The following is a 70,889-nucleotide window of genomic DNA, read 5'->3' as shown; positions in this document are numbered from 1 at the left end:
TCAAAGATCAAATTTAAGTTTAATTACATATGGCTTTTTCTAAAGAAGTTAAATCACTTGTTTTAAAATCAAATACTACATTCCCCCACATGATTAAAAATTCAAAAAATAAAAATAAAAACTGAAATTCAAAAATAACTCAAAAGGATGCTGGATCTCTGTATACCACGTATTCGCAGAAGTACTTGCGGGTTGAACCGGTCACTTAGCTGTTTGTCTATGTACATCCGAGACACAAATGGATGGACTTCGCTTGAACAAGGCCGTGTGATCGGATTTCCACAAACCGCAACAACATCGTACAGCTATTTAGTTCTAAGCGACGTGAGCGTATTACGGCCATGCCGCTGAGTATCTTTCATGTGATGTTTAGGAATCGCCCTCTTCCCATAGTTGCGCCGCACAAACTTCCACACACATAGTAGCCATCCTCAGGAAGGGTGTCTGTAAGGTCACACCCTGCCTATGGCTCTCGGAACATTCAGGGCTTAAAGCCTTCCTATCCACTTACAGAAAATGAGCACTGTCGCCATAGGGATGAGATCCAAAAACAGTGCTCCTCACAGCTACCTGCTTCGACTTTTTTCTACCCATGAACCTGCCAACAGGTTGGGTTGCCTCGCCGGGTAATTTCATTGTGCGCTAAGCCCCATCCCCCGACGATTTCTAGGACTCACAGTCCTAGACAACCCTTGGTGAGTGATCAGCCAATTCGTTTGAGATTCTCAAATTCAAGCACATACATTCTCCTCAGGATTGCTGAACTCGAGATAATTTATGTCTCACTTTCATAAATCTATTCATCTTGCGTCTCCACATTCTCTTGGGCCACATCTTATCGAATTGCAGATCTACAATCACAATGAATACACACTGGTGCTAAAGTCGCCTCCACTCAGTAGCAAATCATAAAAAAGAAATTCTCTTATCACTTAGCCTCTTTTACAGTGGTATTCTAATGCTTATAAGTTCAGATGTCCATAGTACGTCTAAGCCCAATCAAAGATTGATATTGGTTGACATTTCCAAGAAACAGCTGCCTCCTCCTAGTAGAAAAACAAATCCAGTAGTAGATTTACAATCAAGCTGTATCACTAATCAATTTGTCACTTATATCCTTCTAGTACTTGCGAGGAAAGCCACTTGTAATGTAATCCAAAGAATAGTTCCCTTTAGATATCCTCAAAACTCTTTCTAAAGCATCCATATGATCCTACGGATATTGGGTATATCTCTCAATCTGTTTTAAGCCATAAGCCCCAACATCAGGTCTAGTAAGTTATAATATCCCAAATGATCCTATAATCTGTGATATCTATTTCTGACCAATGGATCACCTCTATTCTCTTAGATGTTACACTAGAATTATAAGGTGGTCACTACAGGTTCTAACATCAAAATATCCAAACTTTTTCAATAAACTGTTCACTAATAGGTTGATTGGCCTCAGAACAATTTCTTTTGATTCTCTAATGATCTTCAATATTTGGAGAAATTTACATCTGTGGCCCCAAGATCTTCATATCAAAAAAAAATTTTTCTCATTCAGGAATTTCTTCACATCATGTATTACATTTAATTGGTACCAAAAATTAAAATCTCATCAACATATAAAACACAGATCACAATCTGTCCATTCTATTATTCCTTTGAATATACACATTCATCAGACATGTTTACATGAAATCCATTTGATACAACTAAAGAATCAAATTCCAAGTGCACCTGCTTTAGAGCTTGTTTAAGTCCCAATAATTTTAAAAAAAAGACTTTTTTCTCCGTCAATATTGCACACTTTATTTTCATTTGTTCCAGAAAACTACAATCCTTCAGGTTGACTTCATATAATCCCTCATTCTAAATCACATTCAAAGAAAAGCTGTCTTAACACCCTCCATCTGATGCACAATCAAAACTCGTGACAGAAGCTAAGGCCAACAATATCCTAAATGGAGTAATTCTAGCAACAAGTGTGCATACACATCAAAATAATCTACACCTGGCTTCTCGTGCAAAAACCTTGAGCCACTAGTCTAGTCCTGTATACTTTTCTACAGGAACATCAAGGTCTTCAACTTCTTCTTAAAGAGTCCATCTTACGCCTACAGGCTTACATCTATAGGCTAAATCTGTTAATTTCCCAAGTATATTCGTAGAATAATTGCATCCAGATTAATAGCCTCTTTCAAAAAGATTGCATCTACAGAATCATAGCTTGGTCAAAAGATAGAAGGAAGTATCTTATCAACGATAGGACACAAAAATCAATCTCCAACAAGTTTTCTCTACTCTTACGACGTTACTTCTCCTAGTTCAACCTCTACTGCTAGGCTCACTAACTCTAGGACACTAGAGCGACCTACATGCTCAACTGGCATAGGTTCTATCTACTCTAGTCCTAAAGGAAAGAATCTCAAAATACACTGCTCTCTGGCTTCAATCACTGTATTATTTAGAATCTCACTAATCTCAGAATTCACACTAGAATCTGTGTGTTTACTATCTAAAGATTAGCTATAAAAATTTATCTATCAGTCTAGGACCAATCTTCCTTTTCTTTTTTCAGGTAATCTTAACTTTAGCTAGGCAACCCCCACAACTTTAACAATAATTCATTAGGCTTCCTACCTTCCAAAGCTCATATAGGAGAAATATTAGAATTCTTTGGGGACGAGTTCTAATTTAAAATCACACTATGCAGAATCAAGCTGTCCCCCACAAGTTTCGCGGGTGCCACCTGAACTAGATATATCATCAGAGATATTCCATATCCATCAAGTTCGTAATTTTTTGCAAGCAACTCCATTAGATTGAAGGATGTATAAGGTGCATCACTGTTGATGTACAATTCCAAATTCCTTGACATGAAATACGTCATCTCATTTGAAGTAATAATTCACCTCCTCGATCAGATCTCAAATTTGATGATTTTTTATCCCTATATTGATTTTAACCTCAGCTTTATAAATTTTAAGATCTGCTCAAAAACCTAGTCTTGTCTTGATGCCAAATAAACATAACAATACTATCGAATAATTCTATCTATAAAGTCTACAAACTATTTATTTCCACCTCTAGTTAGGTCTAGTTCCATCACATAAACATCACTATTGCACAAAGTGTCTAACATATTCACAATCTCTACTACTGATTTAAAAGGTGTTTCTAGGCCTCCTTAGCCTGCCACACAATATTCACATTTACCATTTAGACAAATCAGATTTAGCGAATCAAAATCTAGATGCATTAATCTCTTAACATGATTTATCACATGTCCCAAGTCTTGCCATGACCAAAATCTCAGTTGAAACGACATTCAAAAACAAAGTGCTCACTTTCATTTAATAGGGGAGGAGATACAGATAACTTAAAACAAACCATCACTCAATCCTTTCCTACAAGAATCCACACCCTTAGTAATACTACCCTATATACATCAAAAACTAACAAAAACCCTGCTGAACTGAAAAGAGAACCACTAATCAAATTCTTCCTAATATCGGGAACATGGGGACTCCGTGCAAGGTTAGGGTCTTCCCAGAAGTCAAGTCTCAAATCCACTCGACCGTCCCAAGCACGCGGAGAAGAGCGGCATTCCCCATGTTCACCGATCCTCCACATGAGTCCTGAATAAGTGGCAAACCAGAGCGATCAGAACATGCATGAATATTTGCTCCGTATCTATCCAACCATCAGAAGAACTAAAGTAGGTTAACTTCAGCTAAACTAGATCCATAACCTGAAGTATGAGACAGAAGAGTCAGGTCCAGCAGCCAACATATTCATCTGGCGCCAGTGGACCGTTCTCTTTCTTCTTGGGTGCAGAAGGCCGAGTCTTGCGAAAATAGCAATCCTTCGCCAAAGTGGTTGGTCTTCCCGCCCCACACAAAGCAACCAGAGTTGCTCCCACTCCCATCAGGTTTAGGCTTCTTAAAAGTTTGGGTTGAACTTTCTTATGATGAAAGGCTTCTTCTTAAAGTTCCTATGAGGCTGAAAGTTCTACCTTATTTTTAGGATTCTCTACTAGTTGTTGGGTAGGGTTCAGTAGGTTTCTTATCCTTGGCTCGGTTCGACTCTTCTATCCTAATGGATCTAGGACATAATTCAGGGAAAGCTCTCTTTGCGTTATGGTTAAAATCATTTGCCATGGTTAGTACCGGAGGTGGCAACTTATCTATAAGAGTGGCTACTAAAAAAACTCTCATCAAGATTTATACCACTAGATCTAAGCTGCGCTCAACAATATACTCAAAATCATGGAGCTGGTCAGACATAGGTTTACTATCCACTAATTGAATTCAATCAGATCTGAAGCTTGGTATCTCTTCTGAGTAGGATCAACCTGACCAACTTTATTTTCTAAGGATGTCCAAATTCCTAGCTGATTGGGCACTACACGAATATGTCATACAGTTTTATCAGATAGGTACTAAGAATCCGGTTCAGGCAATGATAGTTTATCACGTTAGGATCTACAGGAGTACAGTTATAGGTGGATGTGCCAGTTACATTTTCAGATGGGGGGAGGAGCGATCCGGCTTGGGCTTGGCTCCTATAAACGGTCGGTTCCCGTAGCCTGGATTGCACCTGAAGGTGCATTGCTATTCTCGAAGGATCCGAGATAGCAGAACACAAGCAAGTGTGGTGAGCCAGAACCTCATTTGTTCTCGCCACCTCTTAAATTACGACCATCTGAAAGTGAACGCTTCGCCGAATACGAGTCCTCCATAATGACAAATCTGTTTTCAAGTAATCCTAAAATAATATCACAAGACTGTTCCAAGTTTTTACAGATATAACAGAAATTTTCTAAATATGTTGGTAACAGTATGATCATGCAGATAAATATATAATTATATTAGCAGTAATTACAATCTCTAACTATCAGCAGTATTTCAAGTAAACCTAAAAAACAGCATGCATATATTTTAGATTTATATAATACCGAATTATAGCAATATAGTTCATGCACATATATATTATCCTACAGCCAAATAGTATTACCAGTAAACTAAAAAGACAGAAAGAGAAAATAAAATCATTGCTTCTAGATTGTTGGAAAAAGTAGTTCTCTATTTCGAAACTTTTAGTCAAATATTTATATAATAATTTTGTTTGAAGACAACTTAGCCACTGTTTTGAAAACGTTGATTAAGACGAAATAAATAAAAACTATAGAGATAAAGGATTAGATGAGCCTGTGAGTCGAGGCGTGCGATTGCACTGTCCTAGAAGCAAGATGCCCCTCCACTACGAGCGCCGGCAATCACTCCTAGCGATACAACGACCTTCGTCCACCCGTCGCACGCTGTCAGGTGGTGCAAGAACGAACCGTCACAGCTTTCAGAGATCCAGCAAAACAGTGAAGAAGAAGGAGAAGAGAGAAAAGGGAGAGAGCTCGGTTAGGGTTCTGTATGTCACTACTAACCTAACCCAGCCACTCACCCTAGTAAATATGAGAGCAAAAGAAGAGTTCCAACGGGAAACCACCTTCCGAGTAGACCGTTGGGCTGTGAGTCCCGAGGTGCGACCCTGTCGACTGGACCAAATATGACCTAATCCAGGTAGGTCAAAAATAAAATAATAAAATGAAAAGTGTAACAAAAATAAAGTGAACCGCGGTTCACGCGCCGCCGCCGCCCGGCCCGCTCGTGCTCGTGCCGTGCGCGCGTGCGTGTATTTAGACGAGAGTCTCCACTCTCATCACTTCCCAAGTAATAACAATGAGAATAAAGAAGTATATTAAACCAAAGCAAGTGAGGGTCTCTTCTCAATGTGGGACTAAACACCACATGAAAAGAGACCAAAGCTTGGGCCTCCCAGGCAAGGCCCATTGACATGGGCTGCCCACAAAGTCCAAAGATCAAATTTAAGTCTTAATACATATGGCTTTTAAAGAAGTTTTAAATCACTTGTTTTAAAATCAAAATACTAACAATCTCAACCCTATATCTATCCATCCAAAGGCAAAATCTCAAAAACACCAACGCCATTGGTGCTTTTGAAAGTATTCTAGCTCTACCTATATATATATATATAATATATATATATATATATATATATATTATATATTAGAACTAGGCTGGAATATTATTAAGTAGCACCAAATGACTGGTGGCTTAAGTTTTTTGCCATTGATTAAAAGATGTGTGGTTAGGAATATGTGAGCCTCCTCTGATTGAATGAGTGGTTGTTGAATAGTATAATCTAACGTGTAAAATTAATCAAAGGTTAAATTTAATGGTGGTAAACTCGATAGCACAAAATGTTGTGCTATCGATAGTACCCAAGTCGGACTCTCTCTCTCTCTCTCATCCTCATCTCTCTCTCTCCTCGTCTCTCTCTTATATATATATATATATATAATATATATATATATTAGTTGGACTGGGCTACTATTTATAGCAAAATCATTGTGCTATCGTTTTTTAGCCTTTGGATCAACTCTTTCATATTTCTAACCATTAAAAAATACTATACCCAGTGGGGACCACTTAACCCTAGGGGGACCATTCAACTCTAACCGACTAATATCATTCTGACTCTTACAATTTTTCATCCAAAGGTTTAAAAACTTGATATAGCAAAAGAGCGTTTTACTATTATATAGTATTCAGCTAAATATATATAATATATATATATATATATATATATATATATAAATATATATTATATATATATATATATATATATATATATATGATTGACAATTAGAAATGAATTTTTATTTCTCAATTTTTTTAAAAAAATATAAGTTATTAGTATAGCATATGTTTTACTTTAAAAATAATTTATTTTATTTTAAAAATTAATTTGAAGTTCGAATACATTACTGATATTGAATATTTGGCAACACTTCTAATACACTAAATACTATATGTTTTATAACAAATTTTAAAATATATATATATATGGCTCTTCCCTTCAATTCAATTCTTTGGATTCCGAACCAACTGGGCGGTTGGAAGTCGTATCCATGTTTTTATTGCGAGTTTCTGAGTTTGGTGGTGACAATAAATTCCAGCATTGAAGCGAGTTGGTGCAGATATGAATTTTGCCAACGAGGATCCGATTCCCCCAGTTACCCAGTTAATTAAAGAAGATCATCGATGGTAAAAAATGAAAATAATAATAATAAAAATAATTAAAAAGGGGATATCAATAGTACTAAATATATAGGGTCCCACTCAAGAAAAAAGTTTAGAATATGACGATCACATTACTAACGTGGTATTTTCAGTCAATTAAAATGTATTCTTAAAATTTATCTATTCTATCATAATTTTAATTAAAAAAATATTTATATTAAATTTATATTTTTAAAAATAATAATAATTAACTGGTTATAAATAATATGGTATAACTGTAACACAGTATACTCCCTCTAGTGCAAGGGGCCCACCATTGTAGTGTTTTGTTGTCCTTTGCTATTTACTCCGTGGAATCTGATGTTGACTAGGAACTCCAAACTGTTTACGTCTTAATTAATAAATTATATTCTATTAAAATATATATATATATATATATATATTAAAATATTATAAATAAAAATTTGAATTTAAATTTAAAATTTGCATTTTCTATGACAATGCAAGCTTGCCAAGCGTCAGTATTGGACAACCGTGCCTCTTACTTGCAGTTGATCAGCAATACAAAATAAATTCTTCATTGCAATATTAACGACGGAATCACTTTGGGCACGTTTGTTTGGATGGAAGGGGGTGGAAGTGGAGAGGAGGAAGTTGTTTTCGTCCTAAACGATCATTTTTGTTGTTTGGTTCGCCGTAAAAAAATTATGGTTGAAACTTGAGTTAACCTCAAACGGCGTAATTGACTTTGCCCCATCGTGAGCCGAAGTCAATTACGGTAAAGAGGACTGAATAAAAATAATAAAATAATATAATAGATAAAGTTAGTTATATTTAAATATATTTAATTATGTTACTAATTATTTTTTTATTCAGTTAATATATCTAAAATATAATAAAAATTGATTAGTTAAGTTTTAATATTTTTTTTATTTAGTTTGTATATTTAAAATATAATAAAAATTGATTATAAGTATTAATATTTTTTTACTTTATAATTTTATTATTGTATTACTATAATTTATGTATAAAAAAATAATTTAGTTGTTTTAAATTAAATTTTAATTATATAAAAAATATAATTATATTATTTTTATTTATTAAAATATTTATTATTTATATATAAATTATAGTTTTATATTATACACTTCCTTCCAGACAAAAAGCAGAACTAATGGAACTTCACTTTCATAATTACGAAACAAATAACGGAAGAAGAAGTATTTTTCACGGAACTCCAGTTCAACCCAAAGTACACTTCCATTCAAAATTCAGTTTCGATGAAACAAACAAGCCCTTTGTGTATGAAATTTTTCTATGCACAATGGCACACTTAATATGCTCCTAAAAATACTCTACAAACATTATTGACAATAAAAATAACAATAAGATCAAACATGCCGAGACTTACACGGGAAGAGTTTTCTCGATGAACAAAAAAGGAGGGGAGAGACAAAATTGAGAGAAAAGATACTTAGTCGCCGTCTACGCTTTGCATGTCTTAGGGGCCGGGGGGAACAGAGTCTTAAAAACAGACACGGCCATGAGCTGTAGCAGGACACATCCGGACAGGAGCTGGACCATGCGGTTTCTAACTTTCTTACTGTCCATTATTGAAGTTGAGAGAGAAGCGCATCAAGAAATTTAGAGATTGGCTTCCTCTATCCAGTACAGGATTAAACTCGAGTCCTCTCTATGTAAAATTTCTCTTATTCTTTGGAAAATAAATAATTTTAAGAAAAAGCTTGCCTAACCCGAGTAAGTACTTGCTTGGTTGTAAAAAGAAAGAAGCGTGAATCATCATTTGTAGCTTCATTTTGTCCCTCTAGTTTTGGATTGATTCAAAGAACACAACCAGTGCTCGATCAAAACAGAGATTGAGCAGATCCATGTGGTTTAATAAGTACATGTAAAATATCAGCAATGTGGTGGTCGTGCACCAAACACGTGCTTCGACTAGTCGAGATTAAAGTTAAAGGCTCCACACATAGCATTAGCCCTTTCCAGTAAACAAAATCTCAACGGCTACATAAGTAATACTATTCAAATCACTCTACCCATCATCAATCGTTACTTTTGCTATTTTTTCCGTCTCTTGGAATTTATTCCAGTGCACAATTTAACTGTTACAAAATATTTAAAACCGACATACCTAGATTATATTTTTACTAATTAATTTTTTTAAAAAAATTATAATAGAATATAAAGTAAGGTATTACATTTATTAATTTTTAGATCAATAACGTCTGCATACTCTAAAAAAATATTTATATATAGTTTACGTCCCATCATTCCATAGCTATTATTACATTCTTTTGATTTTGCCAAAATTATTTTCTTATAATATTAAAACTCCAAAGAGTTGCTAAATTTTAGCACGGAGAATGGAGTCAAAAATGTATAATAATACTTTTTTAAATGTACAAATATCATTTGACTAAGCTTTTATAAATTTATTTATTAAAAATTTTTTTCTTTGCGCATCCTATTAGATTCGCAAAATATCTCGTTTATTAGATGCGCAAACTATCTCATGTATCCTCGCACCGCGCAGCAAAAATTAATTCGCTACATTCCACCGCGCATATACGAGCACACCCACCTCCTTTATTGCTCCATTCAATTATATGCTGCTACTTAAATCACGCTGAACGCATCTCCCACTCTCCACTGTCCACTCTCCACTCTCCACTCTCTCCAACTCCTCCCCGTCGCCATGGATAGAAGAAGCTCACGGAGGTGGAGATTTTTATCCCTCTTCCTCACCGCACTCCATCTGAATCCATCTCTATGCAGCGCCGCAGCCACAAAGGTTTCCCCCAGAACGTACATCATCCACATGGCCAAGTCGGAGATGCCCGGTTCCTTCTCGCACCACCGCGAGTGGTACGCTTCGACCGTGAGATCGATCACCGTCGCGTCCTCTTCTACCAAGCTCGAGGCAGAGGACCCGGCTCGGAGGATCCTCTACAGCTACGAAACCGCGTTCCACGGCTTCGCCGCGCGGCTCAGCGAAGCGGAAGCCGAGCAGCTGGAGAGCAGCGGCATCCCGGGCGTGGTGTCGGTGCTCCCGGAGACGGTGTACGAGCTACACACGACGAGGAGCCCGGAGTTCCTGGGCATAGGGCCGGACGTGAGCAGCAGCGTGTGGTCGTCGGTGCTCGCGGACCACGACGCGGTGGTGGGCGTGCTCGACACCGGGATCTGGCCCGAGAGCCCGAGCTTCAGCGACAAGGGCATGGGCCCCGTGCCCGCCCGGTGGAAGGGCGCGTGCGAGGTGGGGCGGGACTTCAAGCGCAGCTGCTGTAACAGGAAGATCGTGGGCGCCCGGATCTTCTACCGCGGCTACGAGGCCTCGGCCGGGTCGATCAACGGGACGAGCGAGTTCAAGTCGCCGCGGGACCAGGACGGGCACGGGACGCACACGGCCGCCACGGTGGCGGGCGCGGCCGTCCCGGGCGCCGACCTCTTCGGCTACGCGCGCGGCACGGCGCGCGGCATGGCGCCCCGTGCCCGCGTGGCGGCCTACAAGGTGTGCTGGACCGGCGGCTGCTTCAGCTCCGACATCCTCGCGGCGGTCGACCGCGCGGTGGCCGACGGCGTCGACGTGCTCTCCATCTCCCTCGGCGGCGGCGTCTCCTCGTACTACCGCGACAGCCTGTCCGTCGCCGCGTTCGGGGCGATGGAGATGGGCGTCTTCGTCGCCTGCTCGGCCGGGAACGGCGGGCCGGACCCCATCAGCCTCACCAACGTCTCCCCCTGGATAACCACCGTCGCCGCCAGCACCATGGATCGCGACTTCCCGGCCACCGTCGAGCTCGGCGGCGGGGCCAACTCCACCGGCGTCTCGCTCTACAGGGGCCGCCGCAACCTCTCCGCGCAGCGGCAGTACCCCGTGGTCTACATGGGCGGCAACTCCAGCGGCCCCGACCCGAGGTCGCTCTGCCTCGAAGGAACGCTGGATCCCCAGGCCGTCGCCGGCAAGATCGTCCTATGCGACCGCGGCATCAGCCCCCGCGTCCAGAAAGGCCAGGTCGTCAAGGACGCCGGCGGCGTCGGCATGATCTTGGCCAACACCGCGGCCAACGGCGAGGAGCTCGTCGCCGACAGCCACCTCTTGCCCGCTGTGGCCGTCGGCGAGGCCGCCGGGGAAGTGATCAAGCGCTACGCGAAGTCCGCTCCGCACCCGACCGCGACCCTGACGTTCCAAGGAACCAAGGTCGGCATCCGCCCGTCGCCGGTGGTCGCGGCCTTCTCCTCCAGAGGGCCCAACTTCCTCACCTTAGAAATCCTCAAACCGGACGTGGTGGCGCCGGGGGTGAACATCCTCGCCGCGTGGAGCGGCGCCGCCAGCCCCTCGAGCTTGGCCACGGACCGCCGCAGAGTCGGCTTCAACATCCTCTCCGGAACCTCCATGTCGTGCCCGCACGTCGGCGGAGTCGCCGCGCTCATCAAAGCCGCCCACCCGGAGTGGAGCCCCGCCGCCGTCAAGTCGGCATTGATGACCACCGCCTACGTCCACGACAACACGTTCCGCCCGCTCACCGATGCGGCGACCGGAGGCCCCTCCACGCCCTACGATCACGGCGCCGGCCACATCCGACCCTTGAAGGCCCTCGACCCCGGATTGGTCTACGACATAACTCCGGACGATTACTTTGAATTTCTCTGCACTCAGAAGCTCTCGCCGCTGCAGCTCAAGGTCTTCACCAAGTCCTCGAACAGAACATGCAGGCACACATTAGCTTCCGCAGGGGATCTGAATTACCCGGCGATTTCCGCCGTATTCACGGAGCAGCCGGCGTCAGCGCTGTCGCTCCATCGGACCGTAACCAACGTCGGCCCTCCGGCTTCGACGTACCGCGTGAAGGTCACGCCGTTCAAAGGTGCGGACGTAATAGTCGAGCCGAAGGCGCTTCATTTCACCAGCCAAAAGCAGAGGCTCACTTACAGGGTCTCCTTTCGAACAAAGTCGCCGCAGTCGGCGCCGGAGTTCGGAGCTTTGACGTGGACCGACGGAGTCCACTCGGTACGCAGCGCCGTCGTGCTAACTTGGCTGCCGCCTCTGTGAGCCGATTCGGTCGAATCCAGCGACACTAGTTTAGTGCAGCACAAACACCATGGTCGCCTCTTCCAAAGAGCCTGATACGATCAATCTTGTACTCGTAGGAAAGAGTTTAGTTTTTGTCGATGAAAAATAGCTTGTCGACTTTATGATGCTTCAATCAAGACAAGAGTATTATCTTATTGTGCTGAGATTTACTGAAGCCCTTAATCTAGTAGCTAGATTCCCATATTTTAAACCATCACAACTGCAAATCTTCTTTTGTAGTCGCCCCGAATTCTCTGCGCTTTGCTGCAATGTATGCGTCTGATTTGTCCAGAGTTTCATACGCCAAAATTCAGCATCCGATGCACCAGGTTGCTGTTGTCGAGATTATTTCCATATCATTTCCTATCGAATTGAACTGTCACCTAGCATGGTGTACGACGAGTAGAGTCAATTATAAACTCTTTTGGTTCCAATTCGTAAATAAGATTCTCATTTCTAGCATTTTATTACATATATTAATAATTATCATTCTGTTTTCTGTCTTGCTACTTCTTCGGTCAGCTCACGTTAGTTCTATTCGTATAGAAGTGTACCGTGGTGTGAATTATTCTCTCTCATCTCGTCTAATTAGGTAGCCCCTAATTGATTTTCGACGATCAGCAAGTTTTAAAAATTCGTTAGCTTAACACAACGAAATAAGTTAGATCTTAAGTCGTCCAATTGAGCATTATGTTGGGTCAGGTTTTGCACTTGCGTAAACCATGTTTATTCTGCTTGTACAACCTGATTCGTCTTACTTCATCTTCCTGTAAGATCGTTTGTTGATTTTTCTTAATGGTCTGTGTTTTCTGATCATTCTATTTTAAGGAAGGGTTTCAATCAAGAAATGATTAATTAAAGATTAGTGTGGAGTTTCGAGTTGATTAATATAAAGACCGAATTTGGCATCGTAAATAAAGGCGCATCTACTCTATCAACATTTAGATCGGCAACATGATTTGCATATTTATTTGTTTTCTTTCTTTTTATTTAGAAAATTTTCGTTCTTAGAAAGTTATTAATGCTTCCGTGCATCCTTCACTACTTGATCAATATTCAAAATTTATAAAATCAATAGCAAAAAAAAGAAAAAAAAAAACAATCTGTTGTTTGATCAGTATTCAAAATTGATCTGTACAGTGTTAGTACTGATGTGATCAATCCTATCCAACTATAAAGATTAGAAAGGAAGGGATCCAAATTAAACTATCAGAGGAGATTAAGGACCTCATTGCAACAATTAGAAAGTTAAAGATTAAATTGAAACTTGGCTATAAGAAAAAAAAATTATTATAATAATTAGCTGTAATTACTTAATTGGACGCTCAATAGAAACTTGAGTGAGAGGTTAGGGACCTCCTATATAAGTTACCCTTCCTAAATCAGTGGTTTGCAAGCATAAATATACCTTTCTATAGATTGTTCTCAATAAAAAAGGGATGAGAGTATAAAGGAAAACAAAATGCCATCCATACAATCTATAATAGGTTGTATATTTTAATTACTTCCTAAAAACTCAAAAATTTATAAGTTTTTTAGAAATTTTTATTAAAAAAATTGACAAAATAAGTGGACTGATCCAACTCACCCAAATTCTCGAATGCACATCTTACACCCGAGTCTAGAGTGCATGGGAAACATTACTTGGGCGGGTAATTTCCAATTACTAGTACATAAACTTCAACTCAAGTTTCAATTTACTCCTTGAATATTTAAATTTGATATTCAGGGTTAGTTCTAGTGTCGCTTTCTTTTAGTTTCTAAACTTTCAGTAATATTTTATTTTAATTATTATTTTAGAGTAAAAATTATTGCTTAAATCTAATTCATCTATAAGTACATCATGAATTTAAAAGGACAAGGTTTTTACTGCTTTAACTTCCATTTGACAACCTTAAGTTTGTCCTAATGTGTGAACTTAATTGCAATGCACTCACCCTTTTTCTGTGGTATGCAAATTAATGTACTCCTTCAATTTCATTTAGTCCTGAAGATATTCCAAATCCAAAAATGAATCCACTACAGTAATGTATATACCTTTTTTTTTTTTGACCAACTGTACTGTTAAAATCCTTCCCAAACTGTCGCCAAGTTTTATTTTAGTTACTACTTGCCAATAACTCTCGTATGCTCTTCCAATCCACACTGCCTATAAATCACTGCTCGTAGCGACGAACTTATTTTATCTCTTCCACCTTCTCCTCATTGCACCATGGAGAGCCACAGTGCAACATGTTTCTTCTTCTTTTTTGCGATCGTGCTCGCATTCTTTGCTATTAGAGGAGATGGTTTGCAACGTCGCACTTACATCGTTCGCGTTCGTGCACCCGAAAATACGTCCTTTGTACATTCCAAAGATCTGACGAACTGGTACAGATCATTCCTGCCGCCGATCCCTGCAAACGTAGCAGACTCGCGACTTATCTACACTTACAGCGCTGCGATCGTCGGGTTCACGGCGAACTTAACGGAGGACGAAGTCAGATACGTGGAGAAGAAGGAGGACACGTTGAAGGTCTATCCCGACCGCATTCTATCTCTCTTGACCACACATACACCGGCATTCTTGGGTCTACAAGCTCCTCATGGATTCTGGGACACCAACGGCATGGGCAAAGGGGTCATTATCGGAGTTCTCGATACGGGGATCAAACCCGGTCACCCTTCCTTTGATGGCACAGGAATGCCTTCTCCGCCTCCGAAGTGGAAGGGGGCTTGTAAATTCGAAAAACCTTACTGCAACAATAAGCTCATCGGGGCGAGAAAATTCACCCAAGGTCGCGGAGAAGATCCTACCGACTTCGTCGGGCACGGGACTCACACTGCAGGCACAGCTGCAGGGAATTTCGTGAAGAAAGCAAACGTACTCGGGAATGGCAACGGCACGGCCGTCGGCATGGCGCCGTACGCGCACATCGCCATGTATCAAGTTTGTCAGTCCATAGGCTGCTATGTATCCGACATCCTGGCTGGAATCAACGCCGCGATAAACGACGGGGTGGACGTGCTGTCTCTCTCCCTCGGGGGTGAATCGCAACCTTTCTCCGACGACATGATCGCCATCGGCGCCTTCAGCGCGATGGAGAAGGGGGTCTTCGTAAGCTGCGCTGCAGGCAATTCCGGCCCGACGCATACCACGCTCAGCAATGAGGCACCATGGATCCTGACGGTCGGGGCAAGCAGCATGGATCGAAAGATAAAGGCGACCGTGAAGCTCGGCAATGGGCAAGAGGTGGAAGGCGAATCAGCATTTCAACCCGCCGACTTTCCCTCCAAAATGATTCCCCTCGTGTACCCGATAGGTACTCAGCTCTCTAACTGCAATCGTGCCTCCCTGTTTAGTAGTAATGTCACGGGAAAGGTGGTCGTCTGCGATCGAGCTGGTGGCCCGAGGATCGAAATAGGCACCGCCGTCAAGGAGGCAGGCGGCGCTGCACTCGTTATCTTAAACAAAGAGACCGACGGATGCACGACGCTTGCGGAAGCTCACTATCTCCCGGCATCAGACGTGAGCTATATCAACGGATCGAAGATACTTTCGTACCTCAACTCGACGGATAAACCGCTGGCCACAATTTCTTTCCAAGGCACCAGTTTAGGAACTTCCCCGGCTCCCGTCGTTACTTTCTTCTCTTCTCGGGGGCCTAGCCTCCAGAGCCCTGGCATTCTGAAGCCTGACATCATTGGCCCCGGTCTGAACGTTGTCGCGGCATGGCCTTTCCAAATTGGGCCATCAGAAACAAATGTTACCTCCACGACTTTCAATATGATATCCGGGACTTCGATGTCCACCCCCCATCTGAGTGGCATTGCAGCGCTGATCAAAGGCGCGCATCCGGATTGGTCACCCGCGGCGATCAAGTCGGCTATCATGACGACATCGGATACGACCGATCGTGACGGCAAACCAATCAAGGACGAGACGTTGCAGCCCGCAAGCTTTTTTGCCATGGGCGCCGGCCACGTGAATCCGTCAAAAGCTGCTAACCCCGGTCTTGTTTACGACCTGCGTGCCGACGATTACATACCTTACCTTTGTGGACTGGGTTACACAGACCAGCAAGTTGAAGCAATCACTCATCGTAAGATCAATTGCGCGACGATAAAGAAGATCAGCGAGGCCGAGCTGAACTATCCATCTATAGCTGTTAGCCTAGAGCTAGGCCACCTAACCGTGAATCGGACGCTGACGAATGTGGAAGAAGAACGCTCGACGTACACCGTTGCGATCGATGTGCCGAAAGATATATCTGTGAGTGTGTCCCCAGAGACGTTGGAGTTTTCGAAGTTAAAGGAGACGAAGAGCTTTACAGTGAGCTTGAGTTGGAATCCTAAAACAACGACGCACACTGAGGGAGCCTTTAGGTGGGTGTCAACCAAGTATGTTGTAAGGAGTCCCATTGTCATTTTCTAGAATAACAAGTATTCGTAAGATGCAAAACTAGCATCTCATTTTCCCTAATAAATCAAACTTCGTGGTATCTTTTTCTCTTGTACAAGATATTGGTCACAAAATTTCCCTAAATAATGAGCCCTGTCGTCTCTCCTTTTCGTTTTTCTTTTTAAGAAAAATGCTTCAATACACCGACTTATTTAAATCTGACCGTTTATTTTTTGAAGATATGATTGACTTTTAATTATTAGTAACATACTTAACATGTTACCAATTAAAATCAATTGTATGGACAATGTTGGAAAATAAATGCTAATCAAATACCAAATTAATAGTTTCCAATACTTTGTCTCGTTATTTAATTTTGTTATTTACCAAATTAGATAGTAGCTAATTTTATAAGTAACTAACCCCGAAATTAAAATTTAACTTGAGTTTTTAATTTATATTTATTATAGTATAAATTAAAATTTAAACGAGTATCAAATTTTAAATTTAAATTGTTAATTCAATATTAAAGTAACATAAAAGTTCAAAAATATTAATCTATTTTAAATTCGAGTTTAAATTATACTGTACTTATAAACCCAACTTTTATTTTTTATTTAAATAAAAATTTTCTATTTTTGAAAATAAAATTCAAATTGTAAATTCAATATTGAAACAGCTTTAAAGTTCGAAAATATTAATCAAATTTAAATTTTAAATTTGGATCTAATTTGAATCTCGATGGCTCTATTAGCTCTATTAGTTTGATATTTTAGATTTGAATTATTCTTGTTATATTAGTTAAAATTTTATTAAATTTAATAACTCCATTGATTGTCAATTATTCTAATTCATTTTTCTTAAAATTATTAAATTTGATAAAAAAAATTATAAATTCAATAAAATCTCCTTTTTAACAAAACTATTTTGTTTTAAAAATTAAAAGTAAGGGCTCGTTCCAAAAGAATTTGAAAGTTGAGGGTGCTCTTTATAGTTGAAGGGGTCATTGGAAACTTTCATGTACGAAGCGACGAAGGGTAGCCAAATAGTAATGCTAGGCTCGATCTCATAAATGGCAAAAGTCCAAAATTACCCACACAAGTATAGCATGAAGTGAATTTTTTAATGACCAAAAGACCCCCAATAGAGGTACGGGTTAACCGGTACCGGAAAACAAATAGCATGTCACCAGCTTTGTCTTACTAAATCATAGCCGTTCACTGTAGTAAATTAATGGACAGGATTAAAGTGGTGTATAGTTGGTTGTGGTCGCTAATTTATCTATCTTTCTTTTTTAAGATCATGTTGAATTGTTGATTGATAATGTAGAGGAAAACTAGCCTTTCTGAATTCGGGTCTTATCAGAAGATGTGGAAACAATGAATAATTCTAGCTAGATCATATATAGTTTATGTATCAATTAATTGGACTGAAAAGAAGTTTTCGTACAAAGTACTAGAACATTATTTCCATGGGCATAGCACGAAATTAACAAGTTCCTGTCATTGCTGAAACATTGTGTTCCATCCCTTCCATCTAAAAGAACGATCAATTTCCACCACGGCGAAGATTCACTACGCAAAAATCTAAAGAATGAAGAAGAGACTCTTCATGCAGAGTTATCCTAACCTGTAAAATCTGAACTATTCATCAAGATCACACTTTTCCAAATTTTAAAAGTGAATCTTTCAGTTTTATAAGCGAATTGAGCCGTCAAATTTAAACCACTGGCTGAGAAGGAAGGCATAAAAAAAAAAATTTCCCTGCCGAATATTTTTTTTTTTTTTGAGAGATAGGTAGCATGCTACCCGATTCGTTTATTTCATTTAGAAATAAACTTAGCTGGAAAAGTGAATCAATTAGGATTCGAACTTGGGACCTCGAATACCAACCGCCAAACCTTTTACCACTTGCTCTAGGGACGGTCGGCCCCTGCCGAATATTTGATCAGCACCAACTCATATCAAACTTGCTACTTAAGTTAGGATATAATGGAAAACAGATACTATAAACAAAGTTGGCATCATAAGCCTCAACAGCGAAGATATAATGGGTGCTCATTTGTTGCTGAAGTTATTCTCCGTGGAAGTGAAAGAAGAAAAAGCTGATAATAATAGTTTCAGAAGTAACACCAACTCTGGTTATAGTACAACAAAGAAAACATTATACATCATAGGAATTACTCTGAGATCGCCCAACTTAATTGACGGAACAACTAAACAGAAAGTGTCAATTTCCAGCATTAAATCTTTTTTCGCCTTTCCATACTGTTACACTTAAGAAGCCAAAGGCTATTACCAGAGATGAACCACCATTTCATGTTTATTAATGAATAATACACTACTCCACAACAAATTGAAATAAAAATAACTAAAAGGAAGAGAGCGTCTCCGATAGTCGAAAGCTGCTAACCCCGGTCTTGTTTACGACCTGCGTGCCGACGATTACATACCTTACCTTTGTGGACTGGGTTACACAGACCAGCAAGTTGAAGCAATCACTCATCGTAAGATCAATTGCGCGACGATAAAGAAGATCAGCGAGGCCGAGCTGAACTATCCATCTATAGTTGTTAGCTTAGAGCTAGGCCACCTAACCGTGAATCGGACGCTGACGAATGTGGAAGAAGAAAGCTCGACGTACACCGTTGCGATCGATATGCCGAAAGATATATCTGTGAGTGTGTCACCAAAGACATTGGAGTTTTCGAAGTTGAAGGAGACGAAGAGCTTTACAATGAGCTTAAGTTGGAATCCTAAAACAACGACGCACACTGAAGGAGTCTTTAGGTGGGTGTCAACTAAGTATGTTGTAAGGAGTCCCATTGTCATTTTCTAGAATAACAAGTATTCGTAACAAGCAAAACTAGCATCTCATTTTCCCTAATAAATCAAATTTCGTGGTATCTTTTTCTCTTGTACAAGATATTGGTCACAAAATTTCCCATAATAATGAGCCATGTGGCCTCTTCTTTTCGTTTATCTTTCTTAATGCTGTGATTTTAAATGTTTTCAGTATAGTTGGTTGTGGTCGCTAATTTATCTTTCTTTCTATTTTAAGATCAAATTGAAATGTGGATTGATAATGTAGAGGAAAACTAGCCTTTCTGAATTCGGGTCTTATCAAAAGATGCGGAAACAATGAATAATTCTAGCTAGATCATATAAAATAAAACAATTATGTATCAATTAATTGGATTGAATAGAAGTTTTCGCACAAAGTAGTAAAACATTCTTTCCTTTGGGCATAGCACGAAATTAACAAGTTCCTGTCATTGCTGAAACATTGTGTTCCATCTCTTCCATCTAAAAGGATGATCAATTTCCACCGCTTGAAGGTTCACTACACAGAAATCTACAGAATGAATAAGAGACTCTTCATGCATGCCAAGTTATCCTAACCTGTAAAATCTGAACCATTCGTCAAGATACTCTTTTTCAGATTTTAAAAGTGAATCTTTCAGTTTTTTTCAGATTTTAAAAGTGAATCTTTCAGTTTTATAAGCGAATTGAACCGTAGAATTTAAACCACTGTGTCACGAACTTTTGGGCCAGGGACCGGGCTACATAGAAATTTTTCTAAGTCCCTAACACCTGGCTGAGAAGGAAGGCATCAAAAAAAAAATTTCCCTGCTGAATATTTGATCAGCATCAACTCATATCAAACTTGCTACTTCAGTTAGGATATAATGGAAAACAGACACCATAAACAAAGTTGGCATCAAAAGGCTCAACAGCAAAGATATAATGGGTGCTCATTTGTTGCTGAAGTTGTTTTCCGTGGAAGTGAAAGAAGTAAAAGCTGATAAAAATAGTTTCAGAAGTAACACCAACTCTAGTTATAGTACAACAAAGAAAACATTACACATCATCGGAATTACTCTGAGATCGCCCAACTTAATTGACAGAACAACTAAACAGAAAGTGTCAATTTCCAGCATTAAATCTTTTTTTGCCTTTCCATACTGTTACACGTAAGAAGTCAAAGGCTATTACCAGAGATGAACCACCATTTCATGTTTATTAATGAATAATACACTACTCCACAACAAATTGAAATAAAAATAACTAAAAGGAAGAGAGTGTCTCCAATAGTCCTCAAGCCTTGGATGTTTTCTGATTTGGCTTAAAGACGTATTTAACGAGCGACTCCTTAATCGGAAGGAGTTCCGGGAACTCTTCCTTCAATTTGGTGACATCAAGCTCATTGTTGCTCCTAGGAGCGACTATCACCTTTGCCTGCTCCTCTAAAGTGAAGTTCTTCCAGGTGAAGGTTGGGTCTATGTAGTCCCTGTACATCTCTAAGATCTCATTGTGGCTGACCACGCCGGGGTTAGTGAAGTTCCAGATCCCGGTGAGGTTTCGCTTCGCCATTTCGATCGAGATGGGGAGGAGTTCGTCTAAGATGGTCATGGAGTTTGGAATGTTGACGACCTTTTCATACCGGGTGATTTTGGTGATGAAATTGCGTGGGTTTGATAGATCGGATGAAATTGGCATCCGGACGCGAAGAGTACAGACATTCTCGTAGTTTTTGAGAAGCTCTTCGACCTGTCAATAATAAATGACGAAAAACCGCCGTTGAAGTGCAAAAGTTAGAGATAAACTTTCACCAATAGCAGTCCACAAGTAGCAATAGAAAGTGATTTGTTGAAGAATAGAAGACAGTCAATGACAAAGAATTTTTCTCTTTGCTAGTATGTAAACCATGGTAGAACGAAGAAATGATGAGGCATCTGGAAGTTCACAGAAGGCAGAATAACTCTTTGAATTCCATCTTCTTCACATACTAAGAATCACTTGAAGGATGCCACCTGGCTATTTGGTAGATTGTGCTAAATGGGCCGTAAGCAAAGAGGTCGTTCATGGACGAAAAGTCAAACAAGAGTGAAAAATCTTAAGCAAAATAGACTAGTCAGGTTACATAGAAGCAAAGAAATAATGAAGGATGGCAGTAAAAAGAGGAAATATCTTAAAGGAACAAACACATCATTTGGCAGGGTAAGGTGTCTTTGATTCCCTCCAAGAAAAGGACCTCCTTAAGACTAATCCACTTCTAAAACATTTTAGCATTCTTAAACTTTATACAAAAGGAAGCACGATAGTACTATCTACGGATATGTCCTCTAGTGGACAACCTCTCTTAGATATATTGGAGTTACGCTAAAAAGTGTCACAGATGCTTTCTGAAGTTTCTAACATCATTTTACATCCTAGATATCAAATTAGGAAAATGCAGACTTACAGTCGGCAAAGACAGTAATGATCTCAAAACATTGTGATAGCTTTTTGTTAGAGAGAAATTTATAATTTATCGTAAATATGCAATTAGAAGTCATTCTTAATATTTAACCAATGAAAACAGACACCGGGATTTTGTCTGCAGAAGAGCTTTTTCCAGATATCTTGGAAAAGCCTTAAAATTGGTAAGGCAAGTCAGAGGAAACTGACTAGCATGACAAAGGAGAAACTAACCCTGCGGTACAGGACAAAAGAACTACTAACAGAACAGGCAGATTCACAAATCTGGTTTTAAATTATCACCTAGAGCTATCTAGAATAGTGAAGGGTTATTGTTGTCCCCGATATACCAATCTCCTAATATCCTGGATCAGACCCACTCAACAACGCCATATTCATCACACAAGAGGTGTCATAGACATTGCAGTACTAGATATGACCTCAAAGGTAGTACAAATACTCTACATCGCTTACAATTATGATCAAAAGATTATGTTCTAACAAAAATGAAACTTATTTAATGAGTAGGGCTAAAGTTTAATAATTTATGATAAATTTAAGAAAAACAGTAGCAATATCGAAACCGTACAAGGACCACCAGGTCCACCAGTACATTTTATCCTTATTAATTGTGTCTGTACTTGTAGTGAAACCATATGCGACAGCACCAGCAATTAAATGTGTGAATTTATTACCAATTTTTTTGATAAAAAAAAGTACTTTAAGCAAGAAAAGAAATATGAGGGCACAAGATAGTGCTGTTTGTGGTGTGAAAAACAAAAGATTGTGTTTTACTGAAGTTGTAAGATTTGAATAAGAAGTGGCCTCTGTTTATGTCCATCTCTCACTATTAATTGCCAAATTATGTATTCATATGTATGTTCTTAGTAAATTCGAATGCTCCATACATGGTTGATAATTATACTCGGTTTTTATATACGTATCTTGAAAGAATCTTTACGACTGTATAAACGTTCTTCAAAAGTCGTTTTGTTGCATAAATGCCAGATAATAAAAGACTCATTCCGATGCAAAGCCAGGTGTAAATAAGACAACATCGATGCTTCTGTCAAAAAATTTGTAACTTCCACTAGCATATATGTAACTTTGAGTACATTCGAGGACACGGTAATGTAAATGAACAATTTTTTGCAGGAATCTATTTGCAGTGTTCTGAGATATATATATATATATATATATATATATATATATATGTAATTTTTACCAACCATATTGGTAATTGGCTACATAAGATACTTTGCAAGGTGTCAAATACTTTTTAGATGAGTTGGACTCGTAACACGCATTACATTTCATTACTATAGATAAGAATATATTGCATGTAGAAGACTCAATAAATTTATAAAAAGTCAACAAGAATGCAAACTATTAAGCCAAATAGATTAGTCAACTTACGTAAAAGCAAAAAAAAAAAAATAATGATGGACGGGTGTGAAAAGATGAAATATTTCAAGGGAGTAAAGACACCATTCAACAACGACCACTTAGAGAGCATGATAATGTCCCGCCAAGACATTTCTCAGCAGGGGAAGGTGTTTTTGATTCCCTTAAAGAAAAAAGGCCTCCTTGAGACTAATTCACTCTAAAAACGTTTTAACGCTCTTAAACTTCTATACAAAAGAGAGGAGACGATACTACTATTCCACATAACCTCTTCTTAGACGTATTGGATTTATGCTAAGAAAATGCAGATTTACAATTGGTTAGGACAGCTATGGATCGCCATTTTCGCCAGAATCTGATGTACATAGGAGATCATCAACTCTCAAAACATTGCCGCAAATACGGAATTAGGAGTCATTCCTAAGATCTAACCAACGCAAACAGACAACGGAATTTTGTCTGCAGAAGAGGAGATTTTTTTTTTCCACAGATCTTAGAAAAGCTTCAGAATTGGTTAGACGAGTCAGAGGAAAAAGGACGAAAGAACAAGTACGTACTAATAGAAAGGGGGCAGATTCGGAAATTTGTTCTCGAATTATCATTCAGAGCTAAGCTAAGCTAAGGTAAGCTATCTTGAGTGGCAGTGAATGGCTATTGCTGTGCCTGATATCTCCCGGATCAGATCTACTCAAAACATGCGCGCAACATACCATGGCTTTGGTCTTGGAGTAGAAGGAGCCGAGGAAGTTGGGGGCGTCGTCCTCCGTGAAGCCGAGGCCGGAGCCGAGGGGGTGGAGGTCGTCGTACTCGAAGATGCAGCCGGTGGCGAAGTTGACGAGGAGGAGGCGGCGGTCGCGGCAGACGTCGGCGAGGGTGAGGGTGCCGGCGACGTTGGCGCGGACGGTCTCGACGCGGTGGCGCTCGCACCAGTCGACGTTGGGCCGGCCGGTGACGCCGGCCGCGTTGAAGACGTGGGTGGGGCGGCAGGCGTCGAGGTCGGCCTCCAGCTGCGCGCGGCTCTCCAGCCGGCCGGCGCCGTACGCGAACGCGATGCCGCGCTCGCCGCACAGCCGCCCCAGCAGCCCCCCGATCCACCCCGTCCGCCCGTAGATCAGGAACTTCAGGGCCCCCGCCGCCCCGCCGCCCTGCTCGCCCGCCGCCGACACCACGCCGTTGCTCTCCAGCCCCATCCGTCTGCTGCTGCTTTTTTTCCTCTTTCTCTTTTTTGGATTTTTTGGGCCGGCGGTTCGAGACGGCAGCGATCCGCGGGGCGGGGGGATTGCGTCTGGCGAGAGAGCGGGCGCAGTGTATGAGTTGGTGTGATATTCCCACGCACGAATAGTTTAGTGGTGGTTTGGTTGGATCATGTAGCTAGCTGTAATAATCTGTATGATTAGACTATGTATCCGGGATGCATATAATTGGACTTACTTAAACAGGTGATTATAGTTGTATTTGTCTTTTCTGTTTGTCACTTTGAAGACAATTTCCAGTATCAACCTGTAATTGATAATTCCATTTGAAAATTTGGTTTTTTTTTCTCCCAAATGTAGCAAACCATCTGTATCTATTTATCAAGTTAATTAACTAGGCTAAAAACACGCAAAGTGTTAATAGTAAAGTAAAGAAAAAAAACACTTCTTTCCAATCTACCAGGCTACAATTACACGCAGTCTAGTATATTACCCACCATTCCTTCCAAAACTCTGATATCCTACTGATATTCAACAATTATTGCAATGAAAATTCTACGATTTTTTGGATTTTCTAAAGTGAGATATTATTTCTATATAACTAAATACGCCAAAATCGTTGTCAGTGTGTACAATCCTTTCGATCTCACGGATATCTTGTAGTTTTCGAATTTTATTTTTTTTTGGCTCATAGCTCTGTTTTTGGGAAAAGATTATGTTTAGGGGCCTTTAGATTTAAGATTTGTAATATTATAAAATTATTGTATATTTTATATTTGCAATTACTAGTTTACTGCAAACTTATCTAGCTATTTGGGTTGGAATGTTGTTAAGAATTAGTATATTTTTTTAATGAACTACTAATGATATTCTTCAAGTATGAAAATAAGAATATCTCATAATTCATTATAATTTAGTATTCGAATCACTTAAGGATCTATCATGATTTTATTATTTCATTAACACTTTTTATAACTATCCAATTTGAGTAGAATAATAATAATTTGAATTATTTTTAATATAAATATAAAGGATTATTGGAATATTACAAATCATGACCAGAACTGCAATTAATTTGGGTGTAATTGTAGCTATTGTAGTTGAATTTTCTTATGCAATTTCAATTACAGTAGTTAAATTTAAATACATCAATTTAAACACCAAATTTAAATTTATATATAAGTATAATTACAATATAGTTATAACTATCTGCCGGCCAACAGCCTTTTAGGAGTCAGTATTATTCGGCGTAAAATGAATCGAAAATTTATTTTTGGTATAAAAAATACCTTTCCGCTTATTTGGTTCGACGTAAAAATATTTTTCTGTATAAGTATTTTTTGAAATTTGGAAAAAAATTGAAATTATCATTTTTCACTATTTTTCAGCAGAACGAAAACTCAAGTTGCTTAAAATTTTTTTATTCTTTTTTTTTTCTATTGAACCAAACAAATATAATTTTTTTCTTTCAACAAAATAAATTTTAATAAAAAAATCTAAATACTACAAAATGTAAAAAAAATTATAAAATATTTTTAAATTCTTTTGGCTAAATTACAGAAAACTTCTGTCTATACCCGCCTTTTCACTTTTTTTCCGTCATTCAAAAACCTACACTTTGACATCTTAGAAAATAAAAAATATTCACTTCAGCCTCCGCCGTCAATATTCCGTTAAAGTTCTGTTTATATCTTATTTTTACACCCAAAATATTCTTGAAACCCTCATCCATACCCACACACATGCTCTCAGCCGCCGCCTCGCCCTCCGCCGCCGCTTCGCCCTCGCCAACCCCTCCGCTCATGCCTAGACACATGCCCTCACCATTTTCCGCCGTCGGGGTGAGCAAAATTGGGAAGGAGAAGATGAAGAATATGAAGGTAATTTAGTTTTTTATTTTTTAAGAGGGTAAAATATAAATTTTTTAATGACAAAAAAAATAAAAAAATAAATATTGATCAGAAGATTTTATATAATTTAGTTTTTTTTTTTTCTCAATTTTAAGTTGAACCCGGACACTTTAACTTCGGAGGAAATAAAAGGGGAAGTTGGGATTGAAGTGCAATTGTGATGCAGGTGGGGTGGGAATAGCAACCGGCGTGGTTAGATTAGTTTATGCGGTGGGGATTAATATCTGGATCGGTGGGGCGGGGTTTCGGGGACACGTGCTCGGGATTCGGAAATGCGGGGCCGTGGTCCGCGAGGAGGCATTTTAAAATGAAACCCATTTTATAGTCACCCACTGTGTCCGTAGATGTTGCAGGTACTCCACGCCTCTCTCCCTCTCAACTGCGCGTGCATTCAGAAAAATGCAGAGTTGAGATATAATTCCTCTGGTCGCCATCATTAGACTCGGGAGATTCCGATCTACTTCGTTAATGTCTTCTTTTCTCTTTTTTTTCCCAATTTGTTTATGTTAATGATGAATAATTAGGATTCGGCTTAAGTTATAGATGTATTAGCAAACTAATAAACGTTGCATGCTCAATCAGAATCGACCAGTTAACTTAATTTAGTATTAATATGTGCGTTGCGACGTGATAATGGTAATAGGATGACCTATGAACAGCTATGCTTTGATAAAATACTATTTAAGTAGTACTTTTAGAGATAGCATTATTAATATTATTTTTTTTGAACTTCTACCGGATGATTTCTCTTTGTACTAACAATTAAAACTATATAACTTTTCTATCATAAGTGGCTATAACTTTTCTATATTGTGGCTGGAGTCTAGATCTAAGCCACAATCCATTTTTCAGCAATTATCGTCATCTTTATTAAATGAATAGAATTTTATTACATATACATTTAGGCTAATTAATACTGCTGCTATGTACCGACCGTCCTTAACATAAGTGACAAATAACTTAGTGGTTGGTATCTGAGGTCTCAAATTTGAATCCTAATTGATCACATTTTCAGCTAAACTTATTTTTAAATTAAATAAATAAAACAGATAGTATACTATCTATCTCTCACAATACAAAACCCAAAAACTCATGCTCTGTAAAAACACATTTTTTATGTTTTAAATGAAAGATATGGTCAGGTTAATATGCTATTAGTATATTATATATTATATATCATATATATATATATTATATATATATATATATATATATATAGTATAATGAGTTCGGCTACTATGCATTCGGTAGGCACGAGCGCTCTGTACTATCAAGTTTTTCGATTATGCGCGCTTCCAAATCGCCGATCGGCTCCGTTAGACGCTTACACATATTAAATATGAGAAAACTAAATTCTCAGATTTTTTCGACATCATTTGACTAGTGATCAAAATCTCAAAATTGACAATTTTAATGGCCGATATAGTGTGTTTGTGAGTTTAACGGTGGTAAACAATTCAATGCGATGAAAATTTTATAGAAATTTTTTTCACTATTTAGAGTAAGATCAGTATATCTGATCTTGAATTTAAATCTTTTATCATATTTTTTATGAGATTTTTATTTCAGCCGTTTTAATTTTAGACTACCTGTTTGACAGGTAAATAATATCAGATAAAATTATGAAATTAGTTTCTAAATACTTTCAATAGTGTAGATCAAGTCTACGGAGCCGATCGTCGATTGGAAGCCGCATCATCGAAAACAACTTGGTAGCATGGAGCGCTCCGTGCTACCGATAGTATAGTAGCCTAGTTCTCTAATATATATATATGATAATATTCAAATTTCGATGTATGAATATATTTTTGGGCGAGAAAAAAAATTGAATCCTCTTTCCTTACGTAAAATAAATACAGAATACTTTTATTCCTCTTTATTTTTATAACAGAAAAAAAATTATGCTTATTCAAATTTTACCAATTGAGAATATCTATTATAAATTTTTATTTAATTCTTCTTTATTTGTAAATAATATATCTATATTATCTATCTATATCTATATTCTATTACTATATATAAAATCACGTATTTCAAATTTCGATCGCTATAACAGACCCTTTTTTTATGTGGGAAAAAAAATTGATTCCTCTTTCTTTACGTACAAATAAATAACGTAATGAAACAAATTTTTAATTTATCTTTATTTCTAAAATAGAAAAATATACTCATCTAAATTTTTGCCAACCAAAAAATATCTACTGTGAATTTATATTTTAATTCAAATTTATTTAATTTCTTTTTATCTCTAAAATAGAACAAATTCATACTTATCTAAATTTTTGCCAGAATATCCATCAGTTAAAAAATAGTACTTCTATCCATCTATTTTATATTAAAATTTAAATTTGGAGTTTAAATCATGAATTAAATTTAATTTTTGATTTTTGATATCAAATCTATCCATTTATTTATATTAAAATTTAAATTTGATATTGTAGATATTTTTAATAAAATATAACATATAAATTTACAAATAGTTTATCTAAATTTTTTAAAAGAATATAATTTATAATTTTTATTAATTTAAAATAAATTAAAATAATTGTTACGTGCATTTGCACTTACGCTCAACTAGTATATATATATATATATAGTCCAGCTACTATACTATTATGAGCATAGTTAGTTAATTCGGATTCGGCAAAAATTCGGTACGGGTATAATTCGGATAAAATTTCGTCCTTCGAATTTTTAATTCGTTGAAAAATACGGCTAAAAAAACGGATTTATCAATTATTCGGATACGTGATTTATACGGATATTATACGTTTACTAATTAAAAATCGGGATAAAAAAATTCGGCTATTAAATTAATTTTTTTCTCTCAAAGATTTATGCTAATTAGCATAAATATTCATATCTTTTAAAAATATAAGAATAAATAGCTACAAAATTAAGCTAATTAAGTAAAAATTCGAAAAGATTTTTTTTTTTTTTATCTAGGCGAGGTATTTGGAAAGATTTTTATTTTTTTTCTTTGTATTTTACTGTTTTGGGCCAACCGGCCCAAGAGCCCATGCGGGAGCCCGGGCAGGTGCGGGCGGGGCGGGCAGGCGCAGGCAGGCGCGCGGGTTGCGGGCTGCGGGCTTGGTCAGTTTTTTTGGGCCGAATAATTCGGCCCGCCGTATAATACGCGAACACGTATTTTTCGTCAAAAAATTCCGTTTTTTTCCGAATTTTTTCCAAAAATTCGAAAATGGCCGTTTAATTCGGATTTCCAAAAATTCGCGAATAATTCGCGAATAATTCGCGAATTAACTAACTATGATTATGAGTACGATCGCCCTCGTACTCATAAGTTGTTTTTTATGGTAAAGCTTTTGAATCGACGATCCATACAGTTAAATATTTTCTAGAGCATTTAAAACTTCTAGAAATTAAATTTTATAATTTTTCGATATCATTTACCTTACGATCAAAAGGTCAAAAAATTGACAATTTTTAACAACTGGCATGAGATATTTGCTAGTTTAACGGTGAAAAAGAATCGAAATAGGTTGAATTTTTGATAGAAAATTCTATTCACTATCTAAATAAAGATCAATAACTCCGATCTTAAATTGAAGGATCCGATCATCCATTTTTAGGATGTCATTCGATTTTAACCGTTCATTTTATACTCGCTCGATGAACTTTATAATGATTTCGAAAATTTATGAAATTTATTTTCTAGAAGTTTCAAATACTCTAAATCATGTTTAACGGTGTGAATCGTCGATTTGAAAACTCCAACATTGAAAACAACTTATGAGTAGTAAGGGTTCTATACTCATAAGAGTATAGTAACCCTACTCTATATATATATATATATATATATATATATAGAGTAGGGTTACTATAGTCCAGCTAGTCCGGCTACTATACTCTTATGAGTACGATTGCCCTCGTACTCATAAGTTGTTTTCGATGATAGAGCTTCCGAATCGACGATGCACACCATTAAACGTTATATAGAGCATTTAAACTTCTAGAAATCAAATTTCATAATTTTTCGATATCATTTACCTTACGATCAAAGGCTCACAAAATTGACAATTTTTAACGGTCGGTATGGGATATTTGCTAGTTTAACGGTGTAAAAGAATTAGAATAGGTTGAATTTTTGATAAAAAATTCTATTCATTACTTAGATAAAGATCAATAACTCCGATCTTAAATTGAAGGATCCGATCATCCATTTTTAGGACGTCGTTTAATTTTGACCGTTCATTTTATGCCCGTTTGATTGATTTTATTTTGATTTCGAAAAATTATGAATTTTATTTTTTATAAGTTTTAAATACTCTAGATCATATTTAACGGAGTAGATCGTTGATTCGGAAGCTTCATCATCGAAACAACTTATGAGTACGAAGGGCCCNATATATATATATATATATATATATATATATATATATATATATATATATATATATATATGGTAAATTGCACTATTACCCTCTAAACTTTTGACGAAGTTTCATTTTACCTCTCGAACTCCTAAAATGGACATCTAACCCCCTAAACTCTAATATTTTGTTCATGTTATCCCTTTCGTCAGTTTTCCGTCAAGCTCCGTTAACCGGAAACTGACGGAAGGGGTAAAACGAATGAAATATTAGAGTTTAGGGTGTTAGATGTCTATTTTAGGAGTTTGGGGGGTTAAGTGAAACTCGCCAAAAGTTCAGGAGGTAGTAGTGCAATTTACTCCGTAAGGGACTCTTGACTATAATATATTTTATTATAATATGTTACTTATGGATTGACTACTAATCCTCAAGTTAATGATCATGCTTGATTTTGAATTTATATATATTTTTTATCATAAAATAAATCATACAATAATTTATCATACATTTTATTGTAATAAAATAAAAGTGAAAGAAATAAATTAGAGTGGCTTAAAGATAAAAAAAGAGCGATACTAACTACCTACGATGCTTGAACACTTTACTATCCTAATGTACTCTCTAATATGGTTGATTTACAGTAGGTGTCCTTATTCGGATATAGAGATTTTAATTCTCAGTTAATTTTCTGTAGTACTCGTTTGTCCCTTTTATCTTTAGAAACATTATTCTATAAAATACACTTAAATAAAATTTTTGTACTTCATTTCAACCAATTAGAAATTTTTAATATAAAAATATAAAAATAATTTATAGTAAAAATTTGGATAAATTGTATTGTTACCTCTTGAACTTTTGGCGAGTTTCACTTAATCCCCCAGACTCCTAAAATAGACATCTAACATCCTAAACTCTAATATTTCATTCGTTTTATCCCTTCCGTCAGTTTCCAGTTAACGGAGCTTGACGGAAAACTAACAGAAGGGGTAATATGAACGAAATATTAGAGTTTAGAAGGTTAGATGTCCATTTTAGAAGTTCGAGGGATAAAGTAAAACTTCACCAAAAATTTAGAGTAACAATGCAATTTATCCTCTATATATATATATATATATAAATATGTATATATATCTATAGAGCAGGGCTGCTGTGCTCTCAGGAGCACGGAGGCCTCCGTGCTCCTGCGCCGTTTTTGATGATGGAATTTTCGAATCGACGATCGGCTCCGTTAGACTTGATCTAGCGCATTTGAAGTTTCTAGAAAATAATTTTTGCGATTTTTCGATATCATTTATCCAGTGATCAAAATGATTCAAAATCCATAATTTTTAATGGTTGATATCTGCCGTTTTCAAGTTTAACAGTGTAAAAGTATTCAAATCAGATGAAATTTTGATAGAAAATTCTTTATACCATTTACAACAAGATCTATATTTCTGATCGAAAATTTTAGTACTATATCACCACTTTTTATAGGATTTTTATTTTCAGCCGTTAAAAATTATTGATTTTGAATCCTTTCGATCACTAGGTAAATGATATCGAAAAATCAAAAAAATTATTTTCTAAAAACTTTAAATACGCTAGATCAAGTTTAACGGAGCCGATCGTCGATTCGAAAACTCCATCATCGAAAACGACTCAGGAGCACGGAGGCCTCCGTGCTCCTGAGAGCACAGCAGCCCTACTCTCTCTCTCTCTCTCTCTCTCTCTCTATATATATATATATATATATATATATNGTAGTGCAATTTACTCCGTAAGGGACTCTTGACTATAATATATTTTATTATAATATGTTACTTATGGATTGACTACTAATCCTCAAGTTAATGATCATGCTTGATTTTGAATTTATATATATTTTTTATCATAAAATAAATCATACAATAATTTATCCTATATTTTATTGTAATAAAATAAAAGTGAAAGAAATGAATTAGAGTGGCTTAAAGATAAAAAAAGAGCGATACTAACTACCTACGATGCTTGAACACTTTACTATCCTAATGTACTATCTAATATGGTTGATTTACAGTAGGTGCCCTTATTCGGATATAGAGATTTTAATTCTCAGTTAATTTTCTATAGTACTCGTTTGTCCCTTTTATCTTTAGAAGCATTGTTCTATAAAATATACTTAAATAAAATTTTTTTACTTCATTTCAGCCAATTAGAAATTTTTAATATAAAAATATAAAAATAATTTATAGTAAAAATTTGGATAAATTATATTGTTACCTCTTGAACTTTTGGCGAGTTTCGCTTAATCCCCCAGACTCCTAAAATAGACATCTAACATCCTAAACTCTAATATTTCATTCGTTTTACCTCTTCCGTCAGTTTCCGATTAACGGGGCTTGACGGAAAACTAACAGAAGGGGTAACATGAACGAAATATTAAAGTTTAGGGGGTTAGATGTCCATTTTAGAAGTTTGAGGGGTAAAGTAAAACTTCGCAAAAAGTTCAGGGTAACAATACAATTTACCCTACACACACACACACACACACACGCACACACACTCACTTAGGTCCTGAGCCAATTCATTGAACACCAACAAGACCCACTAACAGTGACACACACACACACACACACACACACACACACACTTAGGTCCTGAGCCAATTCATTGAACACCAACAATACCCACTAACAGTGACTTTGTGCCCAGCTGGACATTGCCATGTGACAATCATTTCATTTCATTAGTTTAATTTAGTAATTTACCGACGTCTTGGTCAAGACGACTGCGAGCGATTGTAGACAACCATTTGTCAATAAAAACGAAGTCTGATGGTTTTCAGTGGGTCCTCTCCTCTTCTTGTACACATCTGGGTTAAAGACGGGCCGCCCGGCCCGGCCCGGCCCAGCCAGGCTACATCCAGCAACAGATATGGTCCAAGTCAGAGCTTGCAAGACCACGTTATTATACTCTTTTATACTGCTTGCGCATTCAAATTCGATGGATAGTTTAATACATTTGCTCTATTATAGTTGTAACTACAAACAGGCTTCAACTGGGAGCTTACATGAGCTCACAAAAATTTTTAAATGTATATCTCGACCGCATACAAACAGCCGAATAAATTATAATATATTGCACTAAATAAGATACACCTATTTGTAGCTATTATTTGCAATTAGAGTGCCTGGTTAGGGCACCCTAGCACGTCCCTTATGCTTTGTGTAGTTGTGTTCCACAGCTAAATATCCTTGCTTCTCTCACCCCGTTAAAATAATTAAGAAAAGAAAGAGAGAGTTTGTGTTTTATGAAGAATCGATGCCGCGTCGTTTTTAATCCTGCGAATTTTTGTTATCCCATCCGTCTTCCGCATTCGCCTTTCCTCTCTCTCTCTTTCCTTCGAGTAGGAGGCGCTCTAAATTCTAATCCACGACAACATCTTCAATTTCTCGTGATCGATCGATTGAAAACGATCAGTAGATGCGTCTCACTCTCGAGTTCGGGTTTGTTGATCTCCCTCTCTCTCGCGCGCGCTCTCCATCTCTAATCTCTGATACCAATTTTGTTCATCTCTAATCTCTGATGCAGCGGTGGCCTCGAGCTTCTCTGCAACTCCGTTAAGATCCATCACGTCGATGTCGACGCAAAATCTGGAGACAATAAGGTATCACACACCACAAACCCTAAGCAAGCTATTTTTTTTTTAAAAAAAAACATAATCCTATTTTTACCTCTAATTGTTAAATTTATGGCTTTGATGTATCTTAATTTGTGATGTCGCCTTGTCGAGTGCGATCCAGTTGATTATGAGAGACCTGCTTTCTTGGATTAAGAGCAATTTGATTAAGGAGAGGCCCGAGATGTTCATGAAAGCAGAATCTGTGTAGGTTCTTATGCTCTGATCTATATATATACATGTAATAGAGGGGCAAAAATGTTGTTTTGATGTGGCTTCTGGGATTGTTTTAGTGGCTAAGAATTGTTTGGGTTGATTTCGATCTGCAGGAGACCTGGTGTTCTTGTCCTGATAAACGACTGCGATTGGGAACTATGTGGCAACCTTGATGCGGTTCTGGAAGAGAAGGATGTGGTAGTGTTTATCTCCACACTACATGGTGGTTAGTGTCTAAATTCGAGATTAATGATCCAATGGGAATGCATTTACTGTGACAAGTTATGATTTTAACTTATCTAATGTTCTGAACTGAATTTGAAGAATTACAGTTTTCACTGTTGAGATATATATATTCAGTCCTCTGGTATTTATACTTGTTTCTAATCCTGTATTAGAGGACTGTTTGATATATTGAGGATGATGGTTATTAACATATCATGTTATCTATTTACCTGGTATGGAAAGTTGATTTTTGTAGTCAGCATGTGATCGATGTATGTACTGATAGATGTAGACGAATATTACATTGTTTATAGGCATAAAAAGATGAAATGCGGTAATACCCAAATAATTGTTTGATGGTCTAGAGCGTTTAGAAGTAGAAATAGTATCAAGCATTCTGGGGAGTATCTGAAGTGTCTGACTGTCCAGTCTTGTTCCTTCTCATTGAGAAGAAGAGCTTCCTTGTCTAGAATGATCCGTATTACTTTCTAAGAAATTTTCAATTTTTAATGCATAGTAACATAAGGTAGCGGGTCTCTATTTAGTATTTCTAGCCCATGCCTTTAATGGAGTATTGCTGGTTATTACAAGTTCAGAAGACGGAAAGGTAAAGATGAATGTTAGTAGAGAACCTTATTGACTGTAAACACGAATGTTAGTAGAGAACCTTTTTGATTGTAGACTATGTTAACCAGCTCAACCTACTATGAGTTTGTGGTCAACGTAGAGTCCTCTTCGCAAGCAATCGCTTATCTCACTAATCAAATCAGTTAATCTGTCTGGGTTCGCCAGGGTTGACTGTAGCATTCTGCATCGACAGGAGTCCTCCGCCCTTACTTGTTTAGTAATTGCTGGCATGCCCCAAGTTAGTGCATATGAAGGTAGAGGGATAGGTTTGGGTAAACATTTATATGATCTTCTTTAAAAAGATTTTGGTTAGTTTAGGTAACTGAAGGCTTTGCTGCTGATGATGACAACTTACTAGTATGAATGTAACAAATGGAAATGAAACCTAGTATTTATTTTTTGGATACTCGGTGCCTAAATTCTTTCTAAATGATAGATTAGAAGATAAGCTGAACTTTTTGTCAATCTATGCATTATTAAGTTGATGAAGTCATGGTTGATTTGATCTCTCCAACAGTCGAAAGAATTGGTGTTTAGCTGTATTAGCCCTGTATAATTTTATCCAGCTTCATCATTTCTTGCGATGAAACATGACAGAGACTAGTTGAGTTCAAAAAGAATTTTGATCAATTTTTCTTGTATGGAGTAAGTTCTGCCTTGTACTCTTGAAATTTTTGCATAAATCGATCCCATAAGTGAATTTTTTGATTTACAGCAATTGCCTAGGAATAATGTTTAACCCGTGTTACGGTGCCGTTTACTTGCACTTTGAAAACTGACTTCTGTCATGTTACTGCTGCATCAGCGGAAATATCATACAATTTATAGAAGGAATATTGCTGAGCGGAATTTTGTCAGCAGAGTTGTATGAGAATAGATTCCCATACGATGGGGACTATTAACTTTTTGGTGTTCAATTCACTTATGCATTTTGTATCCATGCTTTAATTTGTTTGTTTCATTTGCTGCTCGGATTTGTGAAACTGCCACGGATTTACCTATGGACTGCTCCCAGATTTTTTTCCCTTTTGTATTAGTTAGCAGCAGCTAATTGGGGGAATTTGATGTTATGGAGCTAATTTTAAATAAGAAACGCCAAATGTACACTTTCTTTTAGAATGCAAACCATACATATCATAAGAAGTCAAAAGTCTTTCCCGTACTCTTTTGCGCGTTTACTCGTGAGAACATTGTTCAAAAATAGGTACATCCCAAGTTTAGTTGCGAGAATACTGTTCAAAAATAGAATGATCCATTGTCTCATTCTTTTCACCGCATAATGCAAACATTAGCTCATCATTCCATCCCTTTATAATTTTTATCAAATTATCTTTTGTGAGCTCTTCTTCTTCTTAATTTTCATATTTGAAACCCGATTTTCAAATTTGTGGGATTCAGTTAAAAAGTTATAGAGGGGTTTTACTGTGAGGCCTTGATTGTTACTCCCTCGCCAGTTGATTCAATCACTTTCGTGAAGTTGACTCAGCTCCTGTTGTGTTCTGGCTTCATACCCATGCAGTAGAAAGTTCCACTTCAACTTTCATAATCATATCGTGACAAATAAGAGTAAAAATTGAGAACACGACGCTACATAATTATCTAATGTTCCTAAGGTAAGTTACTAGAGGGGGAAAGAAAAAAAAATAAAAAAAAACCATACTGATCCTCTCCTACCTTACATTTTGCATGAGAAGCAAAAGCCACTGTGACCGTTATTACTGTGCGATACTATCTCATCTCCTAATAAGCTGAACAATTACAGGGCAACTCTCCTTTGGTAGAGAACTAAGATGCGAGATTATGCATCTCTTTTTGCCTCTACCAAAAAAGAGAAGCCCCGAAACTGATTAGCCTAACCAAACCACACTAAGGGTTTTCGAAAAGCCGCTACTTAATTGCTGCAGTTCGCTCTCGCCTCGCTGCCGCCGCATAGCTGCTGTGAAAAGGGATTAAGCCCATCATGCAACCGGCATTTGCCAAGTTTTCAGAATGTCTGTACCATGGATATCCTCCTTTGCCCTCCACATTAATGACCTTTTGATTCAAAGGCTATACATTTGTCCTACTAAAGTTCACCCCCCACCAATCCACCATGGATTTGGATTCTCCTTGCAATTAAAGATGGGCGAACCGCGTTGGCACTTGGCAGGTTATTCTTGTTAGAATGTTATTCCTCTTGCTTTGTAGGGCGTGGTTCGGTGGCCCTTCGGATGCGCATGAGGGGTGGGATCAAATTTCATGGATTCGACAAGGGCGACAGATGAGACTTGGAATTGTAAACTGAACATGACCTGGATGCATGCCAGCCTAGTGTATCCAGTTCCGACCGATTCGGGAGACCGTACGAAAGGCACTCGCTCTTCACCTGGCCCTCTGCTTCGTGGTGAAGTGCTAGGTGATTCAGCACTGTACGACGAAGCACCAAATTGGCACTTGAGGCGAAGCAGAAGTAGGGAGAGCATTAGATATACAATAGAAAGTTCCTCTGTAGTTAGTATGTATAAAATTATGCGAACTTTCCCATTCATCTCTGCTGAAGATTGCGTGGGAAAACAGAACTACCAAGTGCATCAATAACCGCAAAGCCTAGATATAACAAAAAAGAGCGCATGAACAGAGTGATCATTCTGAAAATAATCAAACCATAACACCCTATTATAATAAAATGAAATTTAGATGCATTCACGAATGGCACCCTCCAAAAATTTGATCTCCCTCTTCGTACATCGATAAATATCTCTACCCTATGGCTCCAATAACTCAGCGAGACACCAGTTAACTATAAATTAAATCCTAGAATTGACGAGTGCTCATCGCAAAAAAATGAAGGAGCATAAGACAACTAGCTGTAGTTCAAATTGTGACTACCTAAATAATTCAATAAAATGAAAATGCAAAAGAACGTCAGGGTATTTACATGCTCGGCAAAACAAATACCATGACAAAACCTCTCAGCAGCAGCTCTAGCTTTCCTTAATATTTTGAAGGTTTTCTGTCTTCTCTAGGTGCTCAAATTGGCGGCAATCAACTCCAACCTCTCTTAATGCTGAAATTAGTCGTGGCAAAATTTTAGCGAGCGTTAGCTTGAATCCGGTCGAACAAGAATGCTCCCTGCTCTTCTCTGTAGTGCAAGCTTCTTCTGTGAGCGAGCCAATACAAGAGCCGCCCAAGTAGGCCTCACAAGCTTTGAGAATGTAGAGGCCACGTTTACGAAAGTGGTCCTTGACAAAGTCTTCAAAATGCTGCATCAAGTGCACAAAGATTCAATAGGAGAAGAAAAGCAGATAAGTTCATCCCAGCAAATGAAAACATAACAATTTCTACAAAAATTGCTTTCTGAATGAAAACATAACAATTTCCACAGAGATTGCTTGATGAATATCGTTGAACTTGCTTGATGAATATCGTTGAACGACCAATACTGAAGGTAAAAACAGCTACAATGGCACCAACACTTGCCAACTAAATGACACAAGATTTTGATGGACCAAATTCACATTTTCGAAGCGAATGTAGAATTCTAACCGGCTGATGTGTTTCAGATAAAATCATGGGATCATTAGATATAAAGTGCTAAGTTCATAAAGCATAAATGACCAACGAAGTTGGCTTTTAAAATAAAAGGAGATAAAAAAACTTATTGAAAGCCAAAGATAAATTAAGCGAAGACAAATATGCAGTGGTTTCCCAGGCAAAAAAAAAAAAAAGCAGAATTTTTTTTTTTTGAGAAGTGAAGAAAAATTTTGAAAAGACAATATATGATGTTTTCACAGAAGTCAATGCCAGGAATTTACCATAGGCGGCCTTCTCAGGAGATATAACATCGATCTCAAGCTCATGAGATACGTATTCTCATTGAAAGACAATGAATTCTTCTCCCCTTCACTGCTCCCAATTTGCTTCTCATATCCTGGTTCATTGAAGTATGGCTTAGAGTTGAGAACCAGACCCTGAAGCGAAACGAGGACTTGAAGGATGGTGGAGTATGATGAATCCCACAGTTCACCATCATTGCCATCCCATGTATGTAAAAGGCTTAAGCAAACCTTCCCATCAGGGTATAAGTTAGGGTTTAATTCTAATCCACCGGAATGGTAGAAGGCTACCTGCAATAAACAGACAGGGCTTTAGTATTGAAAGAAGAAAAACTATCTGAGAAAGATCAAAAGACTAATTGGCGACAAAGAATTCATGAGAAAGAGTGTATGATTACTGGTGGAACTTGAGGGTATTCAGGCGGGATTTTAAAGTCGAAAAAGAAAAGGCCGTCTTGATACGGTGTTTCACTGGCGCCAACTATTACTGCTCTTATAAGATCCATACGGTCTTCAAATACTCTGACATAAATAGCATCTGCAATTGCAGAGAAATTTGATTAGTTGTTGCGCATATTACACCAGACCTTATTTCTTACAGGTGCGTAATCCAAACCTGGTAGGTCCTTCTCAAGAACGTTCCATTCCTGCTGAACTTTTTTAGTCCACTTCCTTCCACTCATACCCTGCAATGGTAAAGACATTCACATACCTTAACTGACCACAAAACAATCATCTTTACAGCCTTCAGAAAATCTTCATAAATGTTAAATATGCTTCTGTTTTTACAACATGCATACAAATCTAGCTGTGAAAAAAGAGCAAAGGACAATTATAAGAATTACCTCCCCATTCCCTGTGATAAAATGATGGTCAACAGGGTTTTGAGCAATATCAAAGTGTTTGAAGGAATCCTTAGTCTTTAGTTCATCTTTCTCTTCAGCGGCTCCATCATTTTCTCCATGGACCAGGTCTCTGGTTTTCTGATCAACTTCCTATGAAAATGACTACAGAGATCAATGAAAAGTCGACTGAAAAGAGAAAGGTCTTATATGCTGGTGATTCTGATGAGAGGAGTTAACCTTTTCAGAATCATCGACTTCCATTTTGTCTTCTGCAGCTGTTCCCCAACTAGCACTGCTGTCACTACCAAAACTTTCACTTTCAGACCATTCTTCATCATCTTCTTCATAAACCACATAAACTTCATGATGTCCAACCTAAAAGAGCAGCAACAATACATCACTCCACTTTCGGGTACAAAGGATGCAGAATAAAGGCATCCAAGCTAGCATATCAGGTATAACACTGTTTGACCTCGTTGCCAAAATGGCTTCTCTACATAAAACTTCCGACTGTAGAGGGAAGATAAAAGTAAGCTTCCAGCCCCATAAAACAAAAGTTTCGATTTGAACTTTGGCTTCTAGCTACAGTACAAAGCAGGCTGAGAGATTTTACTGAAAATGCTGTTAAAGCATCTTTAAACAATTATATTTGGAAAACAATTCTGTGTAAGCTCCAATCAGGCCGGAGCCGAGAGATTTACTATGCTCAAGAAAAGAAAACATCACTTCTTTGCAGCAATTGATTCCAGGAAAACGAAGATTATACTCCATATTTTTGGTCAAATGAATAAAGAAGGAAAAACTACCTCTAAATAAATCTAATTTCGTATTGCAACTACTTGGCAGATTTGTTAAGAGCATTGTGGGTTTATTTTTTATCTGTTATTACAAGAATCATGGGAAGTGAGAGCAAAAGTAAATTCGAGCTTAATAATTATACTGCTATTTAGAAAGGAAAAAAAATAACAGTTGGCTCAGCACCATTAATTATTGAAGTTAGGTAGAGCACATGTTAGCAGTTCCCTCCTTGCAGTGAAGAAGAAAAATTCACTTCTTCAGTCTCAAAGAAACAAAGATATACATTTTAAAGCGTATTAGTCGTAATAGCTTTCCATTGAAATATCCTTAACAGCATCATGCTGCAGTTAGAATCAGAAATTCCAAACTGAAATTTCTACTTGGGACCCACAGGATTATTTAATCTTTCTGGCACACCCAGATGATCTTTTTTCTCTGTTCTTTTGCCAAACATCTAGCTTTAGCACTTCTTCTCAAATAGAGAATCCATCTTAAAAGCCCAACAACAAAGCAGGGGCACTTCGTCAAAGCTATCTGTTCACCTTTCCTGCTTCTCAAGAAAAGAAGCTACAGTACAAGCTAAGCAAACAAGGTACTTTAGGGCCTGTTTGACCTAATTGAAGCATCTTCAAAAGTGCCCACTGAGTAGAACTGCTCAGAGAAGCACTAACAGCTCTCTGTTGCAGCTAGAAGCAAAAGCTCTAACTAGGAGCTTTTGCTTTGGGGTATATTTAGCCTCCAAACAAAGCAGAAGACCCAAGCATTTTGTTCGTGAATAACACACGTGTCCCAGAAGCAAGAGTTAAAAAGGGGCAACAAAATTATAATACAGAATAATGGAAAATCTATTCGAGGAAAAGGAAATACCTTCGATACCGTCCCATCGCCCCATTTTACTTTAATATCACCGTCTTGAAAGCCAATAATATTTCCAATCCAAGACAAATTAGTGAAATTTGTAGAGGATTCATCCTGGTTCTCCACAATACTTCCAAAATTGGCTGTTTCACTAGAATTTGAAACTGAAGGCAAGCGAGCAACAACATAACCGTAATTATAATCATGGTCTGGATGACCGTCCAGTTCATATGCACTCAACACTTCCTCGCAATCAAATTCCTTGGGCTCGTCAGGCTTTGACACCGGCTTAAGCCACCGGACACAAGCGGTTCGCTCCTTCGAATTCACTCTCCTCACAATACCAACCCGCAGTCCTTCAGAAGAATTGTCCACGTCATTTGATGACTTGTCCACAACGTAGTCATCAGGAAAGAATTCATGATCGTTTGGATTTCGAATTGGGATTAGAGATGTTGAATCCAGTTGATACTCCCTCGTTGCATCTTGCCATACTACATCAACCTTTGTCATGGTATTCACAATCCAAAGTGCTGACTCAAACTTCTTGTCCCTTTTACGTTTCCTTTCGGCTCTCCTGGAGCGGACTTTATGCTGCTTTTTGTGTTCAGCGGGTTCTTTTGAAATTATATGTTCAGATTCCTTATTTTCACCCGATTTATTGCTTGAACTTTCATCCACTTGTTTACCTTTCTTTTCAATTCTGCAAGGACCATCCACTATATGACCAGAACCTAACTCAACACATGAGGCATCTGTGCTAACCACGCCACTTGACTCAGCTTTCTTTCCTTTAATTGTTTGCCCTGCCTCAGGAATATTCAAGGGAACGCCTGAGCTTTCTGTTAGTTCTACACTCGTTGAAGCATCATTACCATATGAAGCAGTTTGTGGGGGTGACGGAAGAAGACACCAGTCACCAAGTTGCCAATCGGCATAAGAAATACAAGATAAAACAGCCAAGTTCTTTGGCTTCTGCGATTTAGCAGGAAAATCCACTTGGTCAGTGTCAGTGCCGCGGTACGCCGATTCCTTCCAATAGACATCAACTGAATCTGTTTCCAATTTGACGACGGTACCTTCACGAAAACTTTTCTTCCAGAAACCAGAAAGCCACTTACAATGTTTGAAAAACGAAGGTGAGGCGGCCCGAACACGCTGTCCAGGGTAAAAGGGACAATTAGTTTCATCAAACGGTGGCTCCTGAGCCGGAAGCAGTTCCGAATTGTCGGCCCTGTAAACTATACAAGCAGACCCATCATCGAACGCCACAGTCACATTTTCAAAAACTTGCTCCACCTGGCCCAGCCAAGGTCCCATGACCACAAAATCGTCCTCAGAGAATTTTCTTATGCACGTAAGATCCTTCGAAGATACACCCTTTATTATATCCCCGTTTGCTGCTTTAAGATCAACTATTTTATTAACATCCATGACAACTCCCAACTGACCCGTCGGGTCTGAAGCGGAAGCAACCACATCTCCGAGCACAAAATTCCTGTCGATAACAGTAATATCAGTCATATCATCCACCGTCTCATATCCGTCTGTCCATCTAACTGCAGCCTTGCCGTCCGGTAGAACATCGTCATCTTCGTCATAATCCATGTTACTACCATCAAAACCACCACCACCGCCACCGCGGCCACGGCCGCCTCCTCCACCGCCGCCACGCGTGCCGTGCCAATAATATTCATCCTCATCATCATCATAGTCATCCGAGCTGTCATACGAATCGTAGTCGCCGGCTGCTTCCATCACAATTCCAAGTACATCCCCATACTTTCCGCACTTGACAACATCATCTCTATAAATAAGTGGCTTCTCTGCTGCGCTTTCCATTACCTCTGCCTTTTTTAGGGTTTTCTTGGCTCTACGTCCAGAACCTTTTGGCGCCTTCGTCATCGTATTCTCACGGGTTAAGAATTGCGTGAATACGTGAATGAAAAAGTGTAATAACCTGCACATGCAAAGATGTCGGAAAAGATGATCAATTTGTTGCGATCACAACAAGAAATTAGGAATTTACCACAAAAAAAAAGAAAAAGAAAAAAAGAACCAAAACATACGATTGAATCGTTATGACTACATAAACTACAAGATCAAATTCAACTAATAATAATACGAAATAGAATTTGAAGACAAAAGAGTAATCAGATCGCGAAATCCCAAATTTGTGATTAAATCATGTCTCAGCAAACATCAAGGAAAGCGAAGGAGCCGCTGAAGACGAATCACAAACCTGAACCTCGGGTGCTAAGAACGCAATTAATCAGCTGCAAAATCAAACCACGCGCGCGATTCACGAGAAGATCGAAAGAGTCGTCCTTCGCCAAAACTAATAAATCCCCGATGAGGATTTCGATTCTAGGGTTTAGGGTTGAAGCAGGGTCGAGACACGAGTCCGACATATAATGTGTCGCAACCGACTCACAATTTGTTGGAGTCCGAATTAATCTGGGAAATTAAGTTGGCTAAAAAAATTTAATTTAGATTAAATTTTTATAGTTTTTCTGAAAAAGAAAAAAAAAATAGAAAAGAGTCAATTTTTGAGTTTTGTTCATAAATTTAAATCTAAATTCATTAATTTAAAATTTAGAATTACTTTAAATTTTTAAAATTTGGATGCAGTAAAAAAAATTGAAGTTAAAAAAAATTAATTGATAAATAGATTTATACCACCAATAATTATTTAAATTTAAAATATAAATATAAATTTAATTTAATTAAATGTGACGTGATTCGCGTGTGCACTATAACTAGTATTATATAAGTGGAAGATAATATTATAATTTATCTAATTTGATCAGTCAGATGGACGGGTGCGATGAAAGACAACTTGTAGACATGTGCACTTCAAGATTGATAATTGTCCGATCCAAAAATTTTCTAGATATGGATAATATTTATACACAAAAATTTAAATACAGATATTTGCTTTTAATCTAATAATAACAGTCACAAAAAGATGGTTTTATATGGAAATTATCTCCCACCTCTAAAAATAAGATAATTTTTAGTATCTTATAATTTACCTAATTTAATCAGTCAGATGGGCGATAGGAATGAAAGACAATTTATATCTCTTCAACAAAGTCCGTGAAGGATCTAGAGAGTAGAAGCGTATACTTCAAGATTGGTAATTGTCCAATCCAAAAATTTTCTGGATATGGATAATATTTGTACACAAATAAATTTAAACAGATATTTGCTTTAATCTTATAATAATAGTCAAAAAGGGATTGTTATATATTGAAACTATCTCCCTCTTAATTTTCTAAGCAAACACAGTGTTAGGAGTTTTAAGTTAGGGCTAACGTGCTTTTTTATTTCTTATTTTTTTTAAAAAAAGGGCCATAGATATTTCATTAAAAGTTGAGCTTGATTAGAACAATTTAAGGTGCAGAGAAAATTTTCAGTATAGATTAGTTTAAACAAGAGAATAAATCTTATAAAAGTGATACAGGAAAAACCTTATAATGAAGAGACAATGATCATCCTTTTTTATCTCGAATTTATAAAAAGAAAGGAGGGTGGGAATTAATCCTATTTCACATGTGAAATGCATCTTATATAATTTTTTTTTTTCATATCTTCTTCTCATATCAAGATAAATTCTCTATCATTATACATATGATCATTCTAAATGAAGTTAGTCGAGGTCCTACGTTTTAAGCTTAATTAGTTTATATTCTAGCTGAATTTAATTTTAAAAAACGAACGAAATGAGTGTCTTACCATCTTTCTCTTTCAAATAAAAACAATTGATATGAAGACGTCATTTATAGTGTAATAGTGTACACTGCTAACTCTTTGGTAGAAAATAAAAACACACAATTTTATTAGTCCTCTAAATAAGAAAATGCAGAAGAATGCACGTCTCCAATACAATTAAGCAATGTATTTCAAACTCCTTTCAATTCCAAGGAACTTGATGTATCATCAAAAAATCCGCAGGAGATGAGCAATTTGAAGTACACTTTCAAGTACAAGTTCACAAAGCATGGATTTTCAAGAATCAATCTATTTTGAATGAAGCATAAGAAGAACAGTTATGGTCTCCTCTCCGATCCTTTGGTATTGAGCCTCTCGTTTTGGATTTTGATTCCCATATACCTGTTTTTAGTCAGTAAATAAAAAAAAATGTCACAAATCTAAACAAAGGTTACAACGAGTACATATGAATAAACGAAAAGATAAGTTTAACGGATAACTAAGGACTAAAAAAATAAAAAAAAATTAAAAATTTACATACAAGTAGTCAAGTAAAATCAAACTCCAAGAACAACAAAAAAATAAAAAAAAATAAAAATAAAAATAAAAAGAGGATGATACTGTAAAAAAAGGAAGAAATTTTTACCTTCCAAGCATCATTACGGTCGCCTGCGGGTTCGTGCCTGGTGAGTTTTTGAACGTCGAACCATCGATAACCCGAAGCGCGTCCACCCCGAGAACTCTGTAGTCGCGGTCCACCACCCTATCAACCTGACAACCGCCGTGGTAGTGCCATATCGTCATAACCGTATCCTTACAGTACTGCTGTAAGGATTTCGAGTCGTTGTCGTGCCGCGGCAGCAGGTTCACCGGAAAATTTGTAGTAATGTTGAGAAGCGCCTCGATGGAGATGTACGGGTACCTAGTGTTCCGTATAAACGATCACAATCCAAGTTCCTGATTTCGATTATTTTCCACCTCAGTGCGCTTAAGTTTTTAGAGAAATATGGTTGTATAACACCTGAACCGGGAGAAAGCTTTGGTTTTGATCACGCGCTCGATCGTCTTGACCCCCTTGACGCACCGCTCCAGGTCCCGTGGGTCGGCAAAGTAGTTGAAGGTGACGGAGGGGTTGTCGTCCGGGTCGGTGGTGCGGAGCTCGAGATGACCAGAGGAGAGCGGGCCGATTATCTTCTCGAGGATGAAACCGCCGCGGAATGAGGATTCGTCGAGACCGTCCATGGCCTCGACAGCTCTTGCGATCGCCTCGGGAGTTCGTTGCTTCGGAGGCACCGTGGCGAGCTGGCCCGTCTACAATTTGTACACACGGTGTTTGGATGGTGAACTCGGAAATGTCATAATGCAGGGAAATTTTGATCCTACCATAAAATGTAGGGGTAGTTCCTGTGCTACATACTGTACATGGCAACTCTTTACTCAAACATTTTAGTCGGTAAACTTTTCGATTACCTGAGGAGAGAACATGCCAAAGTTCCTTCTGTGTGGCTGGTCCAAGTTTGGATTCGGGGTGGCGAAGTTGGATCCGCTGGCGCCCTCGATGAAGCTGCCGAACCGGGTGATGCCCACCACCTGAATAAGGGAGACCTCCACGGGCGCTGGCGACGGGACGAAGATGGCGTTCATCGGGTTATCGGCCATGCCCTGCCCCACCATCGGTTGATCCACGACCACGTCGATGCCGAACGACTGGAGGTGCTCCCGGGGGCCTATGCCGCTCAGCATCAGTAGCTGCGGGCTCCCGATGGCGCCCGCGGAGACGATGATTTCGTTCTTCGGTCCCTTGTTCAGGTATGCTCTGTGCTTTTTCCCTGCTGAGTCCTGGAACAGCACTCCGGTGGCCAACGGCCGCGACCTTCCTGTACTAGCGCAACAGATCATGTTCTGTCAAAATATATATATTTACGTGAAAACCATTTTACATTGAATACTCTGTTTTTTTTTTTGTTTTTTTTTGTTTTTTTTTTTGTGTGTGTTTAAAAAACTCTTGGTCAGCTATACACATCCAAATAAGCAAAGAATTTTAAGCACTTGTTTTTTTTTTTTTTTTTTTTGAGAGAGAGAGAGAGAGAGAGAGAGAGAGGGAGAGAAAGAGAAAGCCAGAAAGGTACATTTTATTTTTCTTATTAAGCATCGCACTACAACAAAAACGGTCTATAGCGATACTTTTAAATGTAGGTACATGTCAAAAAAGTGCTGCTAGCTAAAATTACCGACACTTTTAAAAAGTGTTGCTATATGTGGGGTTGCTAGGTATATAGTAACAGTTAAAGAGTGTCGCTATAACCTAAAAGAGTGCTGCTAATTTACCAACACTTATTTAAGCATTTAGCAACCGCCGAAACTCTACCTCGTTGGCTGCGGTGGTGGAGGAGGATGACAGGAAAGGCTCTTCGTCTAGAATTTCAGTGGATTGAGTGAAAAGAGAAGAAAAGATGGTAATTGATTTTTCTTTTTTTTTTTCTTTTCTGTTTGTAATCGGGCCAAATGGACTGGGTGTGGTGGGTTGAGTGGAATAATCTTTTATTTTTGGTTGGATTGGGCTTTATATTTAGGCATTAGTAGATATTTTTTTAAGTTTTAGCATAAATGGGACACTTATTCAAAAGTGTCCCAAATATGTGTCCCTATAATCTAATTCTGTTGTTGTGTCGTAACAAGCTTTTTTTCCCTGTTAATTAGTGTATTCTTTTCCTGTTTTGTGATCAGAACCATGTATGCTCAGAGAATTAATTAATTATAATAAAAAAGTTGAAGCTATATCGAAAAAATAGTATTTGTGGTTGTTTAATAAATTAATTTAAGTTTCATCCGTTGTATTCTAAAAACTTAAATTATTAGAGAATGATATTTATATATTTTTATATTTAACACTTTTTTTTACATCTGAGCTCAACATTTTTTTTATAAGGCCCACGACGTAAACTTGAATAACACTCTCCCTCACATTTCATGTCTGGGTTTGAGATTTTTTTTGCAAGGCCGATGATGTAAATTTGAATAACACTTCCCCTCACGTCACATTTAGGCTCGAGATTTTTTTTACAAGGTTCATGACGGAGACTTAAATAACACTCCCCCTCACATCTCATGTCTGAACTCGAGACTTTCTTTGCATGATCCAATGTTAGAAGCCTAATATGACTCGAACTTAGGACCTTCGATTCTGATACCATATGAAACAACCGTTGTACTTTAAAACTTTAAGCTATTAAAAACTAATATTTTTATATTTTTATATTTAACATGTCCTTATAAGTGTCGCACTCACGATGCATGAATACGGATCGACCGGATTCAAGCTATAATTTTGGCTCTTGAATTCGGAATCTGACTTTACCCCTCTATATCTATCCAATTCAAACAATATGGAGTCCTCGAATCGTAGCGCTCCAAAGGCCTATTAAAATATATATACAAAAATATTTTATAAATTTAAAGTAAGTAAGAGAGCAAGAAGTACACGAGAATAGGATTAAATTTATACAAATTACAAAATAGTGGACTTCAAATACAGTTCAAATGCATCAACAATACCGCCAAACAGTAATTATGCTTCCATCTATTTATTAAGATCATGTATGATGCTGGAACCATTCAACAATAGAAATAATGGATGTAAAAACTAAGCTAACAACTTTTAGAATTGAATCTAGATAGCGAGAACTCTATCAGCGCCGAAATCCTCTTTTCTTCAAGTATAAGACTAGTGCAGTTTTAAGGATGTGGATAAATTCAAATTCTGAGAGTGAGCATAGCATTATTAGCGCTCTGACCTTTGCGGGTGAAGAGAATCTGGGAGACGGTGGCGCGCAGCAGCACGGTGATCCCCGCGGGGTGGGCGTACTGCAGCAGGTCGGCGGNTTTTTTTTTTTTTTTTTTTTTTTTCTCTTTTTTGAGAGAGAGAGAGAGAGAGTGAGAGAGAAAGTCAGAAAGGGACATTTTATTTTTCTTATTAAGCATCGTAACAAGCTTTTTTTTCCTGTTAATTAGTGTATTCTTTTCATGTTTTGTGATCAGAACCATGTATGCTCCGAGAATTAATTAATTATAATAAAGAAAGTTGAAGTTATATCGAAAAAATAGTATTTGTGGTTGTTTGATAAATTACTTTAAGATACAAAGACATGTTTTGTGAAACAACCGTTATATTCTAAAAATTTAAATTATTAAAGAACGATATTTATATATTTTTATATTTAACACTTTTTTTTATATTTGGGCTCGAAATCTTTTTTGTAAGGCTCATGATGTAGACTTGAATAACACTCCCTCTCACATACCAACTGTTCCTAAAGCAAATGGCAAAGGGCTTGGTGGTTGGTACCGGAGACTCAAGTTCGAATCCTAGTTGATTCACATTTTTAGCTAAGTTTATTTCTAAATGAAATAAACGAAGCGGGTAGCGTGCTACCTATCTCTCTCAAAAAAAAAAAAAAAAAAAAAAAAAAACTCCCTCTCACATTTCATAGTTGGGCTTGAAATTTTTTTTGCAATGCCCATGATGTAAACTTGAATAACATTCCCCCTCATGTCATGTTTAGACTCGAGAGTTTTTTTGCAAGGCTCGTGACATAGACTTAAATAATAATCCCCCTCACATCTCATGTCTGGATTCGAGACTTTTTTTGCATGACCGAATATTAGAAGCCTAATATGACTCGAACTCAGTACCTCCGATTTTGATACTATACGAAACAACTATTGTACTCTAAAAATTTAAACTATTAAAAAATAATATTTTTATAATTTTATATTTAACATGTCCTTATAAGTGTCGCACTCACGATGCATGAATACGGATCGACCGGATTCAAGCTTTAATTTTGGCTCTTGAATTCGGAATCTGACTTTACCCCCCTATATCTATCCAATTCAAACAATATGGAGTCCTCGAATCGTAGCGCTCCAAAGGCCTATTAAAATATATATACAAAAATATTTTATAAATTTAAAGTAAGTAAGAGAGCAAGAAGAACACGAGAATAGGATTAAATTTATACAAATTACGAAATAGTGGACTTCAAATACAGTTCAAATGCATCAACAATACCGCCAAACAGTAACTATGCTTCCATCTATTTATTAAGATCATGTATGGTGCTGGAACCATTCAACAATAGAAATAATGGATGTAAAAACTAAGCTAACCACTTTTAGAATTGAATCTAGATAGCGAGAACTCTATCAGCGCCGATTACTATTGGATTGCTAGAAATCCTCTTTTCTTGAAGTATAAGACTAGTGCAGTTTTAAGGAAGTGGATAAATTCAAATTCTGGGAGTGAGCATAGTATTATTAGTGCTCTGACCTTTGCGGGTGAAGAGAATCTGGGAGACGGTGGCGCGCAGCAGCACGGTGATCCCCGCGGGGTGGGCGTACTGCAGCAGGTCGGCGGCGGTGCGGCGGTTGCCATGGCGGTCGAAGATGGTGCCGCCGACCTTGGTCCCGTAGAGGTGGTCGTACGTGAAGCCGTTGTTGGGGCCGACGCCGGCCTCGAGGAGCCCGTCCCGGAGCGCCCGCTGCCACTGCCGCACGGGGGGCTCGTGCGCCACCGCGCGCTCCACCCACGCGTACGACGCGTTCGCGCGCGCCCCGTCCCACCCCGCCGCGCGCACGTACGCCGGGCTCGCGCGCGTGTAGAACCCCGCGTTGAGGCAGCTCCCCCCGCCCAGCACGCGGGCGCGCGCGTTCAGCACGCCGTCCTCCGACACGAACCGCTGCGCCGGCGACCCCGGCGAGTCGTCCGCCAGCGTGTCCGCGAAGTGCGCCAGGTTCGAGATGTTCCTGTTCCCGTACGGCGACCCCCCGCGCTCCAGCACCAGCACCTTCGACCCCCGCGACAGCGTCGCTGCCAGCGGGCACCCGGCCGTGCCCCCGCCCACGACGATGTAGTCGTAGCGCGACACCGCCGGCGCCTCGTGCGCGTGCTTCAGAAATGTGTAGTTGGGTGCTGCTCAGTTCACAGACACAAAACATTTTATCTACGTCGACTGCAGATGCAGACGTAACAGAGAAAGTACAGAACTCTCGCTGGTCTTTAAACTCAAATAACGTGGACTTATTGTTTTGTTACATAAGAGAGAAGTTACAGAAATATAAATTTCAACGTTTTAATATAATACGGTGATTAGGCAAGTGCACTCCGCCAATTGATAGAAATCGTATGCTCTGCGTAAGTACGTAACACAGAGAGAGGAAAAGAATGGTCTAACGTACGTTTCTCCGAGTAGCAGAAGCGTAGAGAGCACAGGAGACCAAAAAAGAACATCGCGACCGCCGTGCGAGGGGCAAATGCCATTTGATCCTAGACAAACAAACAAGTCCAAAGAGCATGAACCTGAAGAAATTAAAGAGCCTTTAGAGGTAGGTATCTTTGCTGCGTGTAACAACATTTATATATATAGAGCAAGCGCAAGAGCAAATAAATGCTGTACCACTACTGTACAGTGTTAACACTCTCAGTGTAACAGTGCGGTGCGCAAAGATGCGCTCCGGTTCTTCGCCGTAGGACATAACCACCCATCACTTAGCTAGAGAAGAGGGTCTCTGAACCCTCTCTACATGTGGAAAGCGTGAGCCCCCACATCGCGGAAGAAAAAAACAGACGGTGGAGAGCCTGGACCTCCGCGTACAGGCGCAACAGAAAGTAGAAAACTAAGGGACGGAGAGAGCCCACAGCCTTAAATTCACCGGCGCGGGATCGATGCTTCTTGTTCGTTAACTTAATTACCATGAGAATTGGGGGGCGCCAATGTGGTTGCATTGATGAGGAGGACCCTTTCGCAAGGTGAGTATTTAGTGTTGCACACCTAGAAATTAGACTTTGCCTTTGAAGCTTATTAATTGAGTGGAAAACCAATACTAATGCCTACAATTAAATTTTGCTTAATTTGATTGATGGGTGGAAATAAGAGGAACTGTGTACTTGCAAACTTTTTATAAATTTAACTAGGTGGTAAGATTTTATTAATGCGTATTCACGAGTCACGTCGAGTGGATGAGCGAGAGAGAGAGAGAGAGAGAGAGAGAGAGAGATGCTCAATATATTGCCCCCTCACTGTCACAACCAAAGAGTTATAACTAGGTACCTCACGTCTCAATTATGTAACGTCAACGATTCAACAGTTTCTTATTTTATTTTTATTTTATTTTTATTTTTGGTTTAGATCGGCAGATTGTTAGATTGTCGCAGCACAAGGTTGAGGCAGAGTTGCATCACATCCCTTTCGCGCCGCAATTAGGATGTGACTGATCTTGCAGCACTCAGAAAGTTGAGCTGCGTGGCTGGTCCAGGCTGCCATGCAACTCTTCTCCCTCGCGGGCGTACGCGAGCACCATCCCCCGTACGTACGTGCACCTCAAACACGAAATAGAAAGGTTTGGAAAGTTTCAAAGATGAACAATGTTAATTACCTGTACACTAATATATAAAGTTTAAATTTTACATCTCAGTCATTCAAAAAATTAATATTTATTCACTGACGTCATCAAATTTTTTTTTCAAATTTATGGTATTAAAAAAATTGATGAGGTCAAAATTCACTAACCTCATCAATTTTTTTTAATACCATAAATTTGAAAGGAGTTTTTAAAGTTTTTAGACTGGTGAGTGTGTAAGATTACATTTCATATATAAAGTATACATGTAACATTTTTTTTTTTTAGAAGAATTACAATGAGCTTGTATACTAAACTGAACGCATCTCAAATTTGATCCTACCGACCAATGGCTAAAAGAAAGATGATATACTTTTAAGTTGGATAAACTAAACCCGAAAGAAGTTACCTGAAGTCAAAATTTCATTAACTCACGCAAATTAAGACCCTCGGACTATAGACCTAACTCAACTACCCCTCCAACATTGTGCACCCCGCATATACTTAATTCTCACAGCTCCACATGAACTGGCCAGTGTTAAATCATGGCCTTCATATGTCCTTTGCCTTTTCCTTTGCACATCTTTTCTTCAACCATCCTTAGTCGGCAAAGCTAATTTTATAAACAGCAATTAATATGCCAAAAGTTGTTTTGTTTTATTTTGAGAGGAACTCAACCATTGGTTGGAGAATTAATGTTAAAGTTAAACAATGACAAAAACTGTTCAACCGTGGTGAGCGAACCACCGTTTCTGCTATTGCTGGATGAGGATTCATTATCTTCGCTCCAATGGGGAAAGTTGGCTTGTGGTGGGGCACGTAAAATACAACTTGTTCATTTCTCTACCTATTTTCAGAAACGTCATTACACCATGTGGATTATGCACAGCGTAAATACAAAATGCAGGGCTAAGTACCTTCATACGCATTGTCCGTAGAGTAAATCTCGAACAGAATAACTTTAAAAATCGGATCAACCTTATAGCCTTCCCACTTTAATCTGCCATGAGAAAGGGCATAACATAATCACCATTATTTGCAGCAGTTCTCCAAAAGAATATAAAAGGGTGAAAGAAACAGGATGTATATGGGGCATATTCCCATCAACATGGGAAGATGGAGGTAAATGCTTACAACATTAGCTACAACAATAGCTATAACTGGGGCAGCCACTTGTTTGATCTAGATAGAGGCCACTAAGCTGAGCTAGCCTTATTAACTGTACAAATATTTATTGGGATAAATGGGCTCCTCAATAGAGAGAGTTGTATGTGAAGAAGGTAGCGACGAGAGAGGCTATACAGATTAAGAGAGAAGGGAGCAGGGTCACGTTAAGAAGATGCTCCACTCCCAAGAAGCCCGCCAATGTGATTGTGCCATCTGCGATGACACGGGCCAAGGTCCCAGCCTCCGTCGATAACAGCCCGCCGTTGTAGGTTCCACGAGAAAGCCTCGACGACATAACCCGAGAGAGGAGGGACAAATTTACCCCTGCATGGGCCACGGAGGGATTTGAGACAAATCAAGAAAATAGAGAACAGTCACAGCAAGGAACTTTATCAATATGAGCATAAATTAAAGTAAATAAATCATGGTCTGCTTTTTAATCAATTGTAGCCCGCTTGAAAGCATACAAGATTTCTGTTTTCATATTAGAAGCTTACTGATGAGATACACAGGACATTTAAATAAAAAATTGTATCATGGTCAGTTTATTAAAAAGAAATTGCTGGTAAAACTATGTTAAGATGTTAACCTTATAATGTTCAACATACACACCAGGAACCTTATATGGACAATTTCTTGAATTTTGTAGTTAACCTTATTTAGTTGAACATACACACCTGGAATCTCATATAGTTCAGCATATACACCTGGACAATTTCTTGAATTTTGTAGTGAACCAAGTTTATTTAGATCTCTATATTATTTCCTTTTCATATCTCTACTATAAATCTCTTTTTCTTTAAACTACGAAAAGCTTTAAGGGTAGCTTTACTCACAAATCTACTAAGTATGTGCCAAGGGTAGCCTTACTCACAAATCTACTAAGTATGTGCCAAAAGCTAGAGCAAACTTAACATACTTTCAGAATCACTTCAAATAATAATAAAACAAAAGCAAATAATGGAGCAAAAAGCTCAATCTCACATTGCAGGATGTATGAATTTTTTTTATTTCTTAAATCTACAATAACGACTCACCTTCAAGCACTTCAGCAAATACGAATGTCACAAGTGCTGAGGAGACATATTGTGGAACAGAATACCGGCTTGTAACATTGAAGCTTAGTAATATACCCGCCAAAACCATTATTTCAGATGCCAACAAGATTTGCCTACAAAATGCGAAATAGTAGTAGTTACATCACATTATACGAACGAAGATGAAAATTTGGATTTTATACATACATACTACAAAAATTGAAAAAAAAAAAAAATTCCTGCATCATAAGACAGATAAGTCATAAACCTTGCGTAATCTAGAAAGAAGCAATAGTACTATTTTTGTCAATGAACATCAGTTCTAGGCACATATGTTATACAAAAAGGAAATTCAAATTCTTTCCATTAGCACCAAAGTCTAAAGGAGACATTAACGTAAATATAACGAAACTGAAGTCCTCAGAAATACTGATGGCCCCATGTTAACAGCATAAGCCCAGTTACCTGTCCTCAAACAAGTTGGTTATGTAGCTTCCAACAATCACATTGACTGGAAGAACAGTCAGCCCAAGGATCGCCAAGAAGATCGCCACCGTGCTAGTGGACCAACTAAAATAGAATGACGTAATGACACTTGACTCCGAAAGTAAAATTTCCATTGCATATTTCAGCATAAAATAGATTAACAACTGGACCTGCAAAATTGAAACAAACATAAGCAAGGCATCAGGGGAGCGCACGAGGTCATAATCTCTTTGCAAAACCAAAATAGTCACGCCAAAAATTGAGACAGACAAACCAAACATAAATTCAACATAATGGCAACCAGAGAACATTTTTATTTCATAAATATGCCTTGGAAAGTATATGATGACTCCCACTTTTAGATGGATGGGGTACAAGAACAAAGCAACTATGGTGAGTTTTTCTTAATGTGTAAATAGTAATTGAATATTTCATCAATCTACATGAACATTAAACAATAATAACTGAGTCAAACAGATCTTAGGACCACTGATAAACACCTTGTTTCAAAATAATGTTAAGCATGCAAAAGCAAACCTTCACCGATGGTGTCAGCAGTCTATATGCTGAGGCAATTGAAGTGGCAGGTCTACGAGATTCTTCAGAGGATTCTTCACTATCATCACAATCATCTCCATCTTCATCTTGTCTCTCATTCGCATCTACTAGCAAAGGTTGTGCAAGACCATCTTCCAATTCATCATTTTTCCCTTGTCCTATTAGAATAACAAACAAAGTCATGATGTTTCAACTTTTCAGGAAACTGATGTACAATGGAATCTTATGATGATCGTTCATGAGAACAATGTGAAGACAATATCAATTCACACAAAGCCTTAAAAGTTACTGCCTGGTGTCGATAAAAAGAATGTGTTCTCGTCACCATCATATTTGTTCCATATGCCGCCAGATGAAATGGTGAGAGACCTCAAAGTAATACAATATATGATTTCTCAGAATTTTTTAAATGTTCTTAGATCATAGAAATGATTCTCACCTCTACTTCGAAGAAAAGAAACTCAAAAGTTTTATTCGAGATTGCTAATTTTGAAATGTGGATAATGAAAGTCGCATGTTCCTAGTACTATTTCAAACACTATATATATAGCATCGGCTCTCTTACTATAAGAAATCACGAATGCATGTAATGCATAACTTGAAGTCGAAGTAGTTATAAATGTGTTTGCATAACTTACCAGAACCAGGAGATTGTGCGAAATGTTCCTCTTCAGTGTTATGTTCCGGCTCTCTGAATGAAATCCACAACCAAAACAAGTACATAAACCAAGCCAAAGACATGACCCACCCAGGTAAGGTGTTCTGATTAAACGTGAGAGTGTAAATCTTAAAATTAATTTGAAGAAAGCCAGCAAGAGCAGGACCACAAGCCATTCCAAGAGCGCTAGCACTGACAAATCCTGCAGAAGCCTGCAGACGGATCTTGAGAGGTACACAATCACTGATATAACGGCGATTTACAGCCCTTGCAGAACCCAATCTGCATCAAGGTGAAAAAAAAAATAAAAAATTGTATGTTAAAGATTGATGGGACATCACCAGAGAAAAGCTTGTGATAATTTATTATTGCATCCTCAGCGTGACGAATGAAGCAGATAGCAAATTGCATGAAAAAGTTAAGACAGTTCTTTAGTATAATTCTTTAGGACAAGAAATTTTAAAATTTCGACAGTGCATTTATAAGTCCACTCTGAAGCCAAAAGAGATAAGTTGTATCATTATACCACTGAAAAGAGTCCTCAGTAGATTAGGCAAAAATACAGGCTGCTTGAAATTCTACAGAATATTACATAAAACATGCTAACAGGATCTTTCTTGGAAGGAAAGAACACCAACAAACCAATATTTATCAGGCGTAATATTAAGTTTGCCATGCTACCTTTTCTCAAAAAAAATATTAAGTTTGCCTTTGGTTTATTAATCTTCTTACTATCTGGAGCTTTGGAAATACATTAAGAGAATATTTCCGAAAATGAAGAAAATAAAATCTTTTCCAAAATAACCAAACTTTTTTTACAAACTAGTCAGGAAGGAACTCAATAAAAACAATAGATAGCAAGTAGAATAATTTTTTTCTGTTGCTTCAATATGCAAACAAGAACTGCTTACCCACATAAGAGTCGACCAACTAGAAGAATCGTTAATGAATTAAGATCATAAGCCAATGCGTACAGTGTGTTTCCAATAAAGAGCATGATGCTGCTAAATACAAGAGGCCTGAAGTATGACTTATTTGACCATGCACTAAAGTAGACTGAAGAGAATATTTGTGCAACAGCCATTGATCCAATAATTACACCACAAACTGTTGCAGCAGCTCCAAGGCTCAGTGAGTAGTCATCTGCTGTTGGAACAATAATATATGTATTGACCATATAAAGGAAGGTGTTTACCAAGTTCAGAAGAAGAGACATAAAATGGTAACTTTTGTCATCAGTATGATCCTCTGCAGCACTTGGTATATCTTCCTGAGCAATAAGTGAATGCTGTCCTAAGAATTGCAGGAAATTTGTTGAATGTGTCAATTTGTTTATTGAAGCATTTATTTGGTCTATTACAGGGTCCTGCATAGGGAAAAAAAAATGTATAATACATATTGGACTACAATGAGATACCAAACACAAGAATACAAGTTGATAAATAGCTAGCCAACTTTCACAAAAAAGGAAAGGAAAAACCTTAAGAATAATGGATGGTTGATCATAGATGGATAAGTAACTTCCTTGACAATCCTGAAGATATGCGAGATTGCGAGATAAGGCACCTACGACAGCCCCAACTCCCTATATAGCAAGAAAATGGAGAGCTTCAGAAAGGAAGGATGCAACAAAAATTAATGCAAAAGTCAATCAAATTGAAGTATTAAAAAACAATCTTTATATCGATCAGTGGCTAGACGGGAACTACCACTTGCTTGAAGACCTGCTGCAGCTGAGAATAAGGATGATTTGCACGAGTAGTAACATAGTAATCCGTAAACTTATAGCCGAAGCGCTTATCAAACTTCTTTAGTATCTTGCGAATGCCGGTGGCATTCATTTCCACAAATCTAAGAAGCTTCAGAAGATCTTGTCCTATTGCCCTGTAAGCTTCTTGCAGTTCACATATTTGGGATATGTCAGGCCTTTGTACGAGAGCAGTGCGTTGTTCTCCCAAGAATAGGATCCTGCTGGCAAGAATCCCTTGTTGTTCCAATAGAAAAAGGGCAATCTTTTCTATCTGCAGAAAAACACATAACAGAAATATGGAGAGATTTCTACAGTACATATAGTTAAATGATAGTGAATGGAAATTAAAGAAAAAAATTAGCTAAACTTCTAAAGGAGAGAATGAAACCTACTACATGTACTATAGAATGCAGGTAAGGTTTGGAAGTCATGCATCACCTGTGTCTGGCAACACAGGGCCAAATCTACCTAAACTTTTCCTGCCATGTTGACAAATAAACTAGGGACGTCACATAATTTTGATTGTTCAACTTTTGTCATGCAAAATAAAGGCTTTTCTAACCTAGAAAAAAATAGAAACAAGTATGATTGAATCCATTCGCGTGAGTAAATGGGGCAGAAACTGCAGTCTCTATGTGGGAGGATTAGGTTGTTTAGAAAGTAGATCTCAACAATGCATTTTCATAACTTTTAGCAGATTATGGGAATGCCTAGGAGAGTAAGATTGCAAAGAAGACCTAGTTTGACAACTTACTTCAAACAGAAAAACTGTCACTCCCATGAGATAGAAACTAATGCAGTTAGGTAGATAAGCTCAGCAGCAGTTCCTGATTCAATTGCTGAGACACCTAAAACCAGCATTGGATTTTACATTTGATATTTCTATTCCCCAGAGCCAGCCACTATTCATAGTTAAAAATAGTCTATTGTTATAAAGAGAATGGCTTTTTTATATACCTCATCGTCAAGTATCCTTGAGAACTCTTTAAGGACTTGCTGGCGATCTTTTCCACCCTCCTGAGTTTGTTGAACATATTGTTTTACTTTTTTCTTCATTAACTTGTAATTGATGTAGTATCTAGAAAAAGCAACAGAAGTATCAAGGCATGCATGTGAATTGAAACAATAGCACTAAAAAGTTGATTTGACGTGACGATTATAAAGCTTAATTTCAGAGTTGCGTATATATAAAACTAAACGGGATAGGAAACATATAGCAGCCACACATTATCCTGCTCCAGAGCAGCAGAGGAGAAAATTTTGAACAAATGTTTACAACATTAATAGAAAAGGAGTCATCTATACTAGGAGAAGACAAGGAAAGCTTTAATTACATTTCCTCATCGTTTTGCGCTCATTTGATCTCTACAATATGAAGTATCAAATATTCATGCGTTAAATGGGAAGTAGAGTTTCCACAAATGAAAATGGAAAATTCATGTTATGAAGAAAGCTTTTTTTTTTCCTTTTCTCATGTGCAGGCAAATTAAGCAGATTGGAATGTCCTTTGCTGGCAAAGAAAGTGAATGAACTAGAGATGTGAAGGAGAAAGATTAAATAACCAGCTGTAATACAAGTAGACATTACAGAAGTACAGTGCAGTAAACTATTAAGTTATCTATATTAGAACCATGTTAAATAGGAAGGTAATAGCAAATGTTATCATATTACAATTTGCCTAAAAAAAAAAGGTCATTAAGCATTAAGCTTCATATTGAAAGGTCCCTACTCCCAAGAGATAAATCAATTGGCTAACCTGTTCCCTGGCCAACTTCAAATATTTATTATGCAAGTTTAAATTCTCTTTGTAGTTTTTGGTTCCAGGATAAATTTGGATTTTTTTTCCGAGAAAAAAAGGGATGTCCCAGGACAATAAATAACAGTTCAGAATTTTGCATTTGGGTGGTATTTCTTTATTTCCAGAGTATGTTCCATGTGTTTGCCCTGAAATAGCGGATAATTCAAAAATTGTCTATTGATCTACAAAGTTTGCCTTTCTATTTAACTTGTGCCAAATTTGACCAGGTAAAGAATGGAAGCTCAGCATGTTAGGCATTGTTAAAATAATTCCTGTTTTATAACATAAAACTGTAGTACTATTATTAATAATATATATTATGAAATTATAATAATTATAATATATCATGAAATTAAAAAACATTACATCTATTAGTAATTTAGTATAATATGATATATATATATATATATATATATATTCTAATTTAAAATATCTAGTATTAATATACAAAATCCACTAAGATATATAAAAATTTTAAAATTCAATAACATCAGAATAAATGAGCATTATTCCAATTGCACAAGATATGAAGCAAAACAATCCTTGATTTATTCCCATGTAGAACTCTTTCTCTTTTGAAAAATTTATATGTGAAGAGAACTGCTAATTTGCAAGTGTAATGTTGAGCTCTTCAGTATTTTCCGTATGAGGGCTATGCTAACGTATCATAACAGAGAAGAATCTACTAAACAATCGATGGTCATGCACAAACAATCAGATTTTCTCTACATATTAACCGATGGATACTTCATAATTTGCGCATACATCGCTCAAATTAGGCCAAATACAAGTCGTTGCTTGTATCTAGCTTGCACTGTAAATCTGAGTGCATGACTAATCTGAGCCAGGTTAGGTCTAAGTTCTGATAACATTACCAATTTGTCCTTTCTGCCAGTTTCTCAAAACAAATCTCAAATAAAATGGACCATGACTAAAGTGAGAATTCTCAATTTCCAAAGCAATCAAACAATTTGATTTATTGTATTTCGAGCTGAAATTTTGCATTAGAATATTTCCTGACCAATCAATGCAGAGAGAAAGGTGCAATTAATGAGGACACTTTTATTTAGTAGATGTGTGTGAGGTTGCATATGCCTGAGCAAATTTTTTTTTTTTTTTGAGAGAAAGGTAGCCTGAGCAAATATGACTATACATGCAATAGAAAACATTTAATTTCAAAACCTCAGACTTACTACCACAAAATTATCTTAACAAGCATCGATGATCATAACATTATAGGCCTAATATTCACTATCAGGAGTAATGAATTTATTGTTAATTAAGCAGCCTACAAAGTTTACAGATTATACTTGAGTGATGAAAGGAGAATAGGTCTTCAAATTTAGCTGCATCAAGCTTTGGGTTGACTGACAATTCTCCTTTAAATAATTGATATAAATATTACTTTAAAACATCCATCTACAAATGCAATGGGAATAAAATATTAGTCTTGAATAACAAGGAATACAAACATACTCTTTCCACTCTTGCACTTGATCCGCCATTAACCTCTTCCCAAAGTTCACCATTTTTATGTTGAATATGTGAATCTACGACCTGAAAATTACAAAAAGAAACTGAGAAGAAATCAGCTTAAAGCAATATGGTATTCAAATTACAAGCATATAAATATGAGCTGTAAGATCTTCTGAAATCCAACAGTGGATAGAAAAGATTAGTCCAATATATTTATTTGAATTCCTTCTTCCCTGATTTCTGTGAAATATCATGTTTAAAAAAAATTCACAGATAACATTGGTAATGCTGTACAGGTTATCACAAGATATGACACTTTCCATCAATTTCTATAGTAGAAACAACTCAGGAAAGAAAAAAATGACTAACAAAAAACTGAGCCCAAGTGACAAATACTGCGTAGTTCACTGTCTAGATAAGCAGTCCATGAGCTATTTTCTATTTCAACCACTCGTTAGAATTTATTCTGGAAAGGAAGTATTGTCGTACTCAAGAAGTATCATTGTACTCCAGTTAGCACAAAGTACTAGAGTGTAGAGTCTCGGCTCAAATTCGGCTTGAAATTAATTTCGAGCCTAAATTTAAGTTCAAGGTTGGTTTGAAATTAATTCGAGCCGAGCTCGAGCGAGCCTAATTTCGAGTCGAGCGAGCTCGAGCCCTAAACGAGCCACTTGAATTCTCAATATTGTACGATCAATAGTTTAATTTATATAGAATATTATCTACAATTTGATACAAAAATATGTCTAATAGTTCAAAGTACAAAATAATTATATAAAATACGGTGTTATAATATAAAGAAAAATAACTTATGAGTTGAATATCTAATCTTTTCAGCCTCACATATCTTCTCTTCTGTCTTCAATCTCCATATTATTTCTTTTCATTTATGTGGCCAAAAAATAAATAAATTATATATGTAAATATTGGATTAAACTATCCAATCATATATAACTAAAATCAAAATTTTATATAAACAATAATTTTTTACTTTAAAAATATTCTGTATATTTTCTCAAGCACACAATTAGTGACAAGGTAGGCAACGACAGGCGTGTGCTGCTACTTGGTAACTTAGAGGACTTCAGGCTCGGTCACTGGAGATGAGAGACAAAAAAAAGAGAGAGAGAGAAAGAAATTGAAAATTTAGAACTCTATGAAAAAAATAAGGAAAGTGAGAATGTATAAATTTAGTGAAATTTTACCCTTTTGTTTGTCTATTAGATTTGTTTTTATGGACCAATAATATTGGCCCAATTTTAACTAAACTCAAGTTATTCGCTCAGCATATATATATCCAGTCACCAAAATGGCATGTTTCCTCAAGAAACTAAAATTATAAAGGAAAGTTGGTAAAGATAGTGCAGAATATAAAATAGGCAATTATTTCAAGGAGTAAATAAACAAAAACAATAAAAACAGCTAAGAACACCGATACATAGATATAACAGCTTATTTGTTCCTTTTCCATCCGCAGTCCATAAAATCTTTACAGAATAAAATTAACACCAGAAGGCAAAACTGAAATCATGTATCTGCTACCTATTAGATCAATTGAGTGTATTTATTCTTCTGAAAACAAATAAGATTTTTCCTTCACCATCGATAGACTCTTAGCGCCATATATTGAATGCCTTCTATCTTTGATTCATAAGAGAAATACTAATAATCTAATAGATGAAGTATAAGCCCAATGTCATTCACACAGTGGATTGCCATCATTTGATCTACTGGCACTAGCAGACGTAGGAAAGAATGTTGCTACAATTGTCATACTACATACTAAGTTCGGATAGTTCAGATCTGATGTGGGAGAGGGGTTGAACTGGCATATCTAGTGGTGCACATGATAGTGAGATATACAACAATGTATACAATGTTTGTCGACAGTGAAACTGGCTAATGAATCATATTTACAATGTGTTCAAGTAGGATTAAATGATGGAGTGGATCAAGTCAAGCCTATTAGCCACCAGCAGGTGAGGTTCAGATCCAGTCGGCCTCTATGATCTCCTCTGCAACCTCAACCCAAAATATTACAGCAACAAAAAAAAGGGGCAATTGTTATGATCCTAGTCTTATTACATAATTTTGAATGATTTTTCATCCAAATAGGAAGATCTAGATCGTGGATTGTAGTATCCTAATTAATTTGTGAGGTAAAAGCGGCCTTTAATTAGATGATTAACTTTGGCACATACTAGATGGTTATCGTACCTTTTTTCAGTAAGCCAGATGGCAATATTTCATACACCGGCATGCCATGAAGCTCATTATTATATTAAAACCATTAGTCATGAGGTGGACATTGAATGTTTAAAAAGACGACTTGTCTTCATCTCTTTCTTACTACATAATATGCTAATATCAAATACTACTTGACTTCTTGGTTGACCATTATCTGAAACAGTGAGACAAGATCTAATCATACTCTTATATTATACTAAGAAGAGTCAGACTCATCATTTACCCTTGCATCACTATTTTTTTCACAGCCAAAGTTTTTGCTAGAAATTGTGCACCTAATGGCCGAGATTGTTCTAAAACCTTAACTAACAGAGCCCTAATTAAAAATCATGCTACCGACTATTAAAGCATATTGAATAAGATACCTATTGTTAAGATTTCTAAATTATAAACATAGGCACATCAATCTTTCGAATTTCTAATTAAAGATTAAAAAATTAATCATGTCCGGTAAAAAAGTTCCTGTTGCGTTGAGAAATTCAGGAATCAAAAAACTCAGCACGAGAATACGAATTTTTCATCAGAAGAGAGAAGAAAAATTCACATAAGAAAAGATTAGTCCAGAGAGGAAGAGAGGTTCATCAAGAAAATCACAGTAAGGAGGTTTGAATTTTTTCTACTAGAAGAAGAATTCAAACCAAAATATGTTACCGATAAGACCTAAGAAAACGACAAGCCACTGTTTGAATGGAGTAAAAATGTTCACCTCGTCCCACATCTGCAGAGTTCATTAAATTACCACATTTCATCAAAGCTAACCCAAGTAAGCCCACATTTGATTGAAACGCACCCTAAATCGTCCCTCTCGTCTCCGCCACAACACTAGAGAGACGATAATAAAACTCTTCGAAATCTTCTGATTCTCCCTTAAAAAGAGAACCCCCGGACAACACAAAAGAGATGAATCCGGAATCAAGAAGCCAAAGGATCTCGAAAACGTGAAGAAATCGAATCCGACAAGAAAAAAGATAAGCATCAAGAAATCATGCAAAAAGTGCGTTTCGGAGAAGCCATTACCCAACGACACGAGCGCTGTGCCTCCTCCCTCTTCCTCTCCGTAGTTCCTCCTTTAGATGACCATCAACAAACGGAGCCGAGGAGGAACGCAAACCCTTAAAACTGGCTAACGGAGCACAGGGGTTTTACTCTCGCATCAGCACCGTGAGCTACCAACGACGAGCCCTCATCAATGGCGAGTCCAAGAAGACGTCAAGGACGAGAGAGAGGAGGAGGAGGAAGAAGACGACGTAGGAGAGAGAGAGAGAGAGAGAGAGAGAGAGAGAGAGATGAGACGACACGGAGGTGGGGATCTGAAACGCGTGGAGCGCTTCGTCGCCTGGGGCCTCGTTGCCTCCGCTGTGGAGTGAATTTATAAGGGAGGGGGCGAGGAGCGAGCCATTTTATAATGTAACAGAGGTGAGGGGCTGTAACAGTTCGCTCGCGTGCCGCCGATATCGACGTGGCGGATGCGGGTTTGACGCTTGTTGAAAGCCTTATTAATTAATGTGTAAATAAAAAAGTGAAAAAAAAAAATTTATCAGGAGTACGGCGGATTTGACAAGCTATAGTTGTTATGCCCCTTCGTAATATTTTTGAAAAAAAAATTAATATTTAAAAAAGATTAAGAAGATAATAATAGTTTTTGAATACTAGAATGTAAAATTTATAGATTTTTTTAAGTGTATTAGTAAGACGGGTATGGTTCCTCAAAAATATAATTTAAAATAAAATAAAATATTTTAGAGTTACTGTACTTTTAGAAGCATAAGGCAGTTGTGCTTCCAATATTTTGGTTCTTAGATCAAAAATTTTAAGGTCGGAATGATAGTAATTTTTATTGTGATTGAGTGATCTTTCTAGAATAATAATATTAATATAAAGTTTATAAATGGCCAAAAAAACTGATTTAATGACTAAAAATTTGAAAACACCAACTGTCTTGTACTTTTAAATGTATAGTAATTTTACTCATAAAATATTATTTTTAGAATATAGGTTTCTTTTGGCCAAATAAATTGCTAAGCAAACTTGAAAACAAAAGTAGAGGTAGAAAAGCGATCAAACAAGCACTTATACTACACTGGAATGTCGCCCTTATAGAGGGGATGCAGATTTGGCGCCTCGTGAAAGCCAAGAGCTAGAAAATGAAAATTTATTGAAGAAGAGCTAACTATCGTCTCCTCTACTTGGTGGGCTTTATGGTTGGAGGGAAATAGTTGGGAAAAAAGAGCTAATTATCATCTCCCTCTACTTCGTGGGTTTTATGGTTGGAGCGAAATTGAAGAATTTTCGACCATAAAAAACTTTCATTGCGACAGCTGTTGGTGGACTTCTACGCACTTACGAATTTGTGGGATTTTTATTATGTTTAGTTTTTTTTTTCTTTTTTTTTTCTTTTTTTTTTGTCCTCTTGCGAAGCCTTGATGCTTCACTTTATTGCTAAATTCATTTTCTTACTGAATGAAACGGTAGTCTGCTACCCTTCTCTTAAAAAAAAAAAAAAAAAATTCTCGAAGAATCAAGCTTCTATGATGTGTCATGGTTGTGGTAAAACTCTTTTTTTTTATTAATGAAAAGATATGTACTATATTATTTGATTGTGAGACTCATCTAAAATTATTAAATAAAATTAAATTAAATTTTGATAGGATCATAAAACTCATGTTGTAACTTTTTTATTTTGATGTCCATAGTAATATATGCTAAAATCAAGAAAATATCTTTTTATCGCATGTAACTCGAACCTTTTTGTAACTTCAAACAACGCGTAAAATTGCTTCCATAATTTTTCATGGCAATAAAAATAGAATAAATAATTATATGCCAAATAATCTAACTTGGGTAATGTGCACCTGAAAGCACAACAAAAATAAAGCCTAACTAGCACCTACAGTAATGCGGGTTAAATAAATTTTAAAAAGCAATGAGTCATTACTACAAATTTGCTTATCTCATCAAATCGTCTAAATTAAGTAATATCATTTATAATTTCTAAAACCATAAAAGTTGTTGACAAGTTTTACACGTGTGCTAATTATTAAAATTTGCAAATCTAATCATCATTTGATTGATGTCACTTGACAGTGAAAATTAACTGTTATTTGCCAAGTCCAAACAGACTCATAGTACAGTAATAATTTTTTTTAAAAAAAGAATTGATCTTAAATCTTTTTTATCTTTTATTTCATCTTCATATTGATGCTCTATAGTCAATACGTTCCAAATTGGTTTTGCAAATAGATGAAATTTTTGTTAAAATATTTTTTAAAGACTCACATGTATGATTTTTTGCATTTTTATTTGATAGTAGTATCCTTCATTTAAGTTGAACCCTAAGCTGGTTAGTATTTAAAAATAGAGAAATTTACTTAGGAAAGATCTTGCAAATAAAGAGATTACCACTTCTGCTCTAAACTTTCAAAATCTACACTTAATTACCTCAGCATTTATATGGTTTATCACTAACTTTCCCTTCTGTCACAACTTTATTAGTGTGCTTAATTTACAGAAACAGATTAAACCATTTTTTTAATGTATTTTGAATTGTCAATCATATCGTTAATTTCTACATGCAACTCAAGTGCAGTAGCGTTTGAATTGACGAATTTGTAAATTCAACGTAACTCAAGTACAGTGGTATTTGAATTTTCTTGAAGTGTGATTATTTTTTTGTTGTTTATTTTTATGTAACTCGTACAATCTGAAAATTAAATTCAATTATTTTTTCTGTTTGTTTTGGTGTAATTTGGTGCTGGTGAAATTAGTTTTTTGAGTTTCATTGTTTGTTTTGATTTAAATAAATGGAACCCGTTATCTCCTCAATATAGTGGTAAACTAACCGCTATAAAATTTAACCTATTAAATAATTAAAATTTTTATTATTATTTAAAGGTAATAATAATTTATTATAAATAAGGTAATTCTAACCCATTATAATAAAAAAAAAAATTGGAGTTTAGGTTTTACTATTTAATAAATTTTTTAGAGAACGTTGAATGTGGTAGAAGCGGAGTTCGGCACTTTAGAGAAAAAAATCGAAGAGTAGGTGAAGATCTAACGCAACTTAGGTTACACTATATTTTTGACTTACACCAAAATAAATACTGAAAATAATGGAGCTTGAATTTCACCCCTCTATTTATACCAAAACAAAGAACGAAGCTACTGCATTTGATCACCTTTTTCTATAAGATCCTGATAGTTTGGTCATAAAAGGTGTAATTTCTTATAATGAAAACAAAGACCCAGGCTCTTCATTAATCATTAGAATATTTTCACGTCCTACTTACATGGTTTTATATAAAGTTCAACACACAGAAGTAGAAAGGATAGAAGAAGAGGAAATTATCCAAGTTTAAGATTACCAACAACCACTAGCAAGTAATTATTATTCTTATAGTCGATCTAAAAAGTAAGGAGGTTGTATCTTACTAATGTGTAGGTTAGGAGTAAAAAAAATATTCGTTGGAAAAAAAAATTGAAAGAGAAAAAAATATCAAGTTAATTATTCGTTTTGTTTATTTATTTTTAAACTAAATTTGGATAGAAATATGAAGCAAGTAGATTTCATATTTGGAATCGAAAAAAAGATTTATTTTATAGTGTGAAGCATACGGATAAGCTTAAAAAATATGCTGAGAAAGGACGAAAAGTTTGGTAATGAAGGGTGGAATTATTATTATTATTCTTATTATTATTAATTATTAATTATTTTGGAGAAGGGCGAGTGCGATTTGAGTACGGAATATTTGGGCGAATATTCTGGAGACGGGTAAAAAGACGCAACTGCCTTTCGGCGCGCCGGACGGAAGCTCCCCGCTGATGTGCCATCTGGGCGAAATCCGGCCGCTCATCGAACGGCTCTGATTGAGACCTTCGAATCACGGGGGCTCACAAATCGGACGGTCGAAATGCGCCCGCTTTAACCACGCACCGACAGGTGGAGGTTAAAAGCGTGGAAAAATTTTAAAATGCAACGGGTATATTGGTGAAGTGACGTAATAAGCCAATCGAATTGTGTTTTTTTTTAGAGATATATGTTTCATCATGATTATAAAAGAATATTTTTATTTTACTTTTATTCGAAAAAAAGAATATATGATTGGCTTCTTATTAATGACGTGGTGTAAGTGTGACAGTGTAGAATTTTTCAAATGTGTGGTTTATTCCTGCATATTCCTCTGCTGCCACTTGAATGATTCTTGAATTTTCTACTAAAATATTTTAAGTTCTCAAATTTTCTAAAATTTAAATTTAGTTAAATATATAAAATAATTAGATTTTGAATTTTAAGATTCATATCAATCATCAATTTTTTTTATCATTTATCTATCATATATATATATATATATATATATACATATATATATATATATATATATATATATATATATATATATATATATATATATATATATAATGTAAAATCAATTCAGGTTCGATCGAATACAATCAAAATTTATACCTAAATCTAAATTCCTAAAATTTTTATTATTTGTATTTATAATCAAAATTATATATATTTAGTATCGAATAAATTTATTTTATTGAAATTCGAATTCAAATAAAATTTTAGGTATCCATACGGATGGACATCTTATGAGGACGAACTCTCTGCCTACAAATTTCAGTTGCAGAGCAGTAGAGATGCAGAAAAAGTGTGCCTCACGACGAAAGGAGACTATTCACAAATTTTACCGCAGATGGATGACAAGTAGATGACAAGATTGCGAAGTTTGCAGGAATGCGGGTCGGGTATGTCGCCGAGTTTTATTTAACGGTAATGGGAGCAACGTGGTTGTGGGTCTCAAAAATATATTTCTCATGGGGCCCATCTACTAATCTTTGGATGGCACGCCGTGAAAAAAGTTTACTGTATCATATTTACATCCTATCATCAATAAATAATAAATTTATTTAATTATGATAGAATAAATAAATATAAAAAAAAATTTTGATTGATGAAAAATATAATAATAATATTATTATTAATATAATTGTACATTCTAAAATTTTTTTATATCGCGGGCCGAGTAGTGTGACTCAATTTTATTAGTAAATCCAACATGTGGTGTGGCCCGTAGTTGGAATGGGGTTGTTGCACCGTGAAAATTGTGGCTCTTTGTAGGCCACGGCATTATTAGACGCAAGTACGCAACACTCTTGATGCTATCAAAAATATTCTCTATAGATAGATCACCAAATGAGACAAATCCGATGCGAATAGGATAAATTCAGGAATTTTTAAAAATATTAAATAAAAATGGGGCTGTACAAAAGATGTAAGCTACAATCTGACAGTGTGTTAATAAACGCAACTTCAATTCAGAAAACAGAATTTTCGTTTTGCATTATTATATACATAATAATAATAATATTCTCAACTCTCTTCTATAAAATATTTTCTCTCACTCAATTAATCCTGTTAAATCTTATCTAAATTTCTAATTTAAACAAAATGAAACTTCGTATTGAAAATTGTACTAAAAAAGAAGGGAAAACAAAGTTTACATTATTATGTATTGTAGCATCATACATGAATTGAATCTAGACATTTTTTTTCCATTGGATGTAGTTAATTTGGGCGTTACATCTGATCACCATATATATTTGAGAGTTGCGTATTGAAATTTTCTCATACATCCACATTCCACGGTCAACTAATGTGCCTACTTGACCTATTCGCAGAGATGAACAAGCCCTATAAAATTCAATTGACCTAATTTACTAATACTAGTTTCTATCTCCTACATTAAAACACTTGAAAAATTTAGAGCGACGATTGCCCGAGGGCAACTGCTGGGCAATTATCGTACTCTATTCTATCAAAATTAATTAAAAAAAATTTGATTGTTAGGACCAAACTAAAATAGAATAAAAAGAAAGTGGTCTAATAGCAAAATAATAATAATAATAATAATAATAATAATTAAGGACC

General features: G+C 37.0%; 7 protein-coding genes across 12 annotated transcripts; 3 read left to right on the top strand and 4 right to left on the bottom strand.

The window, feature by feature from the left end:
• Positions 9,618–12,642, top strand: LOC109708232 (subtilisin-like protease SBT1.3). The gene has a single exon (XM_020229881.1). The coding sequence runs from the start codon at positions 9,805–9,807 to the stop codon at positions 12,157–12,159; it is 2,355 nt and encodes a 784-aa protein (XP_020085470.1). The 5' UTR covers positions 9,618–9,804; the 3' UTR covers positions 12,160–12,642.
• On the top strand, positions 14,393–16,632 carry LOC109707832 (subtilisin-like protease SBT1.2). Its single transcript, XM_020229359.1, has one exon. It carries the CDS (start codon positions 14,393–14,395, stop codon positions 16,592–16,594), a length of 2,202 nt encoding a protein of 733 aa, XP_020084948.1. The 3' UTR covers positions 16,595–16,632.
• On the bottom strand, positions 18,741–24,548 carry LOC109708058 (bifunctional dTDP-4-dehydrorhamnose 3,5-epimerase/dTDP-4-dehydrorhamnose reductase). 2 transcript variants are annotated; one of them, XM_020229644.1, is made up of 3 exons: positions 23,916–24,548; positions 20,629–21,111; positions 18,741–18,931 (listed from the first exon to the last, which is right to left on the bottom strand). In XM_020229644.1, the coding sequence occupies exons 1-2, from the start codon at positions 24,393–24,395 to the stop codon at positions 20,659–20,661; spliced, it is 933 nt and encodes a 310-aa protein (XP_020085233.1). In that variant the 5' UTR covers positions 24,396–24,548; the 3' UTR covers positions 18,741–18,931; positions 20,629–20,658. The 2 variants fall into 2 exon arrangements, with proteins under 2 accessions (XP_020085233.1, XP_020085231.1); XM_020229642.1 differs by lacking the exon at positions 18,741–18,931 and having other exon boundaries at positions 20,348–21,111.
• LOC109707075 (ubiquitin-related modifier 1 homolog) lies at positions 33,759–34,979 on the top strand. Of its 2 annotated transcripts, none has more exons than XM_020228146.1 (4): positions 33,759–34,106; positions 34,192–34,267; positions 34,394–34,486; positions 34,609–34,979. In XM_020228146.1, the coding sequence occupies exons 1-4, from the start codon at positions 33,911–33,913 to the stop codon at positions 34,724–34,726; spliced, it is 483 nt and encodes a 160-aa protein (XP_020083735.1). In that variant the 5' UTR covers positions 33,759–33,910; the 3' UTR covers positions 34,727–34,979. The 2 variants fall into 2 exon arrangements, with proteins under 2 accessions (XP_020083735.1, XP_020083736.1); XM_020228147.1 differs by having other exon boundaries at positions 33,782–34,106; positions 34,404–34,486.
• On the bottom strand, positions 37,976–44,088 carry LOC109707722 (probable ubiquitin-conjugating enzyme E2 23). Its single transcript, XM_020229225.1, has 8 exons — positions 43,906–44,088; positions 41,673–43,623; positions 40,245–40,382; positions 40,008–40,157; positions 39,779–39,848; positions 39,561–39,700; positions 39,142–39,453; positions 37,976–38,589 (listed from the first exon to the last, which is right to left on the bottom strand). Exons 2-8 carry the CDS (start codon positions 43,566–43,568, stop codon positions 38,311–38,313), a joined length of 2,985 nt encoding a protein of 994 aa, XP_020084814.1. The 5' UTR covers positions 43,569–43,623; positions 43,906–44,088; the 3' UTR covers positions 37,976–38,310.
• LOC109707559 (protein HOTHEAD-like) lies at positions 45,476–52,077 on the bottom strand. 3 transcript variants are annotated; one of them, XM_020228910.1, is made up of 8 exons: positions 51,844–52,077; positions 51,615–51,702; positions 50,726–51,348; positions 49,172–49,190; positions 46,848–47,254; positions 46,399–46,688; positions 46,024–46,299; positions 45,476–45,779 (listed from the first exon to the last, which is right to left on the bottom strand). In XM_020228910.1, the coding sequence occupies exons 1-8, from the start codon at positions 51,919–51,921 to the stop codon at positions 45,716–45,718; spliced, it is 1,845 nt and encodes a 614-aa protein (XP_020084499.1). In that variant the 5' UTR covers positions 51,922–52,077; the 3' UTR covers positions 45,476–45,715. The 3 variants fall into 3 exon arrangements, with proteins under 3 accessions (XP_020084499.1, XP_020084497.1, XP_020084498.1); XM_020228908.1 differs by having other exon boundaries at positions 49,172–49,258; positions 50,794–51,348; positions 51,844–52,076; XM_020228909.1 differs by lacking the exon at positions 49,172–49,190 and having other exon boundaries at positions 50,707–51,348; positions 51,844–52,076.
• Positions 53,711–65,269, bottom strand: LOC109707558 (SPX domain-containing membrane protein Os02g45520-like). Of its 2 annotated transcripts, XM_020228906.1 has the most exons (11): positions 64,970–65,269; positions 61,706–61,786; positions 59,389–59,509; positions 58,391–58,702; positions 58,162–58,266; positions 57,593–58,047; positions 56,662–56,963; positions 56,003–56,181; positions 55,445–55,635; positions 54,980–55,113; positions 53,777–54,266 (listed from the first exon to the last, which is right to left on the bottom strand). In XM_020228906.1, the coding sequence occupies exons 2-11, from the start codon at positions 61,756–61,758 to the stop codon at positions 54,028–54,030; spliced, it is 2,091 nt and encodes a 696-aa protein (XP_020084495.1). In that variant the 5' UTR covers positions 61,759–61,786; positions 64,970–65,269; the 3' UTR covers positions 53,777–54,027. The 2 variants fall into 2 exon arrangements, with proteins under 2 accessions (XP_020084496.1, XP_020084495.1); XM_020228907.1 differs by lacking the exons at positions 61,706–61,786; positions 64,970–65,269 and adding an exon at positions 59,186–59,279 and having other exon boundaries at positions 53,711–54,266; positions 59,389–59,463.

This window comes from Ananas comosus, linkage group 3 (assembly GCF_001540865.1).
Source record: "Ananas comosus cultivar F153 linkage group 3, ASM154086v1, whole genome shotgun sequence".
In the NCBI taxonomy this organism is placed as follows: Eukaryota; Viridiplantae; Streptophyta; class Magnoliopsida; order Poales; family Bromeliaceae; genus Ananas; species Ananas comosus.
This window is presented reverse-complemented; position numbering and strand designations above follow the sequence as displayed.

Excerpts from the sequence above, each read along its gene's own strand:
- LOC109708232 (XM_020229881.1), top strand. The coding sequence starts at position 9,805 with ATGGATAGAAGAAGCTCACGGAGGTGGAGATTTTTATCCCTCTTCCTC.
- LOC109707832 (XM_020229359.1), top strand. The coding sequence starts at position 14,393 with ATGGAGAGCCACAGTGCAACATGTTTCTTCTTCTTTTTTGCGATCGTG.
- LOC109708058 (XM_020229644.1), bottom strand. The coding sequence starts at position 24,395 with ATGGGGCTGGAGAGCAACGGCGTGGTGTCGGCGGCGGGCGAGCAGGGC. Across the intron at positions 21,112-23,915 it reads ACTCCAAGACCAAAGCCATG|GTCGAAGAGCTTCTCAAAAA; the intron begins GTATGTTGCGCG and ends TATTATTGACAG.
- LOC109707075 (XM_020228146.1), top strand. The coding sequence starts at position 33,911 with ATGAAGAATCGATGCCGCGTCGTTTTTAATCCTGCGAATTTTTGTTAT. Across the intron at positions 34,107-34,191 it reads CGTCTCACTCTCGAGTTCGG|CGGTGGCCTCGAGCTTCTCT; the intron begins GTTTGTTGATCT and ends TCTCTGATGCAG. Across the intron at positions 34,268-34,393 it reads CAAAATCTGGAGACAATAAG|TGCGATCCAGTTGATTATGA; the intron begins GTATCACACACC and ends CGCCTTGTCGAG.
- LOC109707722 (XM_020229225.1), bottom strand. The coding sequence starts at position 43,568 with ATGACGAAGGCGCCAAAAGGTTCTGGACGTAGAGCCAAGAAAACCCTA. Across the intron at positions 40,383-41,672 it reads GCGATGGGACGGTATCGAAG|GTTGGACATCATGAAGTTTA; the intron begins GTATTTCCTTTT and ends CTGCTCTTTTAG. Across the intron at positions 40,158-40,244 it reads AAGTCGATGATTCTGAAAAG|GAAGTTGATCAGAAAACCAG; the intron begins GTTAACTCCTCT and ends TCATTTTCATAG.
- LOC109707559 (XM_020228910.1), bottom strand. The coding sequence starts at position 51,921 with ATGGGTGGTTATGTCCTACGGCGAAGAACCGGAGCGCATCTTTGCGCA. Across the intron at positions 51,349-51,614 it reads CTTCTGCTACTCGGAGAAAC|CACCCAACTACACATTTCTG; the intron begins GTACGTTAGACC and ends TGAACTGAGCAG. Across the intron at positions 46,689-46,847 it reads TTGGCATGTTCTCTCCTCAG|ACGGGCCAGCTCGCCACGGT; the intron begins GTAATCGAAAAG and ends TACAAATTGTAG.
- LOC109707558 (XM_020228906.1), bottom strand. The coding sequence starts at position 61,758 with ATGGTGAACTTTGGGAAGAGGTTAATGGCGGATCAAGTGCAAGAGTGG. Across the intron at positions 58,703-59,388 it reads CAAGGATACTTGACGATGAG|ATAGAAAAGATTGCCCTTTT; the intron begins GTATATAAAAAA and ends GTTTTTCTGCAG. Across the intron at positions 55,636-56,002 it reads TGCTGACACCATCGGTGAAG|GTCCAGTTGTTAATCTATTT; the intron begins GTTTGCTTTTGC and ends TCAATTTTGCAG.